This window comes from Thunnus maccoyii, chromosome 6, assembly GCF_910596095.1.
Source record: "Thunnus maccoyii chromosome 6, fThuMac1.1, whole genome shotgun sequence".
Taxonomy (NCBI): Eukaryota; Metazoa; Chordata; class Actinopteri; order Scombriformes; family Scombridae; genus Thunnus; species Thunnus maccoyii.
Genome location: NC_056538.1, coordinates 1,187,678 through 1,249,884, shown reverse-complemented (window position 1 = coordinate 1,249,884; position 62,207 = coordinate 1,187,678). Strand labels below are relative to the sequence as shown.

General features: G+C 40.0%; 2 protein-coding genes across 4 annotated transcripts in view; one reads left to right on the top strand and one right to left on the bottom strand.

Annotated features, from left to right (window-relative positions):
• Nucleotides 1-5,001: 5,001 nt before the first annotated feature.
• Nucleotides 5,002-36,689, bottom strand: nlrx1 (NLR family member X1). Of its 3 annotated transcripts, XM_042414030.1 has the most exons (13): nucleotides 36,491-36,689; nucleotides 36,102-36,164; nucleotides 34,874-34,986; nucleotides 32,397-32,790; nucleotides 25,746-25,977; nucleotides 23,137-24,304; nucleotides 22,529-22,712; nucleotides 14,919-15,014; nucleotides 12,609-12,695; nucleotides 8,804-9,055; nucleotides 6,835-7,045; nucleotides 5,667-5,833; nucleotides 5,002-5,472 (listed from the first exon to the last, which is right to left on the bottom strand). In XM_042414030.1, the coding sequence occupies exons 2-12, from the start codon at nucleotides 36,116-36,118 to the stop codon at nucleotides 5,684-5,686; spliced, it is 2,904 nt and encodes a 967-aa protein (XP_042269964.1). In that variant the 5' UTR covers nucleotides 36,119-36,164; nucleotides 36,491-36,689; the 3' UTR covers nucleotides 5,002-5,472; nucleotides 5,667-5,683. The 3 variants fall into 3 exon arrangements, with proteins under 3 accessions (XP_042269964.1, XP_042269963.1, XP_042269965.1); XM_042414029.1 differs by lacking the exon at nucleotides 5,002-5,472 and having other exon boundaries at nucleotides 5,636-5,833; XM_042414031.1 differs by lacking the exon at nucleotides 5,002-5,472 and having other exon boundaries at nucleotides 5,636-5,833; nucleotides 32,397-32,787.
• A 4,130-nt stretch (nucleotides 36,690-40,819) lies between these two features.
• The window catches only part of efhd1 (EF-hand domain family, member D1), a 29,242-nt gene continuing 7,854 nt past the window's right edge, over nucleotides 40,820-62,207 (top strand). Inside the window, exons 1-2 of the mRNA XM_042415024.1 lie at nucleotides 40,820-41,286; nucleotides 58,878-59,025. Of these exons, the coding sequence (XP_042270958.1) occupies nucleotides 41,003-41,286; nucleotides 58,878-59,025 (432 nt within the window). The 5' untranslated portion in view covers nucleotides 40,820-41,002. The remainder of the gene's footprint in view (nucleotides 41,287-58,877; nucleotides 59,026-62,207) is intronic.

Here is a 62,207-nt window from a genome sequence, read left to right as displayed (position 1 = left end):
AAAATGTTTTTTCCTCATTGGAAAATTCAGAATCTGTGACCATGTAAACATCTTTTGTTTCAAAAGTTTAACTGCTGGACATAAGATGTCTCCTTCAAGGTAAAGTTCATTCTCAGTATTTGTGCACTGGAGGCTTCAAGTTTCCACATCCCACTTGTGTAAGTTGCATGTCATAAATCATGCAGTTGCATCCAGGTGTTGAACCGAGATTTTCAGTGAGCACAGAGAAACTTTCCTCCAGCAGATGAATGTGAAAACAAACTCTGCACATACATCATCCAGCACAGTGAAGTGTTCAAGAGTTTGTCTGCAACTTTTGAAATATTTTAAGCTCAAATCCAAAATGAACTTCTACCTAAAGCTGTGTCACTCAGCAACAGTCCTGCACCACCAGCAGGTCAGAGTTTCACCTCAGCATCTAGTAGATGAACTCCGGTTCAGACAGTCATGGTCCCCAGGTGTGTGCTGCATCCTAATCACTTATTTGGTGCCATCATGGGGCTGACTGCTCTTTCAGACAGAAATATCCCAACAATTACCGGATGGATAACAAAATTTTCTGATTGTCTGACTTTTCCTTTAGCGCCATCATCAGGTCAAAATTTTCACTTGACCAATATTTTCGGTTGTGACCAAATCACTTTTGTTCTTTAGTTTTTCACTGTTTTGGTTTGGCCTTTCTCTTGAGCGTCTCTAAATTGACATGAGTCAGCACTAATCAGCGTCATCAGTACCATCTGCACTGGTCATGTTGAGTAGATAAAAATACCTGAGGTGTAATATGATTGTCCACACTGAAGAAGGTGTTTATACTGAAACATCTGTGTTTGTGCTCAGCCATGTAAGTTAATAAAAAAGAGATTTCTGAGACATCTTTGAGAGTGTGAAAGCTTTTTTGACTTTTGGTAGTTTCCCTTGTGAAGCACACCTGACAAGTACCTGGAGTGCAGTTGTTTTGAAAATTGGTTGATATATGACCAAGTACAAGCAAAACGAATGACATTTCTTACTCAAATCATTGAGGACAGTTAATGTTCTGCATGAATGTACACCATAGTATCCATCTAATAAATATGTTTTTCAAGAACTAAGAGAACGTTGTTTGCAGCGTAACATTTAATCCAACAAGTTTAAATTACAGTCCATCACAGACATTACAGCGCTGGTCAGTCATAAAAGCTATTTTTTCATAAACAGTATACAACATGCAACACATCACTCTGCTCTGGGAAGACACTTTCTGATATGGAATCTGATAAGAAAGGCCTGAATAGGGCAGAATTGCACCATTGCTAATCTCTTATGCAAATCCTCTTACAACTATCTATTTAGACATATTGACCTTTAACTACAACAACTGATTGGGGCTGGGTATTGAAGCTGTGAAGAACTTCACCTAAATAAAAACAGTCACAAATTGGCAAAATGATGATTAAAATCAGGAACTGTTTGATCAAAGAATACTTGAACAAAACTATGAAGCTGACTAAGACTATGAAGCTTTTGTTAATTGCCAGATTTCAATCCTCAGTACCAAAAAAAGATTGAAGTTTAATACCCAGCCCTGCAACCAACACACATTAACAAGGTCACACATATCTACGGCACCACTGGTCCTGTTGAAATAAGGCAACTGAAAAGTATCAGAGAAAGACAAATCTGTTGGCAGTGGAGATGCACAACAAAGACAGATTACAAAGTAAGAATATTCAATCTGCAGAAATAAAGTAGTCCTGCATGAGTGAGTGATGATGTACAGTAATACAGTATTCTGATGGCTTAAAAAGTATATTTTAAATTTCATTAATATGGCTTTGCACAGATGTGACTGCATGTGGCTCTAAATAACTTGGCAGCCAAAAACTGGAAGACACTGGGATGCACCAATCCAATTTATCCCTTGTTATGGTGTTTCAAAACAATGTACCACCAAAAAGTGAAAATATTTATTTTTATAAAAACTGTATTGAGTCAGTTTTTGGCAACATTAGCTATCCATGAAAGGTGCTGTCATCACTTCCACATTAAAATGCATTTATTTTGAAATACATACAGGAAGTGATGAGTTTGTATGAGCAGTAACTTTACATACAGTCGATGACTAACGAAATCGAAACAGAACAGAACTGTGAGACCTCTGTTTGAGTGACAGAATGTCTGCTGGTGTGGAGTCACTAATAAGGCAATATTAAGCACCAGGGATCACTGTGGTGCTGAAAACTGAATCAGTAACCCACTGTGACTGAATTACTGTAGCTGATAGTGGCAAACAAAATAATCTTACAATGATATTGATGATGAAATTGTGTTTTATGTGGACCCGTCACATCAGAGTTGATACCTGATCCACCAAATCAGGTCAGTATGAGGGTTGATAAGTGTGTGGATTGGATTGGTGCATCCCTAGAAGACATTATAACAGTCCATAATGCAACTGAAAGTGTAAACTCAGCTGACACATTGTTCCACGGCTGCACTTCAAACATCAACAACACTGACAATGTTAACCTGTATAACAAATGAACTCAGTCAGCTCCTCCACCTCCCCATATCTCTTATACTGTATATGCTTTGTACTGCACCTTTAAATGTACACCCCCAGTTATATTATCAGTTTGCATAAATTTATGTATACAAGCATGAATCAACAAAATAAGTACAATAGTACAGTGGCATGAAAAGGTTAATTGATATGTATTAGAAAGTGCGCAAGGATAACACATTGTTTTACAAATGTCCTGTAATATTGGTACAATATTGCTATGATATTAAATCTGATGCTCAATGTCTTGTACCAGTGTATGGAGTCTGGAGTGTGCCAAGCAATTACAGACATTTTCAAGTTTCATTAATCAAATGAAAAAGTCATTGAAAATTGATTAATTACATTTGCATTTGAATTTTGTTAACTCTCAAACTCAAAAGTGAAGTTTCACTTCACCGATGAGATCATCTCACACATAATTAACTGTGCACACTGCTTCTGCAGTAACAAGAGGGGAACACTGGGTACATTATCATCTTAAAAATAAGTTTATAATAGTAATATAAGTCTCTCCTATTCTCTCAAAGTGCCTCATACACACATTTTGTTTCTTAAGTGGCTTATTAGCAGAGCATTTTATCAAATTCAAATCCAGTATCCAATCCACTTATTTAATCCATTTTCCACTTATTTATTTAATCCTTAAAGTGACGGGAGGTGATAAGATCGCAGGTGATGTTTGTTATTTTCATGGATTAAAGCAAGAAAAGATTTTTGACTTATCTTATAACTTTTATATAACCCTACACTTTATATAACACTGCTCTGTTGGAGTGTAAACTGCTTCACAAAAGAGGTTTGCACACAGTTAAGAGACAGGAGTGGATGGTCCAAATACAACTCTTGAACAAACTGAGTGGACTTATTGTCCCATTAACGACCAGGCTAGCTAACTTGCGGACTTTCAGTTCACAGTCAGCAAGCCACCTAGCATGAAGAGCTATTGTGAATGATTACTGCTAGCCTGTTGCTGGCCGGTTAGCATGTTGGCCAACTAGTGAGCAGTCACAATGTCACAAAGAATTCAGCACCAATTTCATAAGAATGAACTTCGCTGTGTAACTGTCTGTCTGTTGTGTAGATTGATTTACTAGTTGGGGGATCTAACAAAGAGCTAATATCAAACTGTATTATGGGAAGTGTAGGATTCAGTATTTTAGGAGCCCAGGCTTTACTGGGGAAAAAGTCAGGATTTCTTCTTCAATCTTTCTCTTCAGAGTTCCCAACCCTTACGGAAGTGCAATTCTGTATTGCTGGATTACCTTTTTAATATTGTAATTTTACTCACAAACAATGACTTGAAGCCTTAATCCAGAATCTAAAAAAGTGATTTTTACATTAAGAGGCCACATCTCATAGCCAGCTGCTTCAGCTTCATTTTTGAGCGTTGGGAGGAAATAACTCAAAGCATGCTGGTAGACACATAACATATTGTTTCACAGTGACATTTTCATTTTGATCAATACTTTCAAGTATCAAGTAGCCCTGTATAATATTATTCTAATATTTCTATGAGGAATATTATGTATATTCCAGTTTATTTTGTCACCTCAGTTTGTGTGTGGGGGGAGAGACTTTGCACAATTAAAATGCAGCTAAAATATTCATTATTTGTGTAGTGTCTTAAATGATCTCTCTGTTTATTAGAAGCTCTGTTTTAAAACCAGATTGGAAATAGAAAGCCTGGAACAATAAAATGTTTCCATTGAGTGATACAAATATATATTGCTGTTTTTTACTTAACACTTTATTGTTAACTCAGGACTTTTGTCCATGTCAGGATCCTGTAGGGATGATGAGTCTTTTTTTTCCAGTGATCTGATTGGTCAGTGGTTGGGGTGTCGACAGATTTTGATCCGATCCTCTGAAGTTAACCTGCTCCGGAGCAGGTTAGCTGTTCAGCATAAGTTACCATGGTGACGGTAGGACTGAAAACCTGATTACAACTTGATTTACCTGCTGCTTCATAGTACAGGCCTCTGGTTGGGAATTAGTATGTTGTTTTGGATTGTTTTGAGAATGTGTTTCAGGTGGAAGTGTGTACTATGAAGCCAGATTAGTGGGTTAGCAAGGTATGTTTGAGCATAAAGCAGGGTTTTCAATGTCACGAAGGTGACTCTCTTTTAACCTAGCTAGATCACCATGGTAACTTACGCTGCAAACTTAACCTGGTCTTTATGTTCCAAGTTTCGGCTTAAATCGGCTATAAAAAAGCCCTTTCACTAGCTACCTGATTTGCTGCCAAGTCTGTTTAACACTGCTGCTATTGCAGCTATTAGAACACTGATTAGAAAATTGATTGGTCTTCTATCATACTTACCATTGATTTGATATGTCATATTGTAAATTTCTAATGGTGCAAGAGGTTGGGGTTACTTTGTGGATGGGATTTTGTTACAATATATCAAACTGTATTTCAAAAAAAAAACCTAATAAGAACTAAAAACTCAAGAAAAAAATACTTTGAACAAAAAAAAGGAAAAGTGATTTGTCTATTGGTATTTATCAGATAATATTAATTTCAGTTTGATTTGGCCAAAACCTAAAATGATTTCCACTTATCCTTCATTATGGGACAGAGTCAGACCTAAATGCACTTCTTGAATATAATATTTAAAATCTGCTGCATCAAATTTAAAGTTTAAGAGCTCTGAATATGGGAGGCACTGAGTGGTAAAATAAATATATTATCACACGAATTTACAAGATCAGCAATTTTCTGCCAGCATTCCTCTCTCACCTTATTTGCAGCAACAATGTTTGCAATGCTTTTTGCTGTGACAATGTATTTATATTCTTCATAGCTCTCCATTATGATGACCTGTTCCTCCTGATTGAAGTAGGCGGCATGCGATTGGTCCATTTTGTGCAGAAGAAGAGTCAAATGACACGCCAAACGCCCCTTTTTATGGGAACATGCACAGAGCCTGAAGCAGAAAGCCTGGGTTAACAATGAATGTGTCATTTGAAGTTATTCTTCAGTTTATAATGCCTGCATCCTGCTTTATAAATATTATTGACTGGATGAATCAATAATGAAGCTGTGTACCTCCAGCTTAGACTAATGTGGATACATTCAAATACAAAAACTTGCCGCTGAAGACATTTATTGCCCTTTCACCTCTCGACTTTTGCTGGTTACTTGCTGTGTCCTGTGGATGACGGTAAAGTGTCCTTCTCTAGCATCCGTAGCGTCTTCCGGACGCCCTTCTCCACCCTGCGGAAGTGCAGCCTCTTCCAGAGGCTCTGCTGCTGCTGACGCCCCCACTCGAGGTCCCTGAGGAAGACCTGCACAGAGGGGGACTGGATGACTGACAATGTCCAACAGACATTTTTTTAGACCATCTGCAGATTAAAAAATCTAATGTGCAGATTATCAAACATTGGACTGGTTGATGACTTGATGTTTTTAAAGGGGCAGTCACATTATTAAATGTGAAGATCAGTTTATAACTCATGGGGAGTATGGCTCTGTCTATGAAATCAGTTGACTGGGCTTATAACCTACACATTTACAACAAGCCTGTTTTACAAACTGTGGTTGTAGAGTTTGAAAGACATAGGAGGGTCGAATGAAAAACACTACCAAGTTGCTTTATGGGAAGTGTTGGATTCACTGTTTTTGAGATTGATTCATACTAGGCACTAAAAGTTCAGGACATTTCGGCCTGCTGCACAGATTTTCACCATTCTTTTCTTAATCTGTCTCTTGTGATTCCCTCAGTGTTATGGAAGTATAATACTAAATCACCAGAGAAAGTTAAGTTTGTCTCAAATACTTGGAAAACAAGGCCAAGATGGACTGTTTAATTAGTCTTTCTTTGAATTCTCTAGCGGGTGAAAATATGTTTTACATGCTTGCTCATGGGGGAATTGTTGGGTCTCTGTAAATTAAAGAGTACGGTCTTGACCTGCTCTATGTGAAAAGTGCCTTGAAATGACTTTTGTTGTGATATGGCGCTATATAAATAAAAATTGATCGATTGATTGATTGATTGATATACTATATTTTATTTGTAATATGTTTGATTTATTATTATTTTTATTTTGTAGACAAGTAGTTCTGAAAATCTGAGTCTGTAAAAGTTCTATGCATGTTCTATGCATGACACAATAGTAAAATTTCATCATCATCATTATTACATCCCTGGATGGCAAAAGATCTTGAAAGATTTTAGTTTCTTGCAATATGTTTTGGCAAGAAAATGGTCCAATTTTTAAAATATTGTCAGATCTTATTCATAAATACTATCTGTTCCAGTCCAACTAAAAAGTTACTCTGTGTGTACCTGAAGTTGCTGTTTTACACGGTCCCGGTCCCAGGATGAAGCATTCTCTCGTATCACACTGAGGATGGGGTGCCAGTCTTCAGAGATGTCGGAGCCTTCAGTGACTGAAGCCAGGACCTTGACCCGCCGGCCGCTGCCATCGTGGCTCTTGGGAACGCCTCGGACATACAGGGACTGCTTCCCCACATCACTGAGAGGGTTCAGGTAAAGACTACACAAAGACAGAGCATTTCTGTCTTACATACTTACAAACATACTAAATATCCTATGATATGATGATATGATGTGTTTGCTTTGCTATTCTGAAGGTTAGATGAAAATATGGTGAAACAGCATTTATTTCCTGCACTACAAAACCTCCACAAGGTCTGAGGTCTCCAACTGTTTTTTTTTACTAAAATTGGGAATATTTATTCCTGCATTGAAACTTTTTTTTGTTTTTCAATATTTTGTCCATTTATTTTAGATGGCTTTATTTTATTTTCCTTCTGAGAGTCTTTTATGCCTTGAGCATTTTGAGTTGACTTGTGTTTGAAAAGTGCTGTACAAATAAGCTTGGCAACTAATGCCCTGAAACTAATCTGTTACAACCATGTTGACTTGATTTTAACCTCTAATCCCAGTTTGGTTATTTCAGTGTCCTTGTTGGTCCACCAAAAGCTGGGGTGGCATCAACAGAGACGTTGCATTTTAATAATATTTCTCTGAGTTTTTGTGCATAGAGCTGTGTTTACTGTCACTGAGTTTCATCAGCTCAGCACACAGTTTGAAGAAAAAAAAAAAAGAAAAAACACTCTAAGAGCAAGAATACACAAGCTCATCAAATGGTCTGCTGTAATGTCACGTACAGGTGATTCTGTCTCAGCTGCTCTGCCTTTGTATAACCTGATTTGAGTTATTTATTTAATCATTGTGTAGTGACCGACATGTACATAACACTGGCCAAATTTCCATCCAAATGTAGCACATATATTAACAGAATTGTCATAAAATTGACTAAAGAAAATGCAAATTACGGCTTGTTTCCATCCACTACAGTTCTTTGAATATTAGGAGATAAACAATTGGTGGTGTTGATTCTCTAGTTGGTGCCATTAAACCATTGCAGAGGAAGAGGAAACAACAGATGATGTCATTAAGAGCGTGGCTGTAACATGCTACATTTACATCATCATTTATTCATTTTTATCATTTCTGTTTTTATCCAAACACCAACTTTTACACCTCAGATAAACGTAAAAACTTTCTTTGCAATATTTCAACCTGTTTTTGAATGTCTGGTGTGTATAACAATAGATGGATGGAAATGTACTTATCATCTCCTTGCAGACCAGTCCCTTTCTTACTGTAACAGTGTAGGTGGAATTCCGAAAAAGCCATTTGAGTACAGTACAAGTCAAAAGTGTCAAACAATGACACACCTGATTCCCTTAAATGAGAAGTTCTCCGAACTTTTGACTGGTAATTTGTAACTGTGTGTGTAAATAATTAAATTATTGCTAAATAGTTTAAAAATACTAATATGAACAACATTAAATCAAATAATAAAACAGAAGATCATATTGTTTTCCTGCAGAATATTCTTGTGTGTGTGTATATATAAGCAGTTCCTGTATTGTGCTGAATTTTGTCTGGAGTGATGAGTTTAATAACCTTCAAATACGGCAAATATTTTATTACCCACTTCCCCTGTAATATTGTAAGAAAGGGGCTTAACATAGCTAATTTTGTGATTTTCAACATGCCCCACAGACAAAGATGTGATCTCTAAGGTAATACAATCTTTTCAATATGAACAAAAGTCTTGTTCAACATGTGGATCAGTTTGAGATCTACTATCTGGTGGAGACATCTGACAGCATTATCTCTGAGGTAGACGGAGCTGAAGACTGTGGAACTTTTGTGATAAAATACACATAACTGTGGAGTCTGATGATACTGAATTAAACTGCAGGAATATATCCCTTACTGCACGGTGTGAATACTGGGGTGTTCCCTGCAGGCGTCCACCAGGGCCAGAGCAGCATTGTCTCCGATGTTGTTATAGGCCACATTGAGCTCCTGGAGCCCGGTGTGCTGCTGGAGCCTCTCAGCCAGCTGCAAGGCCCCCTTGTCCCCCAAGCCAGTGTGCATCAGGGACAGATGCCTCAGGGACTGGTTCTCTGGCAGGGCCTCCAGAAGGGTGCAGGCTCCAGATTCCAGCAGAGGGTTGTCACACAATCTGGAGTACACACAGGGTTAGTGAGAAATTTGTGGTCTTCTACTCACAACATACTGTACATGTACACAGATAGACTGTAGCTCCTTTCACACATGCATCTCATTATGTTAATCTGATGGCAGTTTAACATGTCGGCCTCATGCCTGGATAAGCACCCTGCTCACTTTTATGTAAAAAGTCACAAGAATAATCTTATGAGGTTGGACCTGAAACATTTCTGTAACACTTTCAACATAAGTCTGAACTGAAATCTATCAGATGAACATAAAGACCACAGCAGCACAAGGATGTTGCGGTGTTCCCAGATCTCAACTAATAACTTGGTAATTACAATCTTATCATAACTAATAGAACTAGCAACAAAAATAAAACCCAAGGTGTATTGAACTTTTTAGTTATTAACTGTTTATTTTCTCTTTAACTCTACAAACACAGCTCTGATACGGCTGCTGTAGGAAAGGCATCAGTAAACAGTAATAAGGCTGATATCTGAAAGTACAAACAGGAGTGAAACTCAAGAACACTGAATTGCAATTAAAAAGTATGAAGAAGAGCTGAGCACACAGAGAGAGACTTTCTGTCTTGCCACCAGCACAACCACGCATGTGTTTAGCACAAGCTAAACTTGGCTGGGGGAAGAGATCATTGCAGGTTGGCTCTGGTCAGTCCTACTATCAAGCAGGACCACAATAGTTCAGTTATCTGCTGCTATGCAGCCACAGTGGAAGTGCATGTAATCACTCCTCAGCTGTGCACAATGCTAAAGCAGTTTATACAATAATGCTAACTGAAAAACAACTGAGTAACCAAGCTACTCAGCTCTTTTCACTCTAATATAGAACATGAACCTTCTGGAACAATGATCCAGGTACAATGTTATTTCAATTGGATAACTCTACGACCAGTGGTAGCAACAGTAAACAGTATTATACCATGATCTGGGTGAATACTCTTTTCTGATTGGCTGGCAGGTGTGCGTTAAAACTGTTTATTGCACACATAGTTCAGTTCTAAATTCATCTGCTACCCAACTTGTAACATTAGCAACATTACATTTGAGCACAGCTGTCAAAGTTACTCGTTATGAAGTTTTGAAGAATGGGATGCAGCAGAGGAAAAAGAAATGGAGAAGAAAAGAAAGAAACCAAGTGAAAAACAGGGAGAAGGAAGAGAAGGATGAGATTAATACAAAAAGACAACAAAATGGGGAGTTAATGTATTTAAAGATTTTCTCTACCAAAAACAAGAAGACTGGCTTAGAGACATACTCTTGCTTCATAACCTTTCAATTTTGAGTGGGTCGCTGAATTGTCCCTTCCAATATTTTTAACAATCTCAAACTATCTTGCCATTTTAAGTTCACAAAGTGTTACTGGTAAGATCTGTGCAGAATTGCCAGGTTTGTGTGTTGGTCATTATGATGAAGAGTGAAAGAGCAGGATGTGGAGGGATACCTGACTTGATGATCTGGCAACACTCAACTTCAAGCTGTTTTACACATCTTTGACTAGCTACAACCTGGTAGTGGTAGTAGTAATCTAAAGCATTTAATATTTATAGTTTAAACATCACAGAATTGAAAACAGCTTCATTGGACAAAACTAACATCAGAAGATCTTATGATTAAAATCCAGGTATTAGCTAATTTGAAATTGTTGCTCAGGCATATTATTTTATTAAACAGCTTTATCACTGCAGGCCTCCCAAAGTGAATTAACATTGAGACATGAGTTTTGACACGATCTAAAGATAGGTTTAAGGATTGTTGTGGCTCTGTCATGAAACTCTTGTGTTGCCCAAATCAACAAACTGAAAGAAGCACAGAGCTACAGAATATCAGGTGAGGCATGAAAATAGTTCACAGCAGATAGTTAGTTCAAACACTTTGGCACTTTACCTACAGGTTATTATACTGTTATTTTCTTGTAACATTTATTGTGAAAATCAAATGTCAATTTTACACATGTATTTAAGTCTCAGATTTATATTAATGTAATAAAATCTGTTTAAAATCAGAGGAAAAAATCATGACACAGTAGTCCTGTTTTAGAGTTATATCAGCAAATACATATTCAATAAAGTCAACCTTGTGCAGAGTCAGGCTCTTAATGTGTGTATGTGTGTATACACGTGTGCATATGACAGAGAAAAGAGAGATAGAGAGCAGGTGCACATCTTTGACCAACAGCAACAACATGTGAAAAATCCAAGAATAACTGTTCAACAAACTCACTGTATTTCTTACATCTGCCTTGCTTTGTTTAAATTTTAACAGTGCAAACACTCTGACTTACCTTAAAACAGCCATTCTCAACCAGTGAGCCATCTAGTGGGCCGTGAAGGCAGTGGTAATACCACATGGTTAGATTAAAAAAAAAAAAAAAAATAAAAAATAATAAAAAAAAAAAAATATATATATATATATATATATATATATACACACACATATATATATACATATGTGTGTATGTATATGTGTGTGTGTGTAATTTACAAAGCTAGTTATCTTTATATATAAATGTGCTCAAGAATCCACATAAAAAACATCAAATTAAAATACATAATTTCAATGACCAGTAATGTAATATTTTTTTATCAGTTGATACTGTTCTTACATGCTACATTTATCCCAAATACATTTCCTTTAATCAAATTACATATAGTGACCAAGAACAAACCTCAGGCCAGGTAGTATTTCAGTGTAGGAGTACTCACTGGTCTCTGGAGCTTCAGGCAAAATATGATGCTGTACTGTACTTGATGGGTACATACTTAACTCATAGAGAGTGGGACAAACTGGGGGTCAGGGGGACCCCACAGCTCCCCTACTGTGTTAATCAGGCCCAGCTGTGCAGGCTCCTGGCGCAAAAAACAAACTGTGTCCAAAGTGTATCCCCTTAAGCCAACACTAACTAATAGATGGTTAAGAGAAGTGCTGGCTATGACTAACACTGTTAGTATTAGTCTGTGGTAAAAACATTAGAGGCCCAACAATATTTACTAATGTCTAAACCACAGATGGACGTAGTGAGGTGTGACGTCACCCGTTGGTTTCAATGGAGCCGGTTTGAAGCCCAGAGTTGCAGTTTATGGTCGTATGGAATCAAATAATGGCCATAAATATTTTTAGCTTGTGAAATGTTTTGTGAATGTGTGAAAAAGTTTTGTGCAAACAGATATAATTTGGCACATGTGTAAAATGTTTTTGTAGCTGTAGAAATATTTTGTGTATGTGTAATTAAAATTTGTGCAGGATTTTTTTCAACGGTGATGATTCAAAGTCTGAGAGACGGACACACGAATTTCCCACCTATGTGTGTGCGACACTGAAGTTACAACTACAAACTGCAAGTTACATGTATAAATTTTGGGAGTCAGTTGGAGCATCTAGTGGCTGTTGTGGCACAAGTACTTCTGCACTGGTTTCAACCTCAAGTTGTGGTAGTTGCTGCTTGGTGTCAACATTTTTAAAAGCCAGCAGCACAGTAAAAGAAGGAAAACTTTGTACACATGGACTTAAGACACAAAGACATGAATAAAAATGTAGTCTTACTGTAGAGATTTAATAGAACTCTTGGGGTCTAGTAACAGATCTCTCAGGAGGATGCAGGACTCAGGACCCAGGCTGTTAAACTGCAGACTGAGGACATCAGAGACAGGTAGACACAACAATCACAACACACACAGCATACACATGCTAGTAACCCAGAGTCAAGAACAATGAAAACATTTAAACAGCAGTATTGAGGGCTATGTTTAACATTGTGAAGTAACCCATTAAATGGTCATGCTCTGGACCATTTTAAAAGAATAAGGCTGGCATTTTTCAGTAAATATATATTTTTCTTTTTTATCCTCAAAAAATCCCATGACCAGAAACATTACTCAAACAGGAGGAAATAATGCATTTGTTATGCCAGGATCAGGCTATACAATATATTTGTCATTAACAATGGTCCCGACTTTCATAATCGGGCCTGATGCTGGAATTTGTCAGCGATGACAAAATCATGTTAAAATCAGGCTGTATTTGTGTAGTCTGATCCCAGTATTAGGGACTGTCTTTAGTGGTGGATCAATCCACATTTGGTGTTCTAGTGAGTATTCCTGGCAGCAGGATGGTGTATGTGGGATTGAGTCACAATAAACTACAGTGTGTATGTTCATGGTAAGAACATGTCATGACATGAAGGAACATGTCAGGCAATACAACAGTGTGACGCACTGATGTGTTTTTAATAGTTTTTAGACAACAATGGAGCTCTATGAGGAGGAATAATGTTATATCAGGCTTTGATACACACACGATACTTGTTAGTAGATCAACTCATTGTTGGTTTGGCTCTGCACATGAGATTTGTTGACGAGAAGAAAAATATGGAATATCTACAAACTGATCGTGTATTGAATGCACTTGTTTAGGGTTATCGACGTCCCTGTTAGCACCAAATCAGTATTTCACACATTGTTGATCAGCTTGAATACTGAACATTTTATTACCTTTTTATTTTATTTTTTATTTATTTTATTATTTATCTTTGTATCATGGATTGATCTTGTCTTTGGTGTTGTGAAAACTTTTATTTGCAGTTTGGACTATTCTATTCTCCCACCAGCAAAAACCCTCACAATATGTCAGTGCCGAAGGTTCATTGTACTGGGAATGAGGAGAAAAAGAGGCAAACTGGCAGATGAATCAGTTTCACTGTATATCAAGTTCAAACAGGTAAATTCGAAGGATTAGAATGAATGTTTGGAGGAATCACTGGAGCGTGACTGAAGGCAGTTATTGCACTTTTTGTGCACCATGTGCACTCCCCTTGTTGTGTGATTCCATGCCAGAGTAGATGTTTAAAGGCAAAAGCCAGCCATCTTAACAAGGTTTCTTAATTGGAGTATCATCTCACAGTCATGACACCTATAAGTGTTGATCCTCTACTGGGTTACTTGCTTAAGAACATAATTCTACTATCATGTAAACATAGCTTTGATCAAATTTATAGTATACAGGTCAGTGTACACCCAAGCCCACTGATACATCAGCATGACCAATATTACAGTCAAAACAAGCAAAAAAAGAATTATCAATTATTGGTATCATTCCCCAAAATCCAGTATCAGTTGGGCTCTAACTTGCAGTCAATAACCATTAAATGAACACACCATTCTCAGCCACATCTCCATGCTTTTAGATAAACTAAAAATAAGGCAAGGCAAACATTGTAATAAAATGACAGATGATGCATTTTAGATAATGATATGTCCTTTAGAGAATACAGAGTTTTACAAATCTTTGGTGACACTGGTTGGTGTTAATAGTAAAACGTCACCTGGAAAGGCATTAACAAGAGGAGTAAAGTCAGGATCTGCTAAAATCAGAATAACCTGTTCACAGCAGCTCACTGAGCAGCTGAACCAAATCAGGTATGAAATTTAGCAGTATGCAGCTTAGTGTCACAACAGATTTACCATCTGGATTCTGATCTTTGTAACCTTGACATGTTTACTCAGCTATGATAAGCATAGCTCAACAAACACTGAGAAATTAAATGTGTTTTCTGTTCAAGGTTATTTTTATTTTCTATGTACTCTATATTCTTTTTATGCATCTTTTTATATTGTCTTCTTTTATATCTTGAGTTTTATGCCTTAAGTAAAGCACTTTATACACTAGCCTTGTTGAAAGGTGCTATACAAATAAAGTCACCTTGCCTAAAGAAAAATCTAACTGCTTAAAAAGTGAAGTAGTAGTGGTTGTATGAAATGTACAATGTTCAGTTGTATGGATAATGTACAAGTACTCCTGTCTACAAACTCAAGTTCTTCCCTGCAAACAACAGAACAGTTATTAATTATGTCTCACTTGAGGATATGTGCGTGTCTGAAGGCAGGCCACAGCATCTGAAGCATGTCATGAGTCAGGAGACAGGAGGACAGGTCCAGCTCTTCAAGGTGATATCTAGGGGAAGACACCACAAGACAAAACAAAAACAAAACAAAGTCACAACCACTGAAAAACTTGACTTAAGCTTTGATTTGAGGTTAAAGTTCAACACTGTCTTAGAGCCAGTGAGATGAGCAAATGGCAACCACCACAGCTGACTGTGATAGGCTAACACACCTATCAATCACACAAACATCCCTCTCTGTAAACCATCATGTCTCCTTAATGGAACAATGCTTATTTAAAGGACAGATAGGCTAGTCTATTTGAAAACAATACTAACATGGCCTTATGTACATTGGAATAATTTTGGGTTGCTATAATCATTCCTCATTCATACTGGCCCTGAAGAGATCCCTTCCTACAGTGATTTTGATGCAAGTAATGTAAGTAATGGCGGACAAAATCCACAAAGTTCAGCTGCCGCTAATATCACACTTCACCAGTCTGAGACAAATCAAGTGGGGATCTTACAAACTTAATAAGTATTAAGATTTCCTCTTTGCATTTCACCAGACAGTGTTACATTGCCTACGAGGTACAAAGACGGAATTTCGTAGTAAAAACACTGAAGTGGATGTGAATGTCGGCTTGTCAGTTTCAGTAAGTTACGTAGATTTTTGGATGAACCCAGACGGTAAGGCTCAGACAGTAAGAGTAGAGATGTATCGATTGCAATTTTCTTGACTGATTCCAATTTCCGATTTTTTTAAAGTCTGACATTCCGATTTTGATTTTCGCCGATTCCAATTTTCTTTCTTTATAAGAATTTAATAAGAAATAACCTGTAAGGTTAGTAAACACATGTTTCAAATTCTGTACAATAGTATTTAAAGGACTGGCTGAGTGCCAACTTTTCAGACAAAGAAAAGATAGCTAGGTGGTATGTATCTTTGTCTCCAGAAATATGATGCATTGTACTTCTGATTGTATTATTTGATTACATTATTTCATAACCTGACAATGCTCTCTTTGTGTGTTTACAGCTGCTCTCGCTCTCTCTTCTTTTTTAAAATGAGTCGGGAAGCCGACAGCAAAGTCTAACTTTACTTTTAATATTAGCAAACTAAGAGAAATGTCCTCCCCTCTTCCTTGTAACGTCTTTGTTTTCCCTCGTGGCTGAGTTTACAGCTCTGATCAGTCTGATCTCTGGCTGTGATTGGCCACCACAGCCTTCAGCCACAGTGACGTTGGGTTGTGTTTCTCCAAAAGTTGACTCAACTTTCTGGCTGCAGCACGGTGCAGCGCCGCAGCGGCAAAACCGCCTGCAGCCAAAACCGCCTGCAGCCAAAACCGCCTGCAGCCAAAACACACTATCCTCATTCAAATGAATGGGAAAACTGGCGTTTTTTGCCGCACCGCGTGAGTTGGTCTGAATACGGCCTAAGGCTCAGAGTCAGAGAGTAAGGCCAAAGCTCAGACAGTAAGGCTTATTCAGTAAGGTTTGTCTCGGTACCTGTGTTGGGTGGGAGAGAGGCTACTCTGCATCCCATGGGAACGCTGGCACATACTGGCTGCCGCTCATCTTTGCCAAATTGACAACTGACTTTGAATTTCGCTGCTTGTGTGATTTATGTGGCCTTCCTGCATTTTGCTCAAGCTTTTCATGTTTTCTGTCTTCGTGTTTTAATTGCTCCCTGATTTGGAATACGTTCTGTCAAACTGGCGTACTTTGGATTAATCAACCTAAAGTGCTGCCTACCTGCTCTACCGGGATCCCTAACCGGGATATTGCTGTGAGATCTGACAGGTTGCTTCTTTTTCAGCATGATGCAACACACACACACACACACACACACACACACGCACACACACACACACACACACACACACACACACACACACACACACAGCATGGAGCATGGGCCCTGCTACAGTGGTCAGTAGGTGTCTGCTCCAAGAATCGGCATGCCACGTTTGACTGATCTGGATAGGGCCCGTGCGATAGGGCAACTTCAAGCTGGTGTTCTGCAAAACCAAGTTGCAGCATTATTTGGAGTGAGCCCTAGTACCATCTCCAAAGTGAAGGCCATGTTCCATATAACAGGGAAGACTGTTTCCTCACTCTGTCAGCACTTAGGTACCATAGGCTGTCTTCTACAGATTTGCAGTCAAGGTTTGCAGGACGGTATGGCTGACGGCTCTCTGCCCAGACAATCGGAACAGACTGCACGCAGCCAATCTCAGGTCTCATAGGGCTGCCAGGAGGCCTGCCATGACTGCCCTGCACTGTCAGGCCTGTTTGTGCTGGTGTCGGCAACACGTGCACTGGAACCTGAACATGTGAAGGAACGTTATGTTCAGCAATGAGTCCAGATTCTGCCTACGGCACTTGAATCGTAGGGTTAAAGTGTGGAGATGACGCAGCAAACACTATGCTGATTGCTGCACCGATAGAGTAACATCTTTTGGTGGAGGCAGTGTGATGGCGTGGGGCGGCATCTACCTCACTGGAAAAACGAGGCTTGTCATCATTGGAGGCAATCTCAATGCAGAGAGATATCGAGATGAGATTCTGCAACCAGTGGCAATCTCATATCTCCACAGTCTGGGACCGAACTCTATCTTCCAAGATGACAACGCTCGCTTTGACAGAGTGGGGTTTATCAGAGACTAGAATTTGGGATTGGAGAGGATGGAATAGCCTGCCAGCAGTCCTGACCTCAACCCCATTTGTGGGATCAGCTTGGGCGTGCTGTTCGTGCCCAACAGAACCACGTTGGCTGACTTGTGACAAATGCTGGTTGAAGAATGGGATACCATCCCACAGCAGTGTGTGACCAGGCTGGTGACCAGCATGAGGAGGAGGTGCTGGGCTGTTGTGGCTGTGTATAATTCTTCCACACGCTACTGAGGCTCCTGTTTGTTAAATGAATAAATTGTTAAATTGCCAATATGTCTTGTTTCTTCAAACTTCAATCATCCAATCCACCAAACACCAAACAAGAGTTAATGGCAGAATAAGCTATTTGGCATTGGCAGAGAATATTTGGCAAATTTTTCATGGGCGCAACCCACATACTCAGCTCTGCTGCTCATCCCACAAATGCATGTTCCTTACAAATGTGGCATCAGGAGAAATAAACAGGCTTTCCAACGGTATAAGATTTATTGCCAAGCATCGTTACAACAAAGAAATAATCTACCAAACACAAATTTCCTTACTTTTTGTGCAAAGTTTATATATATATAAAAACAATAAATAACAATAAAAATTAATATAATGAATTGTTCACATTTTTTAAAAAATTTGACAGCATTTTGAGGAAAAGTCAAACATTCAGTGTGCAGTTTTAATAAACTCAGTACTGTTTTTCAATACACTGACTCCTAATTGTTGATTGTATACTGTTTTGTCTTCATATGACGTAATTATCAATTGCACCATTGGTTGCGGCCTTGATACCCTACATCTTGGCTGCGAGGCCCCAATAAATTTGTATTTATCAAAGGCCAAAGTGGCCTTGCCCTGAAAATGACTTAATTCCAGGCTTGTGATAGGTACCTGACCTAGGTTCGGGAAAGTCACTATGTACTTGATCTTGTCCATCACCTGCCTTACTGTAGCAACTGAGTGAGCCTGATCTCTAAGGAGTGGTAACAGAGATGTAATGCTCACTTCAAATGGTGGGCTTCTCTTCATTGAAGGATGGTGGGCTGACCAAGTGATGTTCACCTCCCCATCTATGTCCTCAATTGCTATGACCTTCTGCAGCCATTTGTACTCATGTACCAGTTGTAGCCTCAGCAGAGTGGCATCTGGATCACACAACCACTTCTTCTTTGCAAAGAAGGCAGGGTGAATGTTGGTAAAGGAATCAGGAAGTTCTGGAACTTTTTGCACTCTCTCTTCCACAAATCTGGGTTGTTCATGCTCTCCCTCCTATGTCATCTTTGGTCAGATGCTAGAAAACTGAAATGCTGGTTCCATGGAAAGAGGTGGTTGCGGTTGTTGCAGTTGGGTTATGGTCTATGTTATCCATGGTGGCTGTGGTGAACAATCCTCTCTGCAAAACCGGTGTCCAGAAAAATCCATCTCCAATGTACTTCTTGAATGCTGCCTCTCCTAAATGTGCAAATGTCTCCAGCAACTCCAACTCTGTCATAAGATATGGTGATGCCATGCTCATGAAGAAATTCCACCAACAATCTCTTTCTGGCCTTGGCATAGACAGACATTCCTGAGTAAACAGGACAAGGGGTTTCCTGATATTTTGAGTGTCAGAGTTGCTGCTCCTTCTTTGTATGTACCTTGCATAGCAGTTGTACTGCAGCAGCTGTTTTTGGTGCACCAAATCTGACTTGAGACTTAATATCAGTTCCATGTTCAACCATTCCCACAAGTTGAAGAAGACTGACCTTAAGACATCCCTCATGGAAGGTTCCATCAATTGTAAATTTGTGGTCGAGCATGTGCCTTCACAAAATCTTCGCTGCCTTGGCAAGGATAATGACTTCACTGTGGTCTGACGCTTGCCATAATACCAAGCCTATGTCCTTCTGGAAAGCCAGAAGCACATTTCTTCCCTGCATGTGTGCTTGGAAGTTTGTCCTTCAGTCGTGTGGAGTTTACATCTGGTGTCTCCACACCCAACTGTCCAAGACGTTGCCTGTATGGGTTTATCATGTCTGCTAGTCGGAAGACAATAGGAGCTTCAGAGTTAGACTTGGTCACAATGTAGATTACGAGCTCTGAAAACGCCAGAGGGTAGGCATCTTGATTATTACTTCCCAAATACTGCTGCTGTCCCTTGATGGTTCTCAGGTGGGTCCTCTCTGTGTTATACGACATGGTACTTTAACTCCTGTGCAATAGCACCCCACTAGGGATTAATATTTTTCTCAAAAATTATACATTTTCCATCCTGGGAACAGAAGCACACTATCCCAAGAATCCCGGGAACTGGACTTGTTTTTAAGGTACAGACGAAGCCGAAAATATTGGTAAGTGATTTTTCTCTGTATTGAGTTGAAATTGACAAAAGTATATGGTATCCATCATTCATTATTTCAGATTGAATATAACTGAAACTTTGTTTTTTATTTACAACTTAATATAATATTTAATACAATAAAACAAATGAAAATGGCATGGCCAAAAATATTGGTACCCTTAACATAATATTTTGTAGCACAGTCTTTGGAGGCAATAACTGCAGTCAAGCACTTTCTGTAACTCTGAATAAGATCTCTATACTTCTCCACTGGTTGTTTGGCCCACTCTCCGAGAGCAAACTGCTCCAGTTCTCTCAGGGTTGATAGGTGCCGTCTCCCAACCGCAAGTGTCAGCTCTTTCCACAGATGTTCAATGGGATTCAGATCAGGACTCATGGCAGGCCACTTCAGAACGGTCCAACATTTTCTTCTCATCCATTCTTGGATGCTTTTTGATGTATGTTTGGGGTTATTATTTTGGTTGAAGACCCATGACCTGCGATTAAGACAGCTTTCTGACACTGCTGTATGTTGTGCTCCAAAATGCCTTGATAGTCTTCTGATTTCATTGTGTCCTGCACAGATTCAAGGCACCCAGTGCCAGCAAAGCAACCCCAAAATATCACTGAGCCTCCTCCATGTTTCACGGTAGGCATGGTGTTCTTTTCTTTGAAGGCTTCATTGTCTTAGTGGGTTTTCTACCATGGAGCCCCTTTTCATTCAGACAGCGACGGATGGTGCGACTTGAAACAATTGTACCTTGAACTTGAACATCAGATCTGTATTTTTTCAGCTCTCTCTAGACCATTCAAGCAATCCTTCTGTTCAATTTCTGGCCAATTTTCCTCTTGTGACCACATCCAGAGATGTTGGCTACAGTTCCATGAGCCTTAAACTTCTTAATAATATTGGCAATAGTGGTCACAGGAACATCAAGCTCTTTGGAGATGGTCTCGTAACCTCTACGGTGACCATGCTTGGCTATTACCTTTTTTCTAATGTCTTAAGACCACTCTCTAGTTTTCCTTCTCTTTTCCATGTTCAATGTGATGCACACAGTGGCACAAAGAAGTGTGCATAAGTAATTTTCTTTTAGCTCCTTTTAAACTGGCTGCATCAGTGATTATAAGATTGAAAATACCTATGATACTAATTAAAACACAATAGTCTGCTTAAAGTATCACTAAAAATCTATTATTTCTTACAATTTCTAAAGGGTACCAATAATTTTGCTCAGGCTATTTTAGAATGTCTTTGTAGAATGAGCATTAATTCAGTTATTTTCACAACTTTTTTTGTTTTGTTCCACTGCAAACCAAACATAGACATGCACTGATAAACTTTGCATTCAGCTTGAAATTTGCTATAGCTGCGAGGAATATGAAATGCCAAGTTCATTGCCTGTGATCTGTCTGCTGAGAACAGCTTCATGAAAGTGATATTTGATATATTCTTCATTGTATAAACAAACAAAATTTGTTAAAGCAAGTAATTTAGCATTTTCAAAGTCATTCTATTAAGCTGAGTCGGTTCCCATATTCTGTTAGCATTCAGAGGCTGCTGGTACAAGCCTTAAAAGGAAACACTGCCGATTTTCAACCTGCATTGTATCATTACAATGTGGGTAGTATGCAAATGAACAATGTTTAACTTCCCTCCATGTTGCCTGTACCCAGAGCTCCCTACTCATTTGCCAGCTACTATTACAACTTATGAGGCTGAATACTGCGCTGTCCAATTAGACAAAATAGAGTATCGAGGAGAGAGCTACCACCGGAGATATGGTACAGTCACAACCAAAGTAGAGGTGCTGCAGCCAGTAGATAGTAGGTAGCTTTGCAGCAGCGACCAGGGCCTGCCCGGTGATGATTGTCAGAGAGAATAGGAACAGAACAGAAAACACTGTGCTGCAACAAACTTTGGTAAATCTGTCTTTGTTTTCTGACAGAATATTGTCATGTAATGTTGTGTAATATATATATATTACACAACAACAGTGACTGTGTGTTACCTGTAACTTGTGGGTGGCTGCATTCAGCATCATTGTCCAAAATAGGTAAAAAGAACGGTATTTGCTTGCACACTGCTTCAATATATCCAGACTTGATGAGAAAAAATGTAAATGAAAGTAAGCCTCAGTAAAAAGATACAACACTGCTCTAACTTTGTCTTTGGTGCTAATCTGGCTATGAACACACCTTCAGCACAGTCAGTCAGTTTGATTGGACGATATGCGTGCAAAGCATTCTGGTTGTTGTAGAATTCAACAAAAGGTTCACTCCAACATTTGGAATCTGTGTGAAAGATTGTGAAATCCACTTGTGAAAGATTTTCCTGCAACAATGCAATTAGATGCTACACTATTAGGGGGCATTACTGGATTTGAAGTTGTAAGCCAATAAGAGTCCCTAGCAGTAAATATGCCCAAGACTATTTTTCATTAAGGCCAATAGTTTGAGCTACAAGTCCAGTTCAGAAAGATATTCTTTTCGATCTACTAAAAAAAACAAAAAACCTCATACAGAGCAACTGTAAAAAAAGCAAACATACTACATACTGAACAGGTGACAGTAAAAGCACAATCCATAGTTTACCTTGCAGGGGTGCATGAGAGCACAGAACTCAAAACGAAGCATTTGAGTGATGTCATACGAATGTTGGTGAGGCGAATGGCTCTGATTGAGGCCAGCACCTCTGCAGTCAGTCTGGGGTTCTGAAACTCATACAAAAGGACCAGCAGATCCATCAGCTCTTCTGGTGGCTGTGGCTTGCTGAGCTCTAGCATAGGGAAATATCAAACAAAAAAATTATTTCAACTTATATTGTCTATATTGTTTCTTTTAAAATCAAGGAGTAACAACTAGCTCATTAATTGGACACAGTTTTGGTAACCTGACATTCGGCAACAGTAGCAATTTTGGCAGCAGGGGTTGAAGAGCTAAAGCAAAAATATCAGTCTGCCAAGATGATCCAAGATTGTAAATGTTAACTACAAAGGTATCAACACTTCAATTTAACTGCTCAGTACATGCTTAGTCTGAATGACTTCTCAAGTTTGACCTAGAGGGTATTTCAATATGTTTTAAGTGCTCTATAAATAATGTCAGAGTGGAATCTGTATACCCATAATGTTCAGGGTCTCCAAATATCAGACCAATCAAAACACACTATATATGCAGTTTGCAAAGAAAGCATAAGTTACCTCTGACAAGGTACTTTCGAAGGACACGTGTGATCTGGGCTACAGTGGTGCTCTGAATACTGCACCCAAGTTGCTCGAGAAGGATGCGGTTACCATAATGCAACAGTCCACCCATGAAGATGGGGTAGAGCTCAAAAGGTGGGCCTTCACTGAACTGCTGTGGCTGCGGGCCATGAACCCCCAGCAGGCTTTGCTCCACCTGATCCAGGACATCCTCGTTGTAGCTATCCTCAATACGGAACATCTCAGCTGCCATGGTTTTAGCAATGCTGCCTTTGGTGTGTCTGCTGATTTTCTCATAGAGCTTTGGAAAAAGCTTGAGGAGGTTGAAGACAGCAAAGACTCTGAGGGGGATAAACTTAGAGAGAATGTTGACAATGGCACTGACATCCTCACTTGCCTGACCAATGGCCACAGACACCTGCCTGGTCAGCTTCTCCAGAGCAGATTTATTCTCTCCTAGAACCACGTAGAGAGCAGCCAGGTACTCCTGCATGGCTGGGACAGCAAATACATATTGCCTTTCATTATTCTCACTGAATTCTCCTGGTAAATGCTTGCCACTTTCAACACAGGGAGCCAAGAAGAAGTCTAGCACGTCAGTTCGGAACATGGCCAGCTGACGAAGCTCCTCGTCTGTCTTGGTCTTCCCTCCAATCCACTGCTCCAGCTCCTTTTCTGAGAATGACGTGCGTTTGTATGTCACACCATCAAACGCAAGTTTTCCAACTGTACGGACTACATACAACATCAGAGAGCTGTGGGGCTCCTGAATGGGCACACTTATCCCTGCTCCTGTGCCTAGCACCTCACCTCCAAAGTTTAGCCTGAGGAAACTGGTGTATATGCCAGTCAGAGTGCGGATGGGTGCCTTGGCGTCAGTGAAATGCAGGAAGTGTAAGGTAGCACATGTGAGCCAGCAGTAGGAGGGGAGGAAGCAGGCTGCAGCCAGCTGGCTCTCCCTCTGGAGGTTGAGGTAAAGCAGCTCTACGATTGCCTGAGCCTCATGTTTCTGTGCCGTGTCCCCACTCTGCTGCAGTAGGCGGCTGGTGAAGTAGGCTCGCTGACGGTCCGGGTCATTGAAGCCACAAATCTGTACATAGCGACTCACATACTTCTGAGGGATGCGGTCCAGAGCAGACAGCCTGGTGGTAACCAAGATACTGGCCTGGGAAACATACAGTGGATGAATTACATTTACACAAAACACAAATATAGAGGTCAACACTCACTCTTTGATATTTTCAAAATGCCACCTAATTCAAAGCATGTAATATCCAAATTGGCACACATTTTAATAAGCACACTGAATATATATCTGTATAAAAAACTATTAATTGAGGAAAGCTTGGAGTCAAGAACTGAAGATATTTCAGAGGATACATGGCAAGATGCTGTGTAGTTCACTCCAAATATCTAGATCAGTATGTTAGGATGGTTTATTTTATATTTCTGTTTTTAGCCACCTTTAATTAACAGTAATTTCCCATAAGCCCTAGACAATGGAAGGTAAAATGTCACCAGCTTGAAGAGTGAAGTGATTCCATCAGCAAGTTGAGGGGCTTCAGTTAGTTAAGACATGTCTGCAATAACAGCAGGACAGAGAGGACTGAACACTTTAGGTGTTTCAGGCAGCACAGATTACAGCTAAAAAATTAGAAAGCTGACTTAAGAAGAGAGCACTGGTGAACATCATGGATAAAGGAGAAACCAAGTACTGTATCTGCGCTGCCAGGGAGAGATTCTTTTGGAAGAAGAGAGCTTTAGTTATTTTGTATGCTAACAGATTCATTTTTTAACTTTTTTAAAATAACAAAGGTTTCATCCTCTTATTATAAGTGTTGCAGTGGAAACTCATTTATATATATATCTAGATGCACCTCTGCTACTGTATGCACTATCTGGTTACATGCTAAACTGCACTTTGTTGATGTGTACTGTTACTTATTATGTGCAATGACAATAAAGTTGAGTCTAATTTATCTTAGAATGTGGATAGTAAACTCCAGGAACAGGCACCCTGTTTGTGAATAAATAAAATTCTCATTCTGATATACTGTATATCTGAATATATCAATCTGTTTCTTTTTTATATTCCAAATGTAAAATGGTGATTGATTATCTCTGATTATTTAAAATGTAAAAATGTAACATTGCGTGAATTCTGAGCAGCCAGTAAAGCATGAACTGAATCAGTTTTTTAGTGACTGAACAAAGCTATCAAAAGTCTGGAGAGGCAAGGGTCCCTTCCTTCAAGACGTAGTTAACTGAAATGGTTTTTACCATACAAAAGGAAAGGATTTGCTTTTGAAATAGAAACTCTCAAATTGCATTTTTGAAAATATTTTCATCTGACCATTTTTAATTTCAACATTCCTTTTTTGTTTAGACTGGTTAGTAAGCTAATAATTACTTTGTGTGGCATCAAAACAAGACTAAAGTAATACTTCTACCCTTTAAGTTTTTGCCCTCCACTTTACTGCCAATAGTCATGGCTGCAATTTGCAATTCAGCATGACAGTAACCAACTAATGGATGACAGTGTGAAATAGATTTTAACAGAACAGGAGAAATAAATAACATTGCAGTGATGGTGAACTGTGTCTTACCTCAGGCAGCAAGTACTTCCTGAGCAGGTTGACCACCACGACACCTGCAGGCAGCGTCTCATTTGGGTCACTGCAGAGCTCTGTGGATCCAATCCGGAAGTCTAGCTTCATCTTTTCCATCCCGTTAAAGACAAAGAGCACATCCTTGGCCTGGTTGCCCTCCCCACTCAGCAGAGGATGTTTTCTCAAGTGGAGGTATTTCCTGCTCACCAGGTCCCTCAAGGAAGCCACCCTGTGTGGGACAAAGTTTGTCACTTGGCGCACTTTACAACCAACATGCTGTGCAAGTTGTTGATCACTCACTTTATTCATTACTTTTGGTGCTCAGACCTTCATCAGGAAAAAAACATATAATCAAACCGCACCAGTACCATATCTATAAATCTAACTTCACTAGCAAGAACCACACCACAACAATATGCTGTTTAAAGGTTTAATGAAATTCAGGAGGTACTGAATGTTGAGGACAAATGCATGAATGTAGGTGAAGGTAGAAGGAAGATGTCGTCTGTTAGGCTGGTCTGGGAGGATGTACTGAAGACCAGGTGGAGGGAAACTCAGTGTAGGGGTTCTGTCTCAGGCATATTTCTGCCCGAGCTGATCACTGGCCCCCAAAAGAGTCAGATTTGAATAGGACTGTTTTGGTGAGGAAGACTGGGTGTTGAGGTGCCTTAGTGCCTTAGTGGGGTACCTGGAGCTGATGTATTGGGTCAGCGGCTCGTATGGGCTGAGATAGGATTCGAGGCAGAGTAAGTATATATGGAAAGAAACTCCCAACTGATCTGTTTTGCTCCTTCGGAGCGTGAATATGAGTGAGTCAGCTGTGTGGATGGTTATATCAGATAGACCGGGGTGAAAAAAAGAATTATAGACCGCTGAAGTCAGGGCAAATTTGGAGCACCTCAAGAATCCAAAACCAGAAACAGAACATGGATTCTAGGGTTAAGTCAACCATAGGGGATATGTAGCCTGAACGTAGGGAGCAGATGGAGACACTGAGAAGGTCAGAAGTGAGTGGCAAGTATCTAGCTGGGAGAGCCGGTTCCTGTTTCTGCAAGCCTTTTATTAACCTGGTAACATGAGAATGGGAGATTGAAGGACACTGGAAGCCAGTGACTAGTTTGATGAAGGAGTTGATTCCTGCTAAGTAGGTCTGGATGGTGGAGGACTGGATTTTGGATGGAATGAGCATTGGTGAAGAAACTGCAGAAGGACATGACGTCCAGAGAGGGAAAAGGCAGCTGGTAGGTGGAGTGAAATGCCTTGAAGCAATTCCAGCCAGTTAGGTAGGCTGAGAGTGTGCTTGGGACAAGACTGTCGAGGATGGCTTCTTATGAAACGTTAGAGAGGTTTGCCAGCTGTGGAGCTAGCTGAATATTGTGGCTGAAAATGGATAAGCACCCGGTGAAGATCAGATTCCAGGGCCAAGTGTCTGAATTTCTGGAATGAGAAGTGAGACAGCGAAACCAGGAATGTTGGCTGCCTGGAGGATGAACTGGTGTTGAGCTGAGAATAAGGCGAGTCTGTGCAGGAACTGCATGATGGCTAGAGAACGAGATCGACCTTTGTTTAGGATCACTATGACTATGGTGTTATTGGAGTGGATAAGTATGAATTTTCTAGACCGTTCATGCCCTCAAAGAATGGCAGCTATTAAGGAGTACGGCTCATAAAGCGCAGATGAAGGAGAGTGGTACTCTGAGTCGAGGGATTTGAACACTGGGGGCCAAGCAGAGGCTAACCATCTCCCTCCATAGTAGCCGCTGAAACCTGTAGAGGGAGCCGCATCTGTATAAATTTGAATGTCCTCAGGCTGGGTGATGAAGTCGTCGTAGAAGAAGAAAATGCCATTCCAAGAAGACGGGAAATTTAGCCACATGCGCATTTCCATCTTGCAGGCATCGTCCATAACGACCCTATCCTGGAGAGAGGGAACGGCAGTAGCCTTAGACAAAAGGATCGACAAGAAGATTTGCTCAAGGAATTATATAGATGGCATAATTAAGATCGCTAAGGAGGGCTGATAGCTAGCTTTTGGTGACTCTGTCTGCCAGGAGCTAATGACAGAAGCAGAGCGATGCGCTGTATTTCTCAGAGGGCAGAGAGAGAAATTGAGTCCAGGGCGATGCCTAGGAACTCAATGGAAGTGCCAGGCCCTGATGTTTTTTCCTCAGAAAGAGGGACGCTGAGTTTGGACAAAGTGTTTGTGAGCGTATTGAACCCGTGGCGAGGAGGTGAGGATGGTGGAGTGACAATGAGAAAATCGTCAAGAAGATGAATAATATAAGGTTAGAGAAGTTAGGCCTGGTTAGAGAAGTGCATGTGGTAGCTGTAAAACCCTGTCCCTCCAAAACGTAAGGCCATGTCGAGCACGATAGATAGATAATCATCTAGTTCAGATCTCTGTGTGGGAAATGCTGAACAGATAATATCATGGTAAAGAGAAAAAGCGAAAGCAAATGCTGTGGGAGTTAAGTCTTTACACTGTGAGGGTAGTGGGATGCGAAGTTGCACAGAACTGAAGTTTGTCTGTATTTCCCTGAGCTGGCTAGTATTGATGAAGGATGGCTTAAGGAGCTGGGCTAAATCTACGTAATTACCGGAGAGAATCTGTTGGCGCAGTGCAGAAAAGACAGGAGAAGGGTGATAAACTGATGAAGCTGGCTGGACAGGTGGTGCTGCTGTAGAAATTGGTAGCACAGTGAGAAAAAACATTTGGGTGTTGAGGAAGGGACAGGGTGGAGATGGGGAGGGCAGGGGGAAAGGATAGACCAGGGTAGCCTGTAATGGGACCCCTTGAGTTAGTGGATGGGGCCCTCCTACTGCTGTGTTGGCTATTGAAGAAAAGGGAGGAGTAGAAGCCATGTTGCTGAGAGTGGCTGAAAGAAGGGTAGCGGAAGGGATGATGGGATGAAAGGATGCATGTGCATAGGGATTTTGTGAAGCCTGTGAAGACAGGGATGAAAAGAAGGCTGAAATCATCTGGGAGAAATCAGAAACAGAGGGAGCAGGCACAGGGGGACGTACAACCTGGTCCCCACCAGAGGGGGCTGATGATGCAGCCTGTGGCCGAGGCAGCGAAGGCCCTGTGATGTCACGCCTGACAACACTGGCAGTTGGTGGCTCAGGTGAGGAAGCTGAAAGCGCAGCAGGTACGGAGTCTGTTGCTGCGTCGATGGAGACTGAAAACAGTCGGAAAAGAGCGGCTTTGTTTGTGTTGCGGTGAAATGGGATGCCTTTACCTTGCAGGTAATGTTGGAGGCAAGCGACGGTCCAGTCTCTGATATTAGGCTCAGTTTGTGGATGCGGAGAAGGTGCACCGCGAGTGCACCGTGGTGGAGAGCCGGAAGCTGGAAGCCTGCGAGATGGGAATAGCTGCCAATGAGAAGAGAGTTGGAGCTGGTTCCTACCACCATGCCCGTGGCGTCCAGCCCTCACTGAAGAAGGAGAGGAGACCTGAGATCTGCGTGCCTCCGAGGTTGGAGTTGGAGAGATCTCGTTGGCAGCGCTTGAATGGAGACGCCGGCAGGACTGAGGTACGCTGACCACCAAACGAAGGCGACTACACCGGGGTGTTTGACTGCGGTCTGGTTGCTGCTGAGAGTCTGGTGGACCGGTGTTGAACAGATTGTTATACAGAATGCCGTCTGAATCGGTCGGGTATATCCGCAGTTCTGGATCCATGGTAAGTAGACAATTTTTAAGTTGTGTCTTTGTTTAAATCAAAGTTCTTGTATCAAGCGTTTAACCGAGAAGCACGGTCTGTCTGATCTTGAGAAATCTGAGACAAACAGGGTAGGATGAGTTGACCCGGTATAAGTAGACTTGGCAGATGATTAGAGGTGTGGTTGAGGCGTGGTTCTGCTCCCGAACCTAAATTAACAAGTTAACTACATTTCATTCAGAGAACACCAGCAGCCCCTTCCATCATCCATACAGGTGGAGGTGCTGCTGATGTCCTCTGTTGGTGGGTTTTTTTTCCAGGTCAGATTTTTTTAAACTATTATTTTTGGGACATTTTATGTCTTTATCAAATAATGCCACTAGAAAGATGACAGGAAAGGAGGGAGAGAGGGAATACAACAAACATCCACAGCTGGACTTGAACATGGGTTGCTGCTGTTCATGGTTGGCGTCCAGGGGGGTGCCCCACAGCTCAGATTCACATAAAGCATATATTGTGCTGGTTGTGTTTGACTATACATTTTATTTGATAAAACACCAAAACATTGTTAATCAAGTGAATATGAGCAATTGACAGTGAGTGGGATCCTTTGACTTAATTCACTTAAAAAAAAAGACCAGAGTAAGGCTGGGAGATAATTAAAACATAATCTATCATCTCTTTGCATCATTCTAACGAAATTCTCATATGGAAATATTGTGGTTTACAGTTCTCATATCTCAATAAATGATAAGTTAAATTTGACTAAAATCTAAGACGGCATGTCTTGCTGTCTACCTTAATATCTTTTTTGATACTACATTTCCAGTAGGGGTGCGACAGATCATAGTTGATCTGTGATCTGTACGGATCTCCCCCCACGGTTTGGCACGCATGTGAACCGCGGATTATTTGCAAAATTTAAAATCTCATATAAAATAAAGTAAACAAACTGCTGTAAGTACAAGTCATAGACAGACAGCACGTTGGGATTTTGAAGAGCAACGACCAAACCAGTATTTAATGGGTCCGTAGTGACATCTGCAGCTATGTTTACACGCTGTTTAACGTGCTGCGGGTGAGCAGCTAATTAGCTACATCGCTGCTAACTGATGTTAGCGGTGCACTTTTCACCGGTGAATGTTTGTTTGGTGGCTCCTTCAACAAGCTGCAGAACAAGATGTGTGTTCATGTTTGTAAGTTATCAAGTTTTGATGATGTGGACACAGACTGTTGTTTCATTCACTACCATGTTTAAAGGAAGAAGGTATCATGCTTCAATTGCAATTTAATTTAACAATTGAGCTTTTATTTTGCATATTTTAAGATTTTATTTTAACATTGGACATCTTGCATGTTATTTTCATTGAAGACCATACTGTAAGTGTTTTACAGAATATATAGTATCTTAAGTTTTGTCTCCCCCTTTTTTTTTTCTTTTTTTTTTTTGGCTGATCCGAAAAATGATCCGATCTGTGACTCAAATCAGTGATATGATCCGAACCGTGAGTTTTGCACCCCTAATTCCCAGGGGAAAAAAAAAAAGTTCAAATTCTACACATGGTGGCTTTGAACATGTCTGTATCACTCACCTCTACAAAATAAAAATTGGCTGTTTTTTATTAAAACTTCAATCATGTTCATTTACTACTGAGTCTCAATCAGATTATATATCAGGTTTATGTTACACAGCTGTCTGGTATATTTAAGCTAGTAAATCCATTCCAAATTAGGTCAGATATGCTTGAAAATTGAATAGGTCAGCATAAAGAAAAAAGTCGACATCACAGCATTTCAGTTATGGTTTCATATACTATTGAGAATACTGCTCTATAGTGTATTGTATATAATATCTATTAAGAGTGTGTCAGTATGTGTCTATTGTGGCAGGAAGGTTAGGACATGATATGGATAGCCTTCTTCATCCACAGTATGAACTAAATACTTAAGTTGTAATGCAGTATAGCGCCGTTCTAGTCTTCTGACCACTCAAAGTGCCTTTCAAAATCCTTTTTGCGTTGAGCTCAACTTTAGTGAACTTTGACATGAATTTGTATTGTTGACAAATAAACCGCTCACCTTTGAGAGGTCGGAAAGCCAGAGTCCAATACAGAGGAGGCTATCATAGCTTATTAGCTGTGTTGCACCATCGACTTTTATATATATTTATATTCTGCGCAGCTGGAGTACAAACTGCTCCACAAAAGTTTTGGAGTCAGTTATGAGTCAGGAGTTGACAGTACAAATACAAATCTTGAATAAACTGTATTAACTTATTGTCTGGTTGCCAACCAAGCTAAGCTAGCATGCTAAATTTCTTTCTTTCTTGTGTGTTGAGCAATGAAGCAATTTACTTTTTACACATTTGCATTTGTACATTTTTCTATTTACTTCTGTGTATTTATTATTATCCCTATTTTATTTTATAGTAATACCATTTTACTTATATACTTCCTCTCTCCTAAGTGTGTGTTGAGCACATGAGCAATTGTAACAAAGCAATTTCCCTGCGGGCATCAATTAAGTTTTTTTAAATTCTGATTCTAACTGCAAATGAACAGGCCAATTAACTTGGTCAGTTATTGTGACTGGTTGGCGCTGGCAGGGTCCCAGTTGGCTAGTGAGTTAGCAGTTAGCTCTCTGGCTGCAGGAGTTGGCTGACTAGCTTTACGACTACTCTCAATGTCACCAAGCTTCCATTTTGCAAGGAAAGCTGACCTTTAATGTGAATATTTCACTCAAACTGGTGGCTGTTCTTTATTTGTCACTGCAGTAGTATTAGGAAGAATTTGCAGTGTTTCACTGAGTGGAATGAGGTATTTTTGACAAATGGCACACTGCCTTTACAACCACAGGAATGAGCTTTATACAGCTATAGATATTATCAATTAAGTACTGATTGTGGAGCTTAGCTAGGTGACATCCCTAACAGTAGTATGATTCCAAGTTAATGTAAATACACCCACACATGACAACAAAGATCTCACTTTGTCAGCTGGCCAAGGTCCTCACAAGAGAAAGGAACCAGCAGCTTGAAGTGGGTCAGGGTGGTCCCAGCACACCAATCCAGCACCAGTTTTCGGACCACTGTACTCTTCCCTGTTCCCACAGCGCCATACAGCAACACATTGAGTCCTCTGCCCTCACTCCAGGCATCAGTGGGATCAAACAGCTGCTCCACTGACATACAGGGGCTGGAGGAAGTCTGGGTTTGTAGGGAGGACCTGAGGAGTCCTGCTCTTTCCTCAGGTTTTGTTTCCAGGATCAATGGATCCACATGCATAGTCTCTGGGCTGAAGTAGCCTCCAAACTGTTTCTCCTCCGGAGGAAGGTGGCTGAACCACAGGAAGAGCTTCCTCTTGTGGATCTCTATGGGATCTGCTGTCAGAGAAAAAGAGGGCTGTATTTACATGTTTGGTTTATATGACAAAGTTACCCTGCTGCCTTCTAACTGTACGATTGAAAAACGTACCCCGTATGTGTCACAATGACTCTCTTGACTACAGTGACTACAAACTTCCCCTTACTTCTCACTTATTTCCCTCTACCACAAACCTTTCTTTTATTAGCAATCACTCTAATCTACTCTAAAAATCCATTGCTTATATCTGCAAAAGGCTGTAATGACAATGATGATGCACAGAATTTGTGATATTTTTAAGATTTTATAAAGAAGTGTAATATGAAGTGAGGTAATATGTTAAGTAAAGATTTTGTTTGCATTTTTTATTTTTTGGAAAATAAACTTTATCAGTGTATACTGTGAAGATTTAATTAAAAATCAGATTTTTAATAATCTAATTTTTTATCCCAAAACAATGTAACAATTCATTGTTTACTTGTTCAGTTTACTTAGTGGCACTCTGGTGCACAATCAGCAGTTCATTTACATTTTGTCACGTTTTCCAATGTTTTTGCTGCCAGAATTTTATGAGCTGTGCTCATCACAAGAGGAATTGGTTCACTGTAAACTGTGCCCTCTTACAGCAGGAAACAACTTTTGCATGAGTGGGTGACAGCAGGTGACACGGGTAAAAATCTGTTTTAATCAATTTGCCAATTTAATAATTTAAAAAATGTGCTTATTTTTCAGTGAAAAAGAAACACCTCCTGCAAGCTTAGAGCACCAACTCCTTACTACACCTTGTTTGTTTTGTAACTGAGGGTTACAGACAGATCCTAACAAAACTGTCCCCACAAATACCTTTAAAAGTTAAGACTACTTCAATTACTACTAGAGACAGAGACTGATAATGTCTACTATTACTGACACTAAACCTGCTAATACTAAAATGACTGAAGACCTACACTTTCTACTTCTACAATTAAGACTACAACTAATTGCTAATTTGCCACGACTGCTAAATATACACAACTATTACCTCTAACACTAATTAATACATCATACAATTACTATTATCCTACTATTGTCACTACCACATAAGCAGCTACTGCTGATACTCGATCTGCCGAAGTTGAAGCAAGTAACGTAAAGCACAACAAATGTGTACTGTTACTGTAATGTCATGTCATCCTCCAGCGCCTGTCTCAGCAATGAGGCTAGCTCTGGCTTTGCTTTTGCTAGCAGCCAATGTGGATGTTACAGCACTGTGAAGTTCCTGGCCAGCCCTCCGCCAGCCTTTGAGCCACGCCTCCTCATTTACATACAGCTTGAAAAGCCAAATGAAAAATGCCAAATGGAAAAGATGAAATTTAAAATGCTAATTGTCAAATGTCAAATGGTTAAGTGCAAGTGCAAAAAAAACCTTTGTTTTTTTCTATTTAAGCTTTTAATTGAAGTATTTCCATTTAAGCTTTTCCATTTCCCATTTGAGTTTCATATTTGATGTTTCCCTTTTCTTATCTCCATTGCCATTTTCATCTTTACCATTTAGGCTTTCAGTTTGAACATTTCCATTTAAGCTTTTGTTTTTTAAATTTCACTTTTTCGTTGTCAATTTACATTTTCAGATGATCATTTTACATTTTAAATTTGCTTTTTCTTTTTAAGTTTAATTATGGCCTGATTATTCCTGGTAGTGTACTAAAATAATAATCTTTTTAATTTTAGCTCTTTCAATTTTCTATTTGGACTTTTAAATTTGAATTATGACCCAAAATAGCCTCCATACTGAAGAAGCTTTTTAAAAAACAGAACACTCAGTTTGGGCTTGGAGACTACAAAATGTGTGCAAAGAACAACTGATGTTTCCACCACTACCACTGCTACAAGTGCTACTAATACTTCATACATATATACTATGGACGATTTTACCACTGTCTTATAACCTTTGATTAATTGCTAAACCTCCAGTTAATGGAATTTTAATGAATTCAAAACTGTTAAAAATCTACATTTTGTCTTTTCACATTGACGACATCACACATGTTGTCTTGGATTTAAGAATGCAGCATGTTGTCATGGTTGTCAAACTGCAATAAAGCCTCAATATGACTTGTGCACCTAGTTCTGAAGTGTTGGAACAGAAGGTCCTGCAGTGAAAGCCAGCGGCTGGGTGGAGAGAAACCTCCAATCTCCTCTTCCACCTCCATACTCCAACCAGCTGACTCAGCTGTCTAGGAAACACAACACATCACACAGATCTGTTCAGTTAGATGGCACTGTTCACAATCTGCAGAATTTCACTTTAATCCCACAGTCAACACCTCAATTTCTTCACAATGTGCTTTATTCAGTCTGATCCATGGTCTGCTTCACATGGTGCTTTACTGGCAGAGAACAGCTGCTGTTAGCCTGTTCGCAGGTTGTAGCAGGTATACTGGCATACCTCCAAGGCACTGACATTTACGCAGGCACACAAGATTACACTCCTTAACTCAACTGAATTTGAATCCGCCAATCAAGCAACACAAACACAAACACACAGAAGGCTTGAAATGGCGTGACAGTTACTGAGAATTTCTGGGAAGGCCAAGAAGAAGAAAGAAATGGAATATGAAGAAATATTAATGACTCATTCCCAGCTCATATTTCACAGTGAGTTTTTGTTATATATGAAACAGTGACAGAGGTGTTTTGTAGGGCTGTAGTCTGCCGGTCGACTGGTCGATTAGTTGGTCGTTATGCTCTCGTCTGACTAAATTCTCATTGGTCGAATAATCTCTGTGTTATTTTCATAAGGAGAAAAGTACATCAACAGCTTTCCAGGATTAATCCATTATTTCCTGCGGCGGGAGGGACAGACTAACAAATTACCAGTGAAAACGAGGGTGTATTCAAAACACCCCTCTTGTTTTGTAGAATAATTAAAATTCTGTTCTTTTTGTGGCTCCCGCAGACAGTCACAGACAGATCTCCTCCAGCAGGTCAGTGCTGCTGTTCAAACCATCTTCATGTGAAACAGGTTTATTTAAAATGACTTCTGGCTTGTTTAAATGTCGTCGCACTGATTACATTCCTCTCATTATTATTATCACTTTACTCTGGCTAAGGGATGTCATGCTGAGCAACTCCTGCTCTCCTGCCTCACACAGCCACCCCTCTCCTCTCCTCAGCCCCTCCCCGCCCCCCTCTCAGCCCCTTGCCCATTTCTTTTTTTTTTTTTTTTTTTTTTAGAATTTTTCAGAATTATGCAGTGGGTGGTGTAGTTAGACTCAGGCCTGGGGGTGCAGTTACACTTTAAAGTTCAGAGATGTGTGAACGTCACCATCAGTAACAATGTGTCACCAACCTGTGCAGTGAGCACATCCTTCTGTGCTTCTGCCTCTTGCTGTCAGGGAGCTCTGTGGTTTACCTGTGTGAAAAGCGCAATTCAATACTGGAGCATGATTCCAAAACGCTGATAATAAAAAGCTTAACTATTTCATAATGATCTTAAAAATTTAGCGGAACCTCCACCTATTTCCGTTTAAATGTGTGTGTTTTTTTCTGGCTAGCAGTGAGACTGAAGGGTGATCAATGTCAGTACAACACTGCCCCAGACCGACATGACAACCGTTGCTACACTACACACACAGTAAGTCACCTTAGAGGGAAACGTGTTGCAGTTTGTACAAGCGTTAGCTCAAAGATCATGCTAACTAAAAATGAAATGCCAGCATGGAAGATAAAAACACATACCAAAGTCTTCGTCCTGCGTCCTTTTCTGCCGTCTGTCCCTCTGGCCGGACATTGAGGTCAACTTATTTATGATCATTCACGGTTTCCGCTGCCTGTGCTAAAACAGCATAGCCTAATACTGTCAGTCACTTTGAGAACAGGCTGTGTCTTGCACAGTGATCCGCTAGAAAGAGACAGAGGATGCACCCTTAAGACGTAGCCTGACAGAGAGAGAGAGAGAGAGAGAGAGAGAGAGAGAGAGAGAGAGAGAGAGAGAGAGAGAGAGAGAGAGAGAGAGAGAGAGAGAGAGAGAGAGCCGTCCTGTAGAGCGTCCGCTAGGACTCTTTCAGAATAAAATACTACTTCTGTAAACAGAGTAAAAATTCATCTTCTAGCTCAGAAATTTAGGTTTATTACGAAGAAAGATTCAGTTGCACATTTTACACAATATTTATGCGATGGTAACGTGCTCTAATAAAATCCAGGCTTACTGTTCATTGTCATTGATTGTGCACTCTGTCTCTTGTGGTCACTACATGTGGTCATGAAAAAGATTTTTCTGAAAACACGGTTCTAATAACAGTGTATTGTTAGTGTAAAGTTAAAGTACAGGCCTGTAGATGTTTTTAACATGTCGTGGGGTGGTTTTTTTTAGTGTAAAGTGACTATTTTAGATTATAAAGATCCTACAGTAATCAAAAAGATAAAAAGATTAAATTTTCTGTAAATGTGATTATTCAAAGTAAATGTGACTATAGAGTTACACACACACACACACACACACACACACACACACACACACACACATACACACACACACACACACACACACACAAACAGTAAAGCACACTGTATATCATTGTTATTATTTAACCAAATAACATATTCAGTTTTAACCACTGACTGTATTTAAATATGGACGTCATGACAGCTGCCAAAACAAGTACCTGTATGTCTATCTGCAGACTCGCAGTATCTATCCACTTGGTTAAGTTTCACACCCTTTCCTCCCCACAATGAAGCCAAAACATCTTGAGCGTCCTCTGGTGGCGGGCTGCAGTATAGGTCGTAAGACCCGCCCCCTCCGTGTTAGCGAATGGGACATGAGCCAAACAAAAGATGGTTTGTCATTTTAAATAGCTTTAATCATGCTGATGTTTGTTCAAGGGCTCATTTTTCCCGATAAGTTTGTTTTTAATTAGTTATTTGACGTTGTAGAAAAAGGGGTGTGACGTCATGATTGACAGCTGTGACAGCCGCTCTCAAATCTCTGTCAGGTGGCGGGATGCCTTATAATAGATCCCACTGCTTTTCTTGGCAAGACACTGGCTACTCTGCCTCTGATTGGTTTACCCCTATATTTTTACCCTAACCCTAACCAATCTCACTCTTGATGCCTAAACCTAATCAAGTGGGTGTGTAATGTAGACACTGCCAGTCCGCAGATAGACCTACTTGGATAGTTTAGCTTTACGTTTGCGTAGCATTAGGAAGTGGAGACGCGTTGTCAATATTTTTATACAGTCAGCAGTTTTAACGTATTGTGTTTAGAATTCAAAGCTTTTATTTTGAAGGCTGGAAGCCCCAAACGGAAATTCTATTTATGGTAGTTTTGGCCAGGGAATGCCATTACGTAACTTCCAGTGATTTCAGATTAAAAGCGTTATCTATATATCTCTACTACAAACTGGTCACACTGTCAAACAGTTAAAAACCAAAATAAATCTGTTGTTGAATCCGAGAATCAGTCACCAGAAGGCAATTAGAAGTAGCTGATTCAAGACATTAGTCTATTGAAACTTTTCTGTCTGAATGAACACATAATATTTAAACATTATATTAATATATAAGGAATGACGCCAAGCTATCCACAAACACTACCTGCTGTGAAATAATCAAAAAATTATGTTTTATTGGTCTGATGACTGACCGGCTTTCTCACTACTGGCAAGACCAGGCAAGTTTATTTGTATAGCACATTTCAACAACAAGGCAATTCAAAGTACTTTACATAGAGCATAAAATGCATCTAGACAGAATATAAAAGCAACACAAGGCAATGTAAAAAAGACATTTAAATACATAAATAAATAATAAATTTGGAATTAAAAAGTGCTAAAATAGAATAAGGCAGATAAAACAGGAGAATAAAGGTTACAGTGCAGTGTAAGATATTAACCCTCAAATTTGGTTCAATAAAAAGCAGCAGCAAACAGAAAAGTCTTCAGCTGTGATTTAAAAGAACTGAGAGGTGCAGCATACCTGCCATTTTCTGGGAGTTTGTTCCAAATATGTGGAGTATAAAAACTGAACGCTGCTTCTCCATGTTTAGTTTTTACTCTGGGGACAGAAAGCAGACCTGTACCAGACGACCTGAGAGGTCTAGATGGTTCATAATGTAGCAGCAGATCAGAAATGTGTCTCTAAACCATTCAGTGCTTTATAAACCAACAGCAGTATTTTAAAATCAATTCTTTGACAGACAGGAAGCCAGTGTAAAGATCTGAGAACTAGAGTGATATGATCCACTTTCTGGGTCTTAGTGAGGACTCGAGCTGCAGCGTTCTGAATCAGCTGCAGCCGTCTTGATTGATTTTTTAAGGAGACCTGTGAAGATACTATTACAGTAGTCAAGTCTAATGAAGATAAATGCATGGACAAGTTTATCCAAATCCTGCTGAGACATAAGTCCTTTACTTCTTGATATATTCTTCAGATGATAGTAGGCTGACTTTGTAATTGTCTTAATGTGGCTGTTGAAATTCAGGTCTGAGTCCATGACTACACCAAGATTCCTGGCGTGGTTTGTGTTTTTTGACATTATTGATTTAAACTGAGCGCTGACTCTTAATCGATCTTCCTTGGCTCCAAAAACAATTACTTTAGTTTTGTCTTTGTTTAATTGAAGAAACTTCTGGCACATCCAATCGTTGATTTGTTCAATACACTTATTCAGTGCTTGTATTGGACCATAGTCCCCTGGTGATATGGTTTTGTAAATTTGTGTGTCATCTGCATAACTGTGGTAACATATTTTGTTGTTTTCCATAATCTGAGCCAGTTGGAGCATATAGATGTTGAACAGAAGAGGCCCCAGAATGGAGCCTTGGGGAACCCTGAATGTCGTTTTTGTCCACTCAGATGTGTAATTACGTACAGACATAAAGTAGTCCCTGTCCTTTAAGTAGGATTCAAACCAGTTAACTGCTGTGCCAGAAAGTTCCGCCCAGTGTTCAAGTCTATCGGCACTGAGATCCAGTAATACTAATACTGGGCTCCCTCTTCTCACTCTCTAGCTCGCTTGACTATAGGTGCCCTCTCTCTCTCTCTCTCTCTCTCTCTCTCTCTCTCACTCTGTCTCTCTCTTTTTCCATCTCATCTTTTTAAAAATGAGTCGGGAAACCGACAGCAAAGCCTAACTTTACTTCTGACGTTATCAAACAAAGAGAAATGTCTTCCACTCCTCCTAGTAACATTTTTGTACTCCCTCATGGCAGAGCTTTCAGCTCTAATCAGTCAATTCTCCGGCAGTGATTGACCACTGCAGTGACGTCAGGTTGCATTTCTCCAAAAGTGACTCTGGATCAACTTTCCGGCCACAGGCCAGTGTGGCGGTGCTGCGGCCGAAATGCCCGCAGCCAAAATGCACAACCCCCTTTCAAATGAATGGGAGGACCGACGTTTTCACCGCACCACCGGATTTGGTCCGAATACGACCTAACATGTTTTTCCACCGCGTCACATAAACGCTGCATGACGACTTAAAAGTCCTTAAAAATCCTCAAAAATGCAAGTTGACTTGTGTTTTCTAGATGATTCTGTGTCTTATCAGCAACTATCAAAGGACTTCGATGTATACATTATAAACTGTGTCTCAGACTTTTCATGTTAAAATACTGAAGTAAAATCAGCATCATATATCAATAAGCTTTCTACAGTGCACGTCATAAAAGTGAGTGCAGCTCTAAGTGCTTTATAAATAAAAACAAAATAAGATACACAGATTGCACAGAAAACACACACACACACACACACACACACACACACACACACACACACACACACACACACGCACAACAATGACAATTAAGTACAAAGTGGAGGCCAATGCACACAAGTTTAAGAAAAAACCTATACATGATCTTAACTCTTTTTTGGCTGAAAACATTAATAAAATGTTTTTCTTCTTCTCTTTATTATTATTATTATTATTATTATTTCAATGATAGTTCAACGTACACTGCAGCACTAAAAGAGGAACTATACTGTTCACTTTATTCTAAAAATTACAGTAATTAATTCGTAACGATTTTCCTTTTATTATTTTTTATTGGTAGCTTTATCTGCGTGTACATGTTTCGTCAAATTGTTTGGTTTCTGTGAAAAATGAGTTCGCTTTATTCTGACAAACCGGAAGCACTGTTCTCCGTTTCTGTTGTCGCGGGGCTTGTGGCAGCTTGATAGTGGTACTTGAAGCGGTTGCCAGGCTCTATTCTCTCTGACAGCCGCAGTGAGCAGTCTCGCATCCTCAGCATGGCATCTGACGAGCTGGCTAGGAAGCTGCAGTCGCGGCTGGCCGCTACGCAGGAGGCTGAGCCGAGGCCGGAGCCCGAGCAGAGCCCGGTCAGACCCAAACCGCAGGAGCCTGAGGCAGCTTGTGGCGACTCGTCCTCCGAGCTGTCCGCCAAACTGACCCGCAGGCTGGACATAAATGAGGGCAACGCTGCTCCTCGACCGACCCGCGTCTTCAACCCCTACACAGAGTTCAAGGAGTTCTCCCGCAAACAGATTAAGGACATGGAGACGATGTTCAAACGGTAAGCAGAGACTGTTAAACAATAGCTGAGGTCTCAATTGTTTGTTCATGTGATCCGTCGTGTTTATTGGCAGTCCTGCAGATTGGGACTGAATGAGCATGTAGGCTGGAAGCTCATGATGAGATTAACGGAGTTGCTGACGTGAAGCCTCCAGGTGAAAGCCCTGGCTGTCACTCCGCTCACTGATTAAAACTGACTCACTCTCTGCTCACTGCAGGCCTCCTCGCAATTAACTGGCATTTTTCCTTCTTCTTTGTAAATATCTTTCATGTGGCCCTGTGTCGTGATCAGAGGAGAGAGCTCTGAGCTGCTCTATTACTGAGGCAGATTAGGTTGACTCGTCACGGTTTGGCATGCTAACCATCTCCAATAATATTGAGGGGTTTTATTGACACATAACTGAAATGTATAATGGACTCCTATAAGTGATATGGCTCTAAATAGCTAATCTAATTGCTGAAGTTAACAATTTTATTGAAATGGTTTACAGCCGACCTCCTTATTTTTCAGTTCTTCTTGTATTGTATTTATATTTATTTTAGAGTTTACAATTGCACCATCTTACATTTTCTGTTAAATATTTTTTTCCTTGATGCTCGTCTAATAACGTGAGGGGCATTGAAAGAAGCATTTTTATAGTTTGGAGAAATTATTCAAACACTTCATGACAGTGTTATTATGACATTCCCAAGATGCAAACATTTCCCTCCATACCGAGGGGTTTGTTAGGAGACTCAGACTCAGAGTGAAATCTCCTCCTACCAAAGTAGACTAACAGTGAGGCGGGACCTGTAGAAACAATGGAATCCAACAACACATGGAAACAAACACAGTACGCAAATGATCATCATTTACGCATGGAGCAAAAATAGAGATGAACATGTACTGCATCAAACAGGCAACAGGCACATTTTCTAACCCCACTTAGTGAGTTTTCTATAACTGTATGTTGACGATGGTGGGTTTAAAGGGGACATTTTATGCACATTTACAGGTACATATTTTTAATCTACTAGAATATATTTGCATGATTTACAGTTAAAAACTCCTTATTTATCTTATTCTGGTCCTTCATGCAGTCCTTCAGGTCATTTTAGTTCCTGTCTCTTTAAGGCCCCCCTCTTAATGAACCCGCTCTGTTCTGATTGGCCAGCCCTTGGAAGCTGCACCTCACCAGCTCTGGAGGCTACGTCAACAAACCATTGAACAAACTATTGTAGCAGGATTACTACTTTTTCTTGTTCTTCAGTCAAATTGTTAGCTTCTCAAATCTATCTGAACATGTTCGAGCCAAAATCAGATCAGAAATATGAGAGTGGACAACTTCAACAACACATGGAAAAACCTTAGTAACCAAGGCTACAGAACGGATGGCTGTTTATGGCTGTCTCAAACAAAGTGAACAGAGCAGGTTGAGGCCCTGACTTTTGATTTGCAAGTAGCATTTCTACATACATTTCCAAAAGAGAAACTGCACTGGGGAGGTTAACTGAAGAGTTATTTTGTAAAGAGAAATGAAGGGTTCCTTGTTGATGGCATTCTATCTCTCTCCATGAGCTAGTGTTATGGCAGCGTGATCAACATTTTCAGCAGCCTCTCCTATTTACAACTATGTAGTGTCTTTGTCCATGTCTACGTCTGTGTCATCGTGTGGAATGCGAAGGAAATATGTCTATGATCGTCAGTTTCTTTTGGACATTTGTAAAAAAAAGATTTTTGCTACAAGAATTATTGGTTGAGAGAGCTTAATCAGCTGAGTGAGCTTGGTCTGCTACACCCAGTGGGCCCAAAGGGGACCATGGTCTTGCTTGGAGCTGCACAGGAGAGGAAACATCAGAAGCGGTGTGACGGCATGCAGAAGCAGGGTAAGTGTGGAGGAGTGCAAGCTAGGCTAACTGCAAACCCATACAAACCGGCAGTTCCAACAATCATGCTGGTTAATATTTGTTCTCTGGACAGCAAAAATGATTATATCAGACTTTTGAGAGCTTCCTAGTGCAGCGAGAGGGACTGCTGTGTCTCTGTGTTTACAGAGACATGGCTAAATAAAAACATCGTTGACATTGCGATTCAACTGGATGGGTTAACACTCCACAGAGCAGATAGAGTAGCCTTGCGATCTGGTAAGCTCTGGGGAGGCGAAGGGGCTGTATGGACAGAAACTTGACAGCCACTTCACTGACAATAAAGACACACAGTGCTTGTGGCAAGGTTTCAAAACAATAATTGACTACAAGCCCCTTCCCCCGCAGGCATGCCATAAAGACCCCTCCCTACCTGACATACTCGATGACTTCTGTGCACGTTTTGAGGTAACCAACAACAACAGGGCACAGATACTCCCACCACCACCCAGCGACCACATACTCCAACTGTCCACAGCTGGGTTATAGAGGGCCTTCGCCAGCGTCAACCCATGCAAAGCTGCGGGGCCGGACAACATACCTGGTTGTGTTCTTAAGGACTTTGAAGAACAGCTGAAAGATGTTTTTGCAGACATGTTCAACATCTCCCTCAGTCAAGCAGTGGTGCCCACTTGCCTCAAAAGTGTGACCATCACTCCCATGCCCAAAAAGTCAAACCCACGCTGTATGAACAACTTCCGCCTCGTTGCCCTCACCCCCATAGTTATGAAGTGCTTTGAGCAGCTTGTCATGCAGCACATCAAGGCCCGCCTCACTGCAAACCTATATCCCTTATAGTTTGCATACAGAGCCAACAGATCCACAGAAGATGCAATAGCTACCACACTCCACCTCAGTCTGTCACATCTGGAAGGGAAGAACACCCATGCCAGGATCCTCTTCATCGATTTCAGCTCAGCATTTAATACCATCATACCAAAACAGCTGGTGGAGAAGCTTAGGTTGCTGGATGTGGACACTGGCACCTGCAACTGGGTCCTCCACTTCCAGAGGCAGCAGACAGTCAAGTTGGCACCCACACATCAAAATCCATCTCAATGAGAATAGGTTCACCCCAGGGCTGCATCCTGAGCCTCCTGCTGTTCACCTTTCTTACATATGATTGTACTGCCAGATTCAACACCAACCAAATCATCAAGTTTGCCGATGATACAACAGTAGTGGGTCCTCTCAGCAATAATGATGGATCTGCATACAGGATGGAGTTGGAGCAGCTAATGGCCTGGTGTGAATACCACAATATCTCCGTCAATGTCAGCAAAACAAAGGAGATGGTGATTGACTTCAGGAGGGACAGCAGGCAACATCATATGGCGCCGCTGTGGAGAGGGTCAGTAACATCAAGTTCCTAGGAGTGCACCTAGCAGATGACCTGACCTCAACCAATAACACCTTGGCCATCCTTCAAAGGTACAAAAGCGGCTCCATCTCCTTTGGAGACTTAAAAAGTCAAGTCTCCCCAATCCAGCCCTCTTCACCCTCTACAGAGGCACCATTGGAAGCATTGTAACCTACGGCCTCACTTCCTGGTAGGGTAACTGTAAAGCATCCGAACAACATCATCCAAACACTATAGTGAAGATAAGCTAGCAAGATCATTTATGCCCCACTCCCCTTCCTGCTGGAGATTTACCATCAACGCTGTGTTTGCAGAGCCTCCAGCATCATCAAGGATCGCCACCACCCTTCTCATAGTCTGTTTTCCCTTCTGCCGTGTGGGAGGAGGTACGGGGGCATCTGTGCCAAATTCAGCAGAATGCTAAATAGCTTTTACCTGCAAGCAGTCAGGATCATGCATCAGCTGTCTACATCAAACTGAGACATGTACTTTCTCTCCAAATGCACTTTAATGCACTGTGCTGCTAACTGTTCGTTCTTTTTTTGTTTGTTTTTTAAATTTTTCTCTTTGGGATTTACATGTTTTAATTGTTTTTTTTTTAAAGGGGTTTTTAGATATATATCTTTATCCTTCCTGTTGTTGTTGCACTGCTGTGGGCTGGGAGGAACAGCATTTCATTTTTTTGTGTATACAAGTACACAAGAAAATGACAATAAACTAAATCTTGAATTCTTGAAAGTTTTTAAACTGTTCAAATGAACTGTTCAAATGTTTAACATATCCAACACCATACAGAACAGAAAATCAAAAAAGCATATTATGTCCTCTGTAAGTAAAAATAAAAATAATGCTGGCTATAAAGACAACTGTACCCAGGAAATGCAGTCAGCTGTAGTAAATTAACGTTAATTCTGTGAGACAAACAACAAAATGAAATTCTCGGTTTTTGTGTGTGCTCTCTGTAGCATCTACACATAGCCAAAGATAGTTTTATTGAGAAAGAAGAACCTAACCGGGAGAAACTGACTGCAATGATATCAATGGTGGTTGTTTAACAATGAAAACAACAACTCCCATGATCCCACGCTACTTCATCAAACTCTGTCTTTTGTTATTGTTTTTGATTGAGGGAGCCCTAGCAGCATTCTTTATTGAAGTGATCAGCAATTGACTGATACTGAACAGTACTGATGTTTATTTAACTATTTTATTTTTATTTATACTTTATTTTCTCAGTGTTCATTTCTCAAATTGGTTGACAATATATAAGAATGTTAAATATTCTTTAATAAAGTTATTTGTTTAAGAAAGCAGCCTTCTGAGTACCTTTGTGTAGTCATATTGGTGCAAAAATCGGTGCACAATCTCATTCCAATCTCATTTTCATTCCAGCTCAAAATTCACTCTATCGGCAGCTATATCGGTATTCAGTGAATTTTTCCCCCCTAAAATCGGTATCAGTATCGGTCTCAAAAATCCCATATTGGTTGGGTTCTACTCAGAATAGATTCAGCTACTTTGACTTACCACTAAAGGAGTGCCACTACCCTCCGCCTCCTTATGGCGGCAACGAACAGACTGGTGATGGTCAGATGGATGGCAGTTGTAGGTAACAGCAAAGAAGAAATGCAAGCAAAATAACCGGCCATGAGCAGCTGTTGTCAGACTCTCTGTGTATGCGCTGGAAACACAGAAAGTCTGTTGGAGCTTTGACAGTCACTAGAAACACAAGTTTCTGTTTGGTACCTGTGTTGTAGCTGAGCTCGCGACTCTATGAGAGGCTATGTGTATGTGTCTGTGTGGGAGTGTCAGTACGTAGCCTTGCTATTTATCATATTAATGTTTAACTTTCCGGCGTGACTCGTCAGCCCTGAATATTTTGCAAAGCTCTGAATATAGCACAGTTAGTTTTTGATGCATCATGTGTTGTGTTTACTGCAACAGAAAAGGAATAAATCTTTGGTTATTAGTACAATGTTGCCTCTCTGTTGTCTCTTATCAGGCTTACTAACTCTACCAGCAGCTCTGTGAGAGATGCAAACTGAGGCTACAGTTATCAATGTTGTGATACTGAAACAAAATGAGGCTACAATTAGCAGTGTGCTGATATTTATACTTGGTGGCATTTCTTTTCTGTGAAACTAATGTACTGTTAATAAACATTGTACATTACCTATTTCTTGCTTTTTGAAATAAACGTTTCTTTCTTCTTCAGTTACAGATATCGTGATATATTGTAGATTATTTATTTGTGATATTCTGTATCGCAGAATCACCTTTGTTGTGATATATTGTTATCGTGGGAAGAATATCGTGATAGTATCATAAGTTCATCTGTGATTCCCACCCCTGGTACTACTTTGTACATTGTAAATAATTTTAGTATAAAGTCAAGAGGTCCTGATATATAGCACAACAAGCTGTAGAAGCTGTGTAAACGGAAATGTGTCCCTGCACATGCTCAGTAGCATTTGCCTTACTCAAAACTACTCTGTGGAAACTGAAAATGTGATCGCTGTTGTTAGTCTTTGGAGCCATTTCTAAGCAAACTAGGTCTATGGCACAGAGGAATAAGATATATCAGAGTTCAGTTCTAAATCACATGTATCCACCACTGAGTGCAGCAAACACTCAGTGGTGTGATTGTGTTTACAACAGCTTTTAGCCTGGCTCAAAATCTCTGCCATCGTTGATCACTGCTGGTTGGTGCAAAATGCATTTTGGGATACTTGGCTGTCCCAAGCTTTTGCTGCCTTCAGCCAATCAATGGTGTAACTTCATCACTTTGTCAGTCAGTCAGGGAAAGATGCGATTCTTCAGGTCTCGTTGTTTCAATAAAGAAGGAGTCAGTAATTTACCTTTTTCCATAATGCTATAAGCAACTGAGATGCAACCTAATGCTGTGTGCACAGTGCCAGTGGTTGTTTCTTCTTGTTCCATTCCTCCCTTGCAATAATCAATAATTATGCAATGACAAAAATTTCAGAAAAGGACGTGTCACGGAGACACAGTAGTGCTACCCTCAGTCCATTTCCTGTAGTTACGCAACAATAAAAGCCACCCTTTGGTTCATATGGTTTAGTGCTTTTAAAGTGAAGCAGCAGCAGTAGGAAATGTTCGGTTTGTGTGACTTCATACAGCTGTAACACCACTGTAGGATAGCGATCAGTAGACAATGAGGCTGATATGGAATTTATCAATGAGGTGACATTACAGTTTAGTGGTGTTACACTGAAGTTTTTTTCCTGTGAATCCCTCGTGTGTGGGTAGGTAATTTGAATCCAGTGCAGGAGTGGCGGACTCCACCGCTAACAATGAAAACTACTATAGAGAGGTAATTACAGAGTGTAAGTACATTGCATGGCTATTGCTGAAAAATGCAGAACATGAACAGTATCAAAAACAGGGTTTGAGTTTTTTTCACCTGAACTTTGTAATTTATATACAGTTTGTTGACTTATCAGATGTTGGTGACATTTACTGATTACAGGACTCCATAGTTCACAGTCATTGTGTGTTGGTGTACTTTTCAACCGGAGGATAAGGGCAACTATTGTCTTTGGCAATTTCCTCAGGGGCAGACCCTTCATGATTTGACAATAACATCTTTGTTCGCTGCTGTAATCGCACATCAACACTGTTGTTTCTACATGAACTGACTTGGTTTCATTTCAACTGCTGACAATTCATCATTACTCCAAATTTACCATCAAAGTTCTTTGTTAAGTTGATTTGGAGCACTTTTTGGTGCAGTGAGTCACAGTTTACACTCAGACCTGAAATATTGCATGCATACTCAGAATTAGTTGACCTTGAAAATCAGATTTACAAAAATTGACCTGATTTTGTTGTAGCACCTCCAAACCCCAAAGTTTCCTGCAAGCTCACTCATGACATTTTGAAACTTATCACAGTCATCGTGTGTATTATAATCAGTTAATTTCTTAATCATTAAAAAAATAAATAATGAAGTGCAGAAGAGTTGCTGGTTCCAGCCTCTAAAATGGGATGATTTGCCGTTTTTTCCTGATTAATATAATTATCTTTTGAATATGTTTGTGTTTTGGATGCTTTGGGCTCTGAGAAATTTTGATTTGTGATTGTGATTTCTAACATTTGATAGACTAAAAGAGACTAACAAAGTAATAAAAAAAGTTACTTGATAATGAAAATAATAATTTGTTGCAACCCTCCAAAAAATTATTGTTACCATTAGGTGTGCAATATGGATAAAATCACAGCATATGTAATTTTATAATATGAATATATGAATTTTTTTTAGAAATTCACTCAAGGAGCTGTTTATAAATAAAATACCCAGATGGCTCAGACTGCTTTTGGTTAATCCAGTGAATTAAATTACCTGACAACTCTACATTAGGTACTTAATCATTTGATGCAAAACAAAAACATGGAAATATTGCAACATTCCCTGCAATGACCCAATGCATAGATATATATATATTTCACTTGATCCACCTCTTTTAGTTCAGTTTCACTGTAACTTAGTGGGAAATAACAGTTCCAAATAATAGATGTAAACGATATCAGAGTTTGTGTTGATGATATCACACATAGCACAGTTAACAGCTGTCCCACTGCCAAAGCTCTCTGGGTGGAATACTTACGCCTTGACTCCACCAGGCATGGCTGCATCACGTTCCAGCTGCGACCCAGTTTTGTTCCGTCTTCCACACGGCATCATTCCCCACTGGGAGCTTTTGTGAAGCGGAGCGTTTTGCTCTGGCAGTGCCAGAGAGAAGAGAGCCACCCCTCGACCTGGAGAGGAAGCCAAGGACCAGGGCAGTCATGGCGACAGTGGTGTCATAAAAACTAGTAATTTTCCAAGATGAACCTGTAGGTGTCCATGGTGACCAATATCCTCTGACCGGTTGACTTCTGGCCTGGTGCCACCGGTTATAATGTAATGTTGATGTAGTGATGTGATATACAATCGGGAGTCTGCAAAGCGTGTTTTATTTTGAAAATTGACTCAATACTCTATGCTGTTCCTGTGTCTGACTTCCTGCCCGGCTTGATCTGCTCTGTGCAGCTTGATGCGTCAAAAATAGACTAGGTGTGTATGTTTAGCGGAGCGGATAGCCAGAACGCGATGCAGACGTGCCCGGTGGAATCAAGCTGTAATAGTGAATATTTGGTTCATAAGGTGAAGTTAGTCACACTGAACTGAATAGTTCAGCATGAATACACACACAGTTACACTCCTAGTATACTTCATGTCCTCTGTCCCTATTTGTCTTGAAGTTTTGGTCCATTCAAGTTTAACTTCAAATGAACCAACAGTTGTAAAGATGAAGTCACGTTGGACAGTTTTGGAGACTTCTGTGTCATCTGAGCCACATGAACCCACAGAGGAAAATTGTTTTATTCTGGTGACTGACATGAAGTAACACTGCACTGCCCTGTGTCTAAAGGCTTTATTTGTCTTCTCACAAAACTCAAATACCTAGACATGAACATTAATCATTATATACAACAATGAACAGATAGAATCAAAGGAATGCTACATTTGACTGACTGGAGCTAATTTGGAAATGCCCACTTCAAACACATACAGCAGAGAAAAGTGATGGTCACGGTTTCTTCTTCTTTACTTCGAAGTATCAATTCATAAAGGTGTCCTATGGCAGCTTGAGTTTCTTCATTCTAAGAGCTGTCTCGATTTCTCACTGACACCACACAACAACAGCAGAGTCACCGCAACATGAGTTATCATGGCTGATTTTCTATGTTTAGAAGGAGGATAAGGACTTATTTGTCATCATTTTACCAGAGAATGTGGATATTTGCCTGAACTAAACCAGCATACATGACGTACGCTTGATTGCTGGAACTGTGAAAATCTTATGACTGCTGCTCTCATTGTAAGTGTTACAGAGTGATCTTTTTTCCCCTCACAAATGACCTTTGATCATGCCCGTACTATACTGTACTGTACTGTACTGTACTGTACTGTCTAGTGGGCAGGTTGACATGCTGGGCTAATTGTACCAAAATGAAAGAAAACACAATTAATGCTACATGTATAATGGCGCATTCAGACAGAATGCAAAGTGAATTTTTGCCTTACGTTACTTGTGAGTTTGACCGCTGAACCAATATACAGCAAAAATATAGCTTCAAGTGGCAATTAGCAGATTTACACCTTTTTGCGCAGAGGGAAGCAGCGCTATCGGCCAAAATTAAAACCGCGAGCAGCAACGAGTGGGTTTCAGGCTCAACAAAGGTGAGCAAAGTCACTTTAGCTAGTTTAATTCTGTTTATAGGAGTGAGACCAATCACACACTTGTTTCATCATCACAAAACCTGCAGCATTTCAGTAATTGCGCACTAAGCGTTCCGCCATTTGTCCCCCCTTCATTGGATTTGAATGAAACTTGAGTCACACTGGGATGATTTGGCATGTAAGATTTGCGATTACTGTCTGCTATCTGCACAGGAGCATCTTCAACTTGAGTCACATAGTAGTTAGTTTGTCACAAAAGATATGATTGGCTCATGTGGTGACAGAGAATCCACAGATACAGCTCATTCTCTAGATTTGAGATATCTCAGGCCTCCAGGCTTCTTCTCCTTTGACCTTTGTCCTATTAGTTTTGTGCCGGTGGTTAGTCAGATGATGCTGACTGCCCTTATTGTTTTGTTTTCCACTGAATTTCCCCCACATAAGAATTGGAGCACCCACAGAGTGCTGTTAGTATGGATAAGCTGGGCCTGTAGCAGGCTGAAGCAGGGAAGTTTCAAAGTCCACCAGCTGCATTTCAACACAATCACGTTTTTAACCTCAAAACTTGTTTGTGATGTAGGAGATTCAGTTTCCCCTGTCTCAAATCTCTTTAGTCTCACTCCTTTCGCTGCACTGATCCTATTCACACAGTCCACATTCCCATGGGGCAACCACCGCCTGGTGACCCAGTTTTCTTCCTCAGGGAGCTTTTGGCTTAAAGGCATATTTCAGTTTTCAGCATTTCATCAAGCTGTAATAGACATTGTCATGATTATATATAAATACTTTAGAGCAAGGTTTGAGTATTTCCAGATTTGCTCCTGTATCCTTGCTGATGTACCAAAGTGAAATTTTGTTTTTGATGGATTTATGTTGGTCATCTTGAACTCTGTATTTTATCTACAGTGTGCTACTTTTGCATTGTAATTTTTTTTGTGCTGCAACACAAGAGAGCCCCTAGAGCTGAGCTGAACTGAATGGGTCATAATGGGGAAGATGGAGATGTATTCTAGCAGAGAAAGTGAGTTCCTTCATTCCAAAAGCTCAGGCATCTATAATTAAAATGGAAGCTGCAGAACAATGAGGCTCAGTCCAGACTGTCACAAGCAACGTGGCATAAGTTCTCTCTCAAATGAAGTACTCACACTCTTCACTGATATGAATGAAACACACTTTGGATTTAGAGTAAAAACAATTTTGTAAGATATAAAAAATGTTAAGCCTTGTAGCTCTCAGTGTGTAAACTCTGCTTTAGTTCTTTGCTGTCCATTACCTTGGAGTAGTGGGGTTTTTTATTGTGAAAGTCTTTCCAACCCAGATTAGAGAATTGGTCTCCAAAAGTGTCCAATCCCACCAATGGTGATGCTTTACATTAAACATGTATTTGTTGAACAGTGGAACCTGTCTAATGCTACTTTCATGTTATATAGTTATCATAATGACCAGTTTCTGACTTGTAAATGCTGTTGACATCCAAGTCGTTGATGACGAAAGCTCTGATACAACTTGGCACTCAATAATGCAGAAGTGCCTGAAAACCCAACAAATATGGATGCCCCCTCGTCAGCCAACAATGCATAGTTAAGAGTAATTGAAGCCAAATTTAATGGATATCACGTCAAATGTCAATCAATGCACAGTATTTTTCACACAACCAACTTTGCAGTCACACAGCCATCTTGAGCTGTCCACTGGTAGGCTAATGGTTGCAAGTTACCAAAGCTAAGGGCTGTTCATTTTGACAGTGTTCCTTATTAAATAAGGACAATAAATAAATACATCTTAAGATAGTGTTGTGTCACCCTAAATAACTAATTCCAACAAGGGAATACTTCGATGTCTCATTATCCAGATAAGAAAATTAGCCTGCTATAGGATGTTTTCAGCTGCAAGTTTTTTATGCTGTTTTATATATAATTTTACCAATTAATAAACAAGACCGAAATATGTGTTTTATCAAAGAATAAATAAAGAAAAGTATTCCTCTTCTGCACTTGGACAAAGTTTCGTACAAAAAAAAGGTGAGGTGAAAAAGGGAAATAGCCAGCTCAGTATTTTCCATACATAGGCTCTAATTAGGCAGCATGCCCAGGTAGATTAAGACATGCCCAGATAAATAAAATAACTGTTTCAATTTAAGGCAGGGCAGGGCAAGGCAAGGCAAGGCAAGGCAAGGCAAGGCAAGGCAAGTTTATTTGTATAGCACATTTCAACAACAAGGCAATTCAAAGTGCTTTATATAGAGCATAAAAGGCATCAAGACAGAATATAAAAGCAACACAAGTAAAAAGACATTTAAATGCAATTTGAAAGTGTTAAATGTGGAAATAAAAAGAAGCTAAAACAGAATAAGACAGATAAAACAGGAGAATAAAAGTTACAGTACAGTATAAAATATTAACCTCCAAATTTGGTTTAATAAAAGGCAGCGGCAAACTGTGATTTAAAAGAACTGAGAGTTGCAGTTTTCTGGGAGTTTGATCCAGATATGTGGAGCACAAAAACTGAACACTGCTTCTCCAGGTTTATTTTTGACTCTGGGGACAGAAAGCAGACCTGTCCCAGACAACCTGAGGTCTAGACGATTCATAATGTAGCAGCAGATCATAAATGTATCTTGGCCCTAAACCATTCAGTGCTTTATGACTTAACAGCAGTATTTTAAAATCAATTCTTTGACAGACAGGAAGCCAGTGTAAAGATCTGAGAACTAGAGTGATATGATCCACTTTCTTGGTCTTAGTGAGGACTCAAGCAGCAGCGTTCTGAATCAGCTGCAGCTGATTTATTTTTTTAGGGAGACCTGTGAAGACAGCGTTACAGTAGTCAAGTCTACTGAAGATAAATGCATGGACAGGTTTTTCCAAATCCTGCTGAGACATAAGTCCTTTAATTCTTGATATATTCTTCAGATGATAGTAGGCTGACTTTGTAATTGTCTTAATTTGGCTGTTGAAATTCAGGTCTGACTCCATGACTACACCAAGATTTCTGGCTTGGTTTGTAGTTTTTAACATTATCGATTGAAGCTGAGTGCTGACTTTTACATGTTCTTCCTTGGCTCCAAAAACAATTACTTCAGTTTTGTCTGTGTTTAACTGAAGAAAATTCTGGCACATCCAATCATTGATTTGTTCAATGCACTTACTCAGTGCTTGTATTGGACCATAGTCCCCTGGTGATATGGTTTTGTAAATTTGTGTGTCATCTGCATAACTGTGGTAACATATTTTGTTGTTTTCCATAATCTGAGCTAGTGGGAGCATGTAGACGTTGAACAGAAGAGGCCCCAGAATGGAGCCTTGGGGAACCCTGAATGTCGTTTTTGTCCGCTCAGATGTGTAATTACCTATAAACATAAAACAGTCCCTGCCCTTTTAAGTAGGATTCAAACCAGTTAGGCTAAATACTGTGCCAGAAAATCGCACCCAGTTTTCTAGTCTGTCTAGTAATATGTTGTGGTCAACCGTGTCAAATGTGGCACTGAGATCCAGTAATACTAATACTGTAATTCTGCCACTGTCAGTGTTTAAGTGTATGTCATTGAAGACCTTAACAAGAGCAGTCTCAGTGCTGTGGTGTGGTCGAAATCCTGACTGAAGGACATCAAAACAATTGTTTAGTGCCACAAAGTTGTTCAGCTGTTGAAAAACAGCTTTTTCAATGATTTTTCTTAAAAACAGGAGGTTTCATATGGGTCTATAGTTGCTCATTAGTGAAGTGTCTAGATTGTTCTTTTTTAAGAGTGACTTGATGACGGCAGTCTTCAGGGCCTGTGGGTAGACACCTGAGAGAAGAGATGTGTTGACAATCTGTACATCTGAGGCCATGCAGTTTGAAACAATTTTGAAAAAGCCTGTAGGCAGAATATCAAGGCAGCAAGAGGAGGATTGCAGATGTATAATGTCCTCCAGGTTTTTGTGGTTGATCGGATAGAATTGTGTCATACTACTCAAATTGATTTTAAGTGGACACAGGGACAACACATGTCCTGCACCTGATATGGAGGCACTGACTGCTTGTCTAATTGTCTGAATTTTGTCAGTGAAGAAGGAAGCAAATTCATTGCGAGCCTTGATGGATAGATGTTCAGGGGCTGTGGACACAGGAAGGCTTGTTAGCCTGTCGACAGTAGCAAATAAGGCACATGCATTATTGTTGTTTTTGGCAATGATGTCAGAGAAGAAGGACTGCCTTGCAGGTATATCTTAGAATGCCTTATTTCACTCTTTCCAAACGAACTAATTTTTGGCCACACACCTGTCTGAGTTGCGTGTGCTGCAGTAACTGAGTAGGGACTAGAGGCTCCTCTGTGTGCAGATGCCTGGCTACCATCTACCCATAGTCTGCATGTCAAGTGTTTTGGGAACATTGGTAAATTGTAGCGTCCACCAATAGTCTGCATGTGAGGCTTTTAGGGGACATCTGTAAATTGTAGTGTCTACCCATCGTCTACATGTGAGAAGTTTAGGGAACATTGGAGTAGTATCTACCGATAGAATGCATGTTTAGGGGACATCTGAAAATTGTAGTTACAGAAAATAACCTCATTACACTCTTTCCCCCTAAACTGCATGAGTTTCAGCATGTACATTGGTCACTACCACAATTAAATTCTCAGCCTGTGGGAAACACTGCATAGCTAGCAGTTGGCAAGCTAACATGCATGCGTGCAGTATTTTACATTACCTTGCTAATCATTACATGAAAATGTTTGTTTATTAATATTCTAATGCTATAGTACCTTTGTTTTCCTGTTTGTTTTGTTAGCATGCTAAAATGTTAGCAACAGTTTAATATTAGCTTTTAAATATTTTGTACAGACAGAAGTGTAACTAAAACTGCTGGCAAGCTAACAACCAGGCTCACACACAATGGCAAAGACACAGTTAACCATCAAGAAGAGTGTGTCTTTCACCAGCCACTTTATTTTCTGTGTACTGTAGTAAGTCATAGAAAACTATGAAGGACAAACAAGAAAAAGCACTGTAGATGAGAGACTGTCTCTGGTAAAGGACATTCCTGTGTGCCCATGGCACTGATGCCCACTCTGCTCATTGGCAGATGGCAGCAGGGGAACACCCTGCTTTGTGTGCCTCTGGCATTCCAGTGCTCCCAGAAAGAAGAGCCAAACAAGTCCATGCCTTTGTGTTCACAGTACAGGAATGCTATGCTAAGAGAAGAGGCCCTCCCTCTGGCTGTAATCAGTCCCTTAGAATTAGTTACAGTCATTTCAGTCACAGTTAGTTAAATGCAATGATGATATTCTACACTCAGCCATTGGTCTTTTCATTTGAATAAGTTTGTCCATCAAATGCTCAGTAATCATGGCTATATTCGGCAGATGATCAGTTGTTGGAGCGGCTGTCACATACCAATATACACAGCAGTTGTCAAATACAGACTAATTAAATGAACATTGCATTGTGTGTTTGTGCATGTGAAGATGGTTGCCACAGGAAGTCCCTTCATAAGCCTAAGAGTGATGTAATGCTGCCATGTTTTTCTGCAATCTATGGCGTACATCGCTGTTTGCCACAGTATCTTCTCTGATAACACAGGAAGTTGTTTGCTCAGTGTACCACAGTGAAAAATACAGCATATGTGTCTTTTACATTGGAGACCAGAGTTCACATCCCATCATATACAGACTGATGACAAATTAAAGGAAAAATTGGTCCAGGTCTGAATGCTTGACCCCTACACTGATGGGATCTGGTGGCTCTGTTATGCTGTGGGGGGGGGGGGGGGGGGGGGGGGGGGATCAATAAAAATCATAGAGGAAATCAATAAAAGTTGTTCTGAGTCATCACCTCTATCATATGATGAAACATTTCTATCCTGATAGGAGTGGTCTCTTCCAGGATGACAATATCCCAATTCACAGGGCACGAGGGGTCACTGAATGGTTTAATGAATATGAAAATGATGTGAATCATATGGCCTTCACAGTCACCAGATCTCAACCCAATCGAACACTTATGGGAGATTTTGGACTGATGTGTTAGACAGTGCTCTCCACCACCATCATCAAAACACCAAATGAGGGAATATCTTTTTGAAGAATGGTTTTCATCCCTTCAGAAGAGTTCCAGAGACTAGTAGAATCAATGCCAAGGCTGATTCCAGCTTCTCAAATGTGAATATTTTCTGGTTTCTTCAGTCCTCTATGACAGTAAACCAAATATCTTTGGGTTGTGGACTGTTGGTCAGGAAAAAACAAGACATTTGAAGACATCATCTTGGGCTTTGGGAAACAATGATCGACATTTTTCACCATTTTCTGATATTTTATAGACCAAACAACTAATTAACCGAGAAAATAATCAACAGATGAATCGTTTATGAAAGTCATTTTTAGTTGCAGCTCAGTGTAACACACACAGTTCCTGCTGTTGGTTACTGCTGTTGTGTACGAATATAGGCCTGACAAACACACCGAGCCGCTGTGATAAACAAAGCTGCACTCACTGTCCTCTGTGTCCCCGGGGCAGGTAAAGGAAAAGGCTTCTCTCAGCATAATTACATGTTTCTGCATCTCTTCACTAAAACACTAACATTGTGCGTGCATGCAATCCATCCCATGTCTCACAAACCAAAACTGTCCTGCTAAACAATGTAGCTCCTCCATTTTGTTAAAAGTTTGTCATTAATATGATGAATCATTATTTTCTGAGTCGCTCTCATTTAGCAAGCTTTGTTAATCATGTCATATAAAAACAACCTCATGACAAAAAGTACAGAAAAACTATATATGGTAAATCTTTGGGAGTGTTACCTCAAATGGCATTAGCACCTCTGTTTCACTGTAAAGGCTTACCACTGCTTTCACATTAAAATGCATTTATTGTGAAAAACATGCAGGAAGTGTCATAACATAGGCAATAACATTGCGCATCAAAGTTAGCTGCAGAGCAGAAAACAGTTTTTAATTTGGCCGATATCTGATTCGCTTATTAATGTCAGTATCAGGGATAGTATTGATCCAGTCGGTTGGATTGGTGCATCCCTTGTTCTCAGTTCCTCAGTTAGGACCAGCATTTCAGGTGTGTTATGATGCCACCTGAGTGTGAATGCCCAGCTACTGTCTTGGTCAAACAAAAGTATCCTTATTGAGGATATACGTCAATAGTTGTTAAAAAAAAAATAGCCAAAATGCTACAAATAATGCTGGGTGCTGGTGGGAGTGTATTCTTCTTACTCTGCATGTAGTCTTTGGGGGAGGTTTAAGGTTTCCCAGAGACTCTTAATCTTGGATGGGATGATGTAATGTCAGGCTGATTGTTTCCCAGTTAACAGTTGCTAAATGAAAGCTCTTTTCAAACACAGAGCACAGAGGGAGAAGGGCCCTCATGGCCTTTTGAAGAGCTGTAATGAAACAATGGCTTGGTTTCTGGCCTGAAAAGATTAGTCTCACTCTGGGGTCAGCAGGCCTGATACTTCATTATGTATTACTCACACACACACAGCTGCTGAAAGCTTCTATAAATAAGCTTCCTATCAGACATAAGCCTCTGTGGGCTTTGCCATTGGCTCATCCAGTTGGTGATAACAGCTGTCTGACTTGGCTGCTTGAATCTCTCACAGTCACGTGCAGTCGTGACAGAGGTGAGAGCTTTGTGGGGACAAAAATCCTTCTACGTTCTAGAGCTATTTTGCTCGGATGCAATGATCCGGGGTGAAATTCATGGCAGAAAAGGAGATAGTAATTGCTAGTCTTGCAGAAGCCTCATTAGCTCAAAATGCAGATGTAAGATGGTTGTTCAGGCATTTAGAGAAATACCAAATAAACAGAATTCGTAGACTGAGGAAAAGTCTATGAATTGCAACAAAAAAATAACAAAATAACTGGGAGTAAATGGCTCAATACTTTTTAAGTACCAGCTGAAAACTGTTGAACACTGAGAGTTGGCATCTTGGGCCAATCATTTTGGTATTGGCACTAGAGGTCTTTAAGACTTTGCTTGTTTCCTAGTCCTGTATTGCTATGGGTTTCAAGTCTGTCAATCTGTGTATTTAATAGGCTACCAGAGTGGGTACTTGGTTGGACCTAACGCTGAGTGGGCTTTGTGCTTTGTAGGTATGACACTGGTAAAGACGGCTTCATTGACCTGATGGAGCTGAAGCTGATGATGGAGAAGCTCGGAGCTCCACAGACCCACCTGGGCCTCAAGAACATGATCAAAGAGGTGGATGAAGACTTTGATGGCAAACTCAGCTTCAGAGAGGTGAGTGTGTCATATTACTGTGTGTGTGGCTTTTAGTGATAGTGGAAGTGATTTTATTCATATATAATAGAATTGGCTGAAAGTTATATGGGAAACAGACAACAATTAGGCGTTAAACTGTTTGTTCTGTATATTAATGACATATGTAAGGTATCAAGTCTATTGAAATTCATTTTATTCAAAGACAACATGAATATTTTTTGTTCTGGGGAGAATTTACAGCAGCTTTTTAAGTTGATCACAGCAGAAATGAAAAAGAAAAAAATGTGGTTTGACAGTAACAAATTATCATTAAATCTGAACAAAAACAAACATTTTTTTTCGGAAATTGTAAAACAGACACAAAAGTACAAGTAATGATAAACAATATCAACATTGAAAGAATATATAAAAATACATTTCTGGGTGTGATACTTGACCACAAAATGTGCTGGAAACCTCATATAAGATACATGAGAACATAGTTGGCAAGAAGCGTTGGAGTTCAGGGAAAGGCAAGGCACATTCTGGATCATAAAGCATTGTACATTCTGTATTGTTCACTTGTATTGCTGTATTGAATTACTGTGTGAAGGTATATGGGGAAAAACACCTACAAAAGCACCCTACAATCATTATGCATACTACAAAAAGAGCCATAAGAATAGTATATCATGAACAAAATAAACTGTTCAAAATCACAGGCTATGAAGTTCATGGACCTGGCAGAATTTAAGACTGCACAAATATTCTACAAAGCAAGAAATAATCTACTTCCTGGCAACATATAAAAACTGTTCTCAGACAGAGAGGGTTGCTGCAATTTAAAAGTAAAATTTAATTTTAAAAAACATCCCACCTCACTCAAAAGTATGTGTATTTTAAATTGTGGGGTTGAATTTGTGGAAGGGGTTAGAGGAAGAACTTAAAGAAAGCAGAAGTATAAATCATTTCAAAAAGAGGTACAAAAAAATTGTTTTTGAGAGGTACAGGGATGAGGACATGACTGTGACACTCGTGGTGGATGCTGTTATTGTTGTTGTTGTTGTTGTTGTTGATCATCAGATAAATGTATTCGGATGTGTGATAAACAGTAAGTACATATAGGTTTATGAAATGAGCATTATAGAGAGGTCAGGAAATCATAAGTATTAACTTCCTCCTGCTCTTTTTCGGACATGTGGTATTCTTTGGTTTGTTTACTGAGAGTTTGATGCTTATGTTAAATTCAATTGGTTATTATTATTTGTTTTTTGTTTTTATTCGTGTTTTGAAATAAAGTTTTATCAAAACACATGTTGAGGTTGCTTAATATTATCATTAATCATCAGCTTAAAATACAAAGACAATCACCCATATAATATACCCACATATGCAACCCTACTAAACCCTGTATATGGGAAACACTCATTTAAGATAATGGTAGCTCCTTTTTAGACTTTTATGTAACAGGTAAAGTTCAAATTTTAATGTGTGCAGCTGTGTAATGATTGTGTTATGAATACTAGAATCATTAGGACTGTAAAAAGAGGCATGAATGGCACACAGTATCTACAGTATGTGTGCATAAATACAGTAGAAGTTAACCGCAGATGGCTATAGAGGTGCACATCATGCTTTAAATGATCCATGAGCTGATCCATGTATGTTACAATACTAATTTAACAACATACTTGGCATCTGTTACAACCTGCACACTGGACAGGAGCAGTTTGTAAGATTAAAAGAAGTCTTATCCAGGGCTGGCTTACCAACCAGGCAAAGGGAGCAACTGCCTCTGGCCTTTAGGGCCCTCAAAGGCTTATTTTAAACTGAACTGATAAGAGCTTCAGGGTAGTTCCTGCATCTTGACAGCCCTGTCGAATAAAATGGCCTTGAGTCCAAACCTAATTCTGATACTTCTAATAATTCAGTTGATGACATGTGTACGTAGTGCACATATTCAAGTACATTTGCATGGAATCAAATGTACTCAAACAACTTGGAGATGGTGGGGTGGAGGTTGGGAGTGACTGCAGCCTGAACTGGGGTCCACAGATCAGTTTTTTTTTTTTTTATTAAAGGTGAGGTTCACAACAAGTCTGTGTTAAAACAACAGTCAGGAGCCCAAATGAACACTGAAACAGGTTTTACTTGCTGTAATCATTCCTCCTGTTGATACTGACCTTCATAATGCACTTACAATATAAGTGATGGGGGATGAAATCCACAGTCCTCCTGTACAAAAATGTATTTAAGTTTATCTGAAGCTAATATGAAGCTTCAGCGTCTAAATGAGTCAAATCAAGTAGATATCTTTCAATGTTACAGTCTTTTTAGTGCCAAAGTTCCTCTTTTTGTTACTTTACTTCCACCGCAGCTCAACAGGGAAACACTGTCTGAGGAAACACAAAGAAGGAATTTGACGCTAAAAAGACTGTAAATGTGTCAGATATCCACTTGATATGACTAACTCAGACTGCTGAAGCCTCATATAAGCTTCACATCAACTTTTAAATGCATTTTTGCATAAAATGACTGTGTGGTCACACTGGGGATTTTGGCCCCCATCAATTACATTGAAAGCACATTTGAAGGGGATCTTTTAAAGGACCAGTGTGTAAAATTTAGTGGCATCTAGCAGTGAGGTTGCAGATTGCAACCAAATGAATAAGGCAGCAAAACTTGCAAAAAACACGAAAAGCTCTCTCTACAGCCAGTGTTTGATTTGTCCGTTCTGGGCTACTGTAGAAACATGGCGGTGCAACATGATGGGCTCCGTAGAAGAGGATCCGCTCCCTATGTAGATATAAAGGGCTCATTCAAAGGTAACGAAAACACAACAATTCTTATTTTCATGGGATTATACACTAATTAAAACATACTTATGAATATTATATTCAATCTCTGCTAAGTCTGTCCCGCTAGATGCCACTAAATCTTACACACTGGTCAGCAGCAGCAAGAAAAACCTCTTTCAGTGTTCATATGGGCACCTGACTGTTGTTTTAAGACAGATTTGAAAAATTATGAACCTGTCCCTTTAACCCTTGTGGGTTAATTCAGCCCTGTTCTTGTCACTGTTGATTACTTTGCTTACTGTGTTTCTCAACAGTTTGCACTTACAGTTTGCCAGTGTTCAAGCTAGGTGTTAGTTTCAACTGATTTGGTTTGTGTGCTATTGCAACTAATGTTTAATTTCATCGTCGATTTAATCTTCCAAT

Coding starts and splice junctions, on each gene's coding strand:
- nlrx1 (XM_042414030.1), bottom strand. Junction 32,791..34,873: donor TTCCAACACTTCAGAACTAG/GTGCACAAGTCA, acceptor TTTCTCTGACAG/CAGATCCCATAGAGATCCAC. Junction 12,696..14,918: donor AGACACGCACATATCCTCAA/GTGAGACATAAT, acceptor TGATGTCCTCAG/TCTGCAGTTTAACAGCCTGG.